At 52.3% G+C, this 60,474-nt stretch overlaps 4 protein-coding genes across 8 annotated transcripts; 1 reads left to right on the top strand and 3 right to left on the bottom strand.

The window, feature by feature from the left end:
- Nucleotides 1-26,690: 26,690 nt before the first annotated feature.
- Nucleotides 26,691-31,105, bottom strand: GHRL (ghrelin and obestatin prepropeptide). 2 transcript variants are annotated; one of them, XM_074835895.1, is made up of 5 exons: nt 30,337-31,105; nt 29,178-29,314; nt 28,566-28,679; nt 27,992-28,100; nt 26,691-27,155 (listed from the first exon to the last, which is right to left on the bottom strand). In XM_074835895.1, the coding sequence occupies exons 2-5, from the start codon at nt 29,283-29,285 to the stop codon at nt 27,136-27,138; spliced, it is 351 nt and encodes a 116-aa protein (XP_074691996.1). In that variant the 5' UTR covers nt 29,286-29,314; nt 30,337-31,105; the 3' UTR covers nt 26,691-27,135. The 2 variants fall into 2 exon arrangements, with proteins under 2 accessions (XP_074691996.1, XP_074691995.1); XM_074835894.1 differs by having other exon boundaries at nt 29,178-31,105.
- An 82-nt stretch (nt 31,106-31,187) lies between these two features.
- Nucleotides 31,188-37,638, bottom strand: SEC13 (SEC13 homolog, nuclear pore and COPII coat complex component). Its single transcript, XM_074835893.1, has 9 exons — nt 37,546-37,638; nt 37,260-37,304; nt 36,372-36,487; nt 35,780-35,931; nt 34,907-35,040; nt 34,003-34,136; nt 33,377-33,497; nt 32,459-32,605; nt 31,188-32,031 (listed from the first exon to the last, which is right to left on the bottom strand). The coding sequence occupies exons 1-9, from the start codon at nt 37,546-37,548 to the stop codon at nt 31,921-31,923; spliced, it is 963 nt and encodes a 320-aa protein (XP_074691994.1). The 5' UTR covers nt 37,549-37,638; the 3' UTR covers nt 31,188-31,920.
- A 67-nt stretch (nt 37,639-37,705) lies between these two features.
- LOC141928493 (cullin-associated NEDD8-dissociated protein 1-like) lies at nt 37,706-57,699 on the top strand. 3 transcript variants are annotated; one of them, XM_074836813.1, is made up of 15 exons: nt 37,706-37,883; nt 40,247-40,390; nt 44,223-44,377; nt 45,901-46,024; nt 46,680-46,936; nt 47,552-47,657; nt 48,330-48,478; nt 49,344-49,636; nt 51,025-51,166; nt 52,414-53,808; nt 54,263-54,358; nt 55,058-55,227; nt 55,339-55,503; nt 56,125-56,232; nt 56,366-57,699. In XM_074836813.1, exons 1-15 carry the CDS (start codon nt 37,816-37,818, stop codon nt 56,591-56,593), a joined length of 3,600 nt encoding a protein of 1,199 aa, XP_074692914.1. In that variant the 5' UTR covers nt 37,706-37,815; the 3' UTR covers nt 56,594-57,699. The 3 variants fall into 3 exon arrangements, with proteins under 3 accessions (XP_074692914.1, XP_074692913.1, XP_074692915.1); XM_074836812.1 differs by having other exon boundaries at nt 52,414-53,919; XM_074836814.1 differs by lacking the exons at nt 37,706-37,883; nt 40,247-40,390; nt 44,223-44,377; nt 45,901-46,024 and adding an exon at nt 47,861-47,921 and having other exon boundaries at nt 46,792-46,936; nt 52,414-53,919.
- A 105-nt stretch (nt 57,700-57,804) lies between these two features.
- On the bottom strand, nt 57,805-59,694 carry RPL32 (ribosomal protein L32). 2 transcript variants are annotated; one of them, XM_074836816.1, is made up of 4 exons: nt 59,462-59,694; nt 58,784-58,884; nt 58,386-58,567; nt 57,805-57,981 (listed from the first exon to the last, which is right to left on the bottom strand). In XM_074836816.1, exons 2-4 carry the CDS (start codon nt 58,877-58,879, stop codon nt 57,852-57,854), a joined length of 408 nt encoding a protein of 135 aa, XP_074692917.1. In that variant the 5' UTR covers nt 58,880-58,884; nt 59,462-59,694; the 3' UTR covers nt 57,805-57,851. The 2 variants fall into 2 exon arrangements, with proteins under 2 accessions (XP_074692917.1, XP_074692918.1); XM_074836817.1 differs by lacking the exon at nt 59,462-59,694 and adding an exon at nt 59,231-59,253.
- Between the last annotated feature and the right edge of the window lie 780 nt (nt 59,695-60,474).

Here is a 60,474-nt window from a genome sequence, read left to right as displayed (position 1 = left end):
GTTTTTTAAAGTACCTGTTGCTCCCGGAGATCAGCTAGTGATACTTTCTCCGCTAGTTGAGGTGCTAATTAAATCATTTATTTAGCCAGACCACAGTCACGGCATGCACTGAGTCCAACCCTCTGCAGCAGTGACAGCTGCTTGGGGAGGACGTTGTGTCTCCGTGTTGGGTTAGTTCTGTTCTCCTTGGGATCTTGCTGTCACATTCACATTTATCCAGGACTTTTTTTTTTTTTCTTGGATGTGATTTACTTTCCAAGGGTGTTTTGGTCAATTTTCACCCTTAACGCCTTTGGCTAATGAGCCTGCAGAATTCCACAGAATGGTTTTCATACACTGACGTGTTTGTGCTGTGGGTTGGCAGCACTATAAAGGGAAGGTATTCAAGTCCTCCAGCCAAAAATGCCGTCTCCACCACCCTCATGCCAAATACTTTATCTGTGATAGGATTTGTTTTTGTGTGGGGTTTGTTTTTTTTTTTTAATTAATGCATACTGCATACATAAATCCCATAGCTGCAGAAGCAGAGCTGGGTGATGGGTGTTGGTACGTGGAGCTGTCAGGGCAGCGTGGCAGCCCTGGCCCCGGGGAGCGTGCGGTGTCCAGCACGGACATGTGGCTGCTGCTGGCTGCCCTGCCTGGGTGCTGCCTGCACTGACAGCACTGCCCATCTCCACACCGATGGGTTGGTGTTCTACCCCCCAGCCAAGGAGTCAAGGTTACCTGGCGCAGCTTAGTGAATTTTATTGCAGCGCAGGCCCTTGTCAGGCCCGGGGAGTTCCACCAGTCTGAATCTGGGCTCCATCACATAAGCAGCTTCAGGGCAGACATCGCTCCAGCTGTCATAACCAGAGGAGAGGAGGGTCAGCCTTGGAGATGTTGGCTGGAAGCAGATTCCGGAGGGCTCCAGACTGAGAGCACAGGGCTGTTGTTGGTGCTAGATCAGCTCAGCTCTGGCTTTGCTCAGTCAAGTCCCGCAAAACTCCAAGGATGGGACTCTTCGCCCCTCTGGGGACCCAACCCTCTGCTGCTCCCTCGTCCTGCCGACAGCACAAAGGAGCAGGTGGGGGTGAGTGAGATGTTACGTGCAGCTCCATCAGCACTCAGCCGTGGGGCCATGGCAAACACTGTCGCTGGTGAAGAGAGATGTGCCACGGTGGATGCAGTCGCTGGTATCTCCGCGGCAGAGCTGCTGCAGGTGCTGCTGCGGTGCCCGATACCTGTGTCTGCACGGGGTTACCTACTGCCTGAGAGGTGAGTGCAGCCAGGCCTCTGCTGTGCACCCGCCCAAAGGGAGCCAGAGGTCAAAACCCACCTCAGGAGCTACCGCTTCATTTCCCAACCCTGCTCCCTGGGCATTAGCATGGGCAGAGCTCTGCCGCCTTCCCCAAGGCAGAGGTTGCCTGGCTTTGCTGGAGATGTGCCCAGGTCCAGTCCCTGCTCCTGTCCCACTGCTGCCCAAGTGCCACCATGGGGGACAACAAATCTCTGCCTCTCCTCCAGTCCATCCTGTTCCCTCCTCCCCGTCCCAGGGAGCCAGGTTTGGGTTTCTCCCACCAACAGGTCATGCTGGCACCAAAGATTAAAATTTAAAATTTTTTTTTAAGTCTACATGCTTCTAAAGAATACTCCAGGTTGAGCTTTCCCAGCTGGAGGGTAGGGGACGGTTGCTTTGTAATCACTCCCGGCTTACTGTTGAAAACATCTTGGTCAGATTTTTATCAGTGCCTGAACAGGAACAGCGTTGAAGGACTGTCTCTGGGCAGATTAGGTGGTTGCCTCGTACCGTATGAGACGCTCCTGTCTGGCCAGCTGAGGTGCATTTTAAGTGACACTGATTTGATATCTGGTTGGGGACCAGCATCCCTGGTGTTTCATGGCAGAGCTGGGTAGCCGCTGTCTGGCCTGAGGAAGACTGTTATCAGCCTTGTGATGCCCACAGTGGGGTGTAAACATGTGGTTGTCTCCTGCTCACAGTGCCCAGGAAGGGCCAGGGATGCCCAGAAGGAAGGTGGTATGAGTTTACCCATCCTCAGAATGGAGTGAAAGGACAAAAGGGCCAGGAGGCTCGGGGCTGCCCTGCAGGGAGAGGACTGATATTGCGGATGAGGACTGAACTGTGAGGAGGGGACTCTGCAGGGACCCAAGAGGGAGATGTCTCCACTGCAGAGACAGGGTCAAGGTGAGACCAGGCAGTGTAAGGGATGCTGGGCTGTAAGTGGTGAGATGTGATCTGTGGTGTTTTTACCAAGCAGCTTTGGTGCAAAGGTGGGTCCTGAGAAGGTTACAGAATTCCCCAGGGATGGTGACTGGGGCTTGGGGAGGAACCTGCACAAGAGGAGGTGGATGTTGAAGAGCAAGAAACTGCTGGTCCAGGCTGGGATGGATGTATAACAGTCAGGGAGGAGACTGAGCCAGTGTGGGGCCTGGGAAACAGGAAGGAGGTGGGCTGGAAGGCAAGGGGAATGAAGAGCCGTGCTCCCACCCCGCAGTCAGCACAGCTCTGCAAGCCCAAATCCTGCAGGGATGAACCCTCTGCTTGGCGGATGCTCCTGCAGATCAGGTGGGAGCATGTTAGATGGTCTCCGTGGAGAGAGTCCAGGCACCGAGCAGGATGAGTTGGCCCCATGGCCTTGAAGGGCAACATCGTCTCTCACTGCCAGGGCTTGTGCCATTCCTCCCCTCTGCCCTTGCTGCCCCGTTCCCTTTCCTATCCCTATGGAAAGAAAACAAGCACTTTTTTCCAGCAGCAGCACGCACCAGAGGGGAAGAGGGAGAGCAAGGCCATGGCTCGCACCGGCCCTTTGCCACCTGGACAGTGCCGGTGGCCAGGCTGGGAGCGTTGGGCAGCACTTTCCAGTAAGGCAGGGGCCTTGGTGGGGGCAGGAAGCGTACAGCAGGCAGCAGGAAGCTGGCCGCCACGCCGCCCGGCATTCCTGTGCGCTGGAAACCCGAGTCACGCTTCCTGCAGCGCGCTGGGAGTGCCTCCACCCCAAGCAGCGCCTGCCACCGGGCTGATACGGCCCCGCCGCTGCAGGGCCTCTGCTCTTGGGGACAGGAGCAAAGGGGTGTTTGGTGGCATCAGTGCAGGATGCAGCCCAGCTGCTGTCCTGAGGATGCTCCAGGTGCAGGTCCAAGTACCTCTAGTGATGATCGGATCCAACAGAGAGAGGCTCTGCTGAGGCGAGACAACCGCAAACTGCCACCGTAGAGAGCACACGAACATGTTTGGTGACCTCAGGGTGGCAACAAGCAGTGCCCCGTGGCCGTGAGTCTGAGATGGAGCCCATTGCTCCTCACCCACCACAGGCTCGTCCCACGCCATTCACCCACACTGTGCACAGGGGTCCCACCTCCGCGGGCACCTCCTGGGGTTTGGCCCCCGGAGAATCCTGAGCTGCTGTGGGTTGGGACAGTCGGCAACAAATCCATCCCTAAGGGACAGTGTTATTTCCTCTCCTCCACCCACAGGTGGCCCACAGCAGGACTGTGGCCAAGAGGGGGGCTTGCTACCGTGTCCCCTCCAGCTCAGCTGGGGTTTCCCCGTTTCTTCCTGCCTGTCCTACTGCCTGCAATCCAGGCAGGGGGATGGGACTTCGGGCTCTTCACCCAAAACCTCTTCCACACCTACGCTTTGGGTTATTTCCTTTGTTAAGGTGCTTGTGCTTTAGCTGGAAAGACCTCAACTGATTAATAATTATTGTGATTCTCTCTGATTTCCTCCTAGATCTCTGCGATTCCCCCTTGCTTATGCCCATAAATGGTTCCATTAATCAGTGTGCCCATTAAACAAGCACTGTCTCCAAGAGCATTGTCAGCTTTGCTCTCCTCTGACAGCCCACCAGGTGAGTTCAATCTTTGGCAAGATGCTGAAGTCCAAGCTTACTCTTGTACCAGAAAGTTCATCCAGTGCTCATGTCCTGTCTGCATGTCTTCTGGCATCTTGCAGTCGTGCAAGACCACACCTGCCCTTGGTTGCAACGTTGCTGCTCTGTTGCCCTGACCTTTCTTTCAGCGTGCAAGTGAGATTTCCCTCTTGGGGTGCTGGGAGGCATTGACAGCCTTTCTGGATGGCACCGAGCCACATGAGCAGGGGGATGGCTGCAGCAGCCCCCGCTTTGGAGCTGGGCTGGCAGCTGGTGAAGGGGAAAAGCAGATGGGTGCAGGTGGTGAGAAAAGTCCCACTGGGCAACTTTTTAGGTAGAAAGAGGGTCCTGGTGTTCCCATTTCAAGCTGACGCGTGCCAGCATGGCTTGGGAGTGCAAACCAGCGCAAGCAAAGCCCCACAGTTCACAGCAGAGGAAAATATCATATTCCCAACCAGCACTGCGAGGCTAGTGCTTTGTACTCTCTAGGCCCAGAAAACTTAGTTTTCTGTTATTTTTCATTCTAGTAGAAGTCTCACTATGCAGGTGAACAGGACAAACCTCTTTGTTGCCGGGTTTTCCCAGCGCAGCTCTGCCGTGGAGAGGGTCAGGTCTGGTTCAGTCTCAAACCCCCAGTGCTTTTTCCTTGGCAGTCCTTGTGCTGGGAGCATAAGCCTGCCAGTTTAAGCCTGGCCCACCAGCGATCTCTCTGCTGCCTTGGCTACCTTTCAGAGCACACCTGGAAGCAGACTGATCCCTGTTTGAAAGCCAACGTCTACCTGTGAGCTTCACCAAGCCCCTGGAGCTCAGCTCAGCCCACGGGCTTTGACGGCTCCAAAGTGGCTTGCAGCAAGCCCATGTGAGTGCGGTCCCCGTGTCCCTGCCACCTCAGTCCCGCAGCAAGCCCCGCTTGCTAAAAAAAGCACCTGAAAACCCCACCACCAGCTTTCCTCCAGCCGATCCCCCGCTGCGGAGGGGTCAGCCCTCTGCCAACCTGCCGCTGTAGGAAGCGGGAGCGCGGCTGGCGGCTGCGGTTTCCCGCGTGGCTGCTTTCCTGGCCGAGATTGCAGGGCTGGAGTAATGAGTTACCCAGCCCTCCGAAGAGAAGAGCGCACAGAGCCGGCGGTGTTTCCAGGGAAGGAAATCCCAGCGCTCCGTGAGCTCCATATAATCGCGGGCAGCAAGGAGCAGGAAGCACTTGTTAGGAAGGAGCGAGGAAATGGAGCTGCTGGCTCAACCCAAACACACTTTTTAGGACCGGAAAGTGGGAGTAGGAAGATGTAAAAGTGCTTTGAGCTTTCGCAGAGGATTGCAAAGGGCAAAGGGTGAGGGGAGAGGGAACAAATACCGGCGTGGCACTAAAGGAGGGGGGAGCCAGCGTGTGCGTGCCATGGAGGGAACTTCACGGTGGAGCTGTTAATTAAATAAGAAAGGCTCATCTCCATGCTTGTTAGGTTAACTCAGCAGGGATATTGCTAAAGCAAATTCCTCCTAGCCGGTGTAATTAGGGGGCCGGAATTCCTCCGGTTCCTTGTCCTCCCTGCGAATCCTGCTAAAGCCATCAGGTGAGGACATGGGGTGAGGGAGCGAGGGGAGAACACGCAAGTCCTGTGCAATAACAACCCCCCTTCCAGCATGGCAAGGATTTCACATCAAGGCTTGACATTTTTCGTTCTGATTATTCCAGGGTGGAAAATACACATTCAACAAAACAGGCTCCCTCTCTGGGCTGGGTTGCAGGGCTGCTTCCCCCGGATCAGCGTGCTCGTGTTGGGGGTGGAAAGAGGACTGCGAGGGGTCTGGGCAGGGCACTGGCACCTCCCAGCCCACAGGATTTGGGAGGTGTCCACGCGCAGCACAGCAGTCCTGGATGGTGCCACTGACCTGTCAGCGATCTGCCTCGTCTTCCTTGCGAAGGGGCGCATGGCTCTAACCCGGCCCGTCACTGCAGTGGGAACTTTCAGGGCTCACCTGGCACATCATGGCATGTGCCTCTGTGTTTGGGCCGGTACTGCCTGTGCAGGCAAAGGAGGATGCTCGTGAGGGGCAGCACATGAAGAAGTGTCTCGCCTGGCACTGGGGACACCAGGTACCTCTGGAAACGTGGGGACAATGGGAGTTACATGGCATGGGTAGACGGGGAGACCCCAGGGCTGGCTGGAGGGGATGGGTGGCATGGATGGAGGGTGAGGGGTTGGGAGAGGAAATGTGAGGGGAGGAGAAAGGGTGAGCGTGGGACCTTAAAGAGCAATTAGTCAAAGCTGAATTGTTTTTCTAAACTCTTAATGAAAACAAAGAGTGGGGCATGGCCCAGATGGTGCCAGGGGATCAAATAAATGTCGCACTCAGGAAGCAGCTGCTACTGGGAATGTTTCCTGCCAGCCCCGCTGCTGCTCACAGCCACTTTTATTATTTGTTATTTTTCAGGACTGCAGCTGGGGTTTCCCTCCAGCTGTGTGGAAATATGCTTAAGGCTGGTCCATGCCGAGAGGCAAAGGGCCTGCTAGGGCTGGTCCCTGGCCCGTGGCAGCCGGCAGCCCCGGGGCATGCAGCCTCCCTGCCCGGCACCTGCAGCCACCCTTCCCCACTCTGATGGAGCGCTCTTGTCCTCTGGTTCCCACCCAGCTTGGTCCAGCAACTCTCCTTTTGTGCCTTTATCTTGCGTAGGGCTCTATCCAAGGGCAATGTCCTGCTGCCCTCCCCAACCCAAGCACCCGCCAGTGGGGGTTCAACCTCTCCTTGCTCCATGCGGTTAGTGAGAATGACCAGAAATTTGACAACAGTGAACATTTTGGGTGTTGTTTCTACCTGCCTGCTGCTTTTTGGAGACAGGGGTTGTTTTTCTGTAATCCTAAGGGCTAAAATACCCTTGTTTTTAGGAAAAAAATATAAATCATAACTGAAGCAAAGCTCCCCTGACTCCAGCAGCTGGGATTTAAGAAAAGCACCAAACCCAGCCAGATTAACTCACTAACCATGAGCTGGCAGCCATGGGCACTGGTCAGCCTTGAGAGCTGGCCAAAGGTAGCTGAGAAGGGGCTTGTGGGTTGAGCAGGTCGTGGAGACTGGTGTCCCTTTGATGGAGAGGATGGTGGCTGAGTGGAGGGGGACTGTGCTCTGTCCACCAGCAGCCCCTCTGCTCCCTTCTTTTGGGGCACAAGAGACCTGACTGTCTTATGCATGCTTTTCTGTGCACATCAGTCATGAAAGCTCAGGGTATGCCGGTCCCACAGATTTTCCAGGATTTCTGAGGCACCTAAAAATGTATGCAAAGAGCTGACCTGGCAGAGAAAAGGGCCCGTTAGTGCTACCCTGGAGGGAAAGAACGCAACATGCGCTCAACCCCTTATTAGCCAGCAGAGACTCTATGTAGGGCTGCACTTTTATGGCACAAAACGGTTGGAAAGCTGTCTTTGTAGGACAGCTGCTCCCAGACCAATGTGCTTTTAAGACATAAGGACCAGGGTGGGTTGGTGTATATTCAAGTATTGTATTGGGAGACCAGATGTAGGGACCACTCAGGTCCCTTCTGAGGAACCATGCAATCGGCTCCTGCCCCTTGCTTTTCATACATGGGAAAAATACATCAAACATGTTATGGTGCAGCTTGATCTCTAGAGGATCTCATTTTCCACCCAAACCCTCCTCTGTGTGCCCAGGAGGATGAGCATGGATAGTTTGCTGAAGCTTGTCCCATCCGGAGGGGGGTGTCAGATACCTCTGAGCAGGCTGCTCCACTGCTCAGGGATGGGGATTGCCCCAGGCAGCCCCGCGAGTTCCCAAATGAGGGGAAGGAGCCGGGCAAAAGAAAGTGGTGGAGCAGTTGGCAGCAGCTAGGAGGGCGCAGGAAACCCCCACGTGCCTGAGGTTCGGCAGCACAACCCCAGCACTGCGGCCAGGCGTGCTGCCAGGGCAGGGCCCTCACCATCAAGCCGTGTCCCAGGAGTTTTGCTCCAGCCAAACTGTCGGCTCCAGCCATTGTGGCAGCTTGGAGATGCCCACTGGGGATTTCGGGCTGGGTCAGGGTGGGGGTCTCTTTCCTGGCTGTGATGGCCGAGGCTTTGCCAACTCATGGTGGAGACGCCACTTCCCTGCCCGTCATAGCGTGTCCCGGGATTTGCGGTTACGTCCTCAGAGCTGTTTGATCCGCTCAAACTGTAGCTGATCAAAGGGGCAGTTTACAAGAACAAAACACTGGGTGACTTCCTCCAGTGGTGCCAGAGGCAGCCCTTTGGAGGCGAGGTACAAGAAAAGAAGAAATCTTTTAACCACTGAGTGTCTTGGCTTCTCAGATAGCTGCTTCTGTGGGATAGCCCTGCTGCATAGCCCAGGCAAGAGCCGAGTGATAGAGGTTTCTTAAAAAATAAATAATACATATATATTCTGATAGATGACCTTGTATTTCCACTTCTACACACAAACATTTAAAAAAATGTGAATTCTTGCATTTCCAGTCTTGGGAGCAAGCAAGGAACTCAAAAGCAGAAGCCTTCGGTCGGACATCTGCTGAACAAGTGTGAAACAAAAGCCTGATGGGCCCATCAGGTTTGGGCATTGCACATCAGTCAAGAGAGGAAAATGATGGCAAAAGTGGGGACACCTGTCAGCCAGCCATGATCACCCCATTCCCTCTGGTCCCATGTTTCTTTTGATGAATGTTTTGGTTGTTAACACAGGATTTAATTATTTTTTTTTTGGACAGGGATAGAAAGAGACAGCTAACGATGCAGCAATGAGCATACAGTGGTGGCCACACGTTGTTCTCCTGCCTGACATGGGGAGTGCCACCGGCATGGGAAGAAGCTCATCCCACATAGGTGCTGCCAGGCTGGATAGTGGCTGCAGGCTCCCTCCTTGGTGACCCTCCAAAGCTTCCTGACTCTCTTTTTGGCCAATCTATTGAACTGGGAGGTTTGCTGTCCAACAGACTGTGTTGAGCATCATTTCTGGAAGATGGAGCATCCTCCAGGAAGGTTTCAGCAAACCTGATGGTCTGAGGAGTGGATGGCATAGGCTTTTTGGAGGGATCATGGCTCCGAAGGGAGCTCAGGTAGGGGTTCAGAGCAATGGAATTGGTCCCATTGCACAGGAGCGGGAGGAGACAGGCAGAGAGTGGAAAGTCACCCGGTGGTGGGAATCATTAAAGAGGGCTGGGCAGAGGGGTGCTCCCGACCCACCCTCCGTGCTCTGGAAAAAGCTCACCCCCCAGGTAGAGGAGGAAGCTGGCAGTGATGATGTGCTCTGGATGTCACCATGCAATAAGGGAGGCTATTTATAGGTTGCTAATTGATCAGGGCAGCCACAGCAAGAGGAAATGACTTTCAGGAGTGACAGAAAGCCACAGTGCCCAGCCAGCTTTGGAGAGGTCTCGGGGAGAGCAGAAAGTCCTTAAACAATCAAAACACTTTGGAAAGAGGCGTTTCGCGGGGATGGTGCCTGACTTGGGGTACAGCCTGAAGAGAAGTTGCACACCTGCCTGTGCTGTTTGTGGGGGCCCCTTGGTGGGACAGAGCTGTCGCTGGTCTGGGAAGGGCCGTGGAAATGCTGGTGGCTGTACTCTGCTCTGGGGCGAGACCGAGCCTTTGGTCTCCTCTGCAGCCATTGCCCAAGGGGCTTTCTATCTCTTCTGAGCTCTGGTTAGAGGCTTTGTCCCCAGGAGGGGCTCTCAGGATTAATTCATTAAAAGCTGGTAAGTAGAACTGACACCAGCTCAGAGGATGCCTTAAATTCCAGTTCACATTCTCCTAGGTGGGACACTCTTCTTCCTTGACTTCTTGAGCGAGACACGTTCCCTCCAGCCAGGGGCTGACCTCACTGTTGGCCATCGGGCTACTTAAGTCAGAGCATCTCAGAGCAATTGCAGCTTTTCCTTACAGCCTGGAAGACACCAAGCTTATCTCAAGAATAAACCTGGGCAGTGTCATGTGCCCATGACAGGGAAGAGCCCATTTTCTGGAGGTCCTGATGTGAGATCTCAGCCCTTGGGAATGCAAATAATGGGGAGCTGGTCCTGGCCATGCTGGGGCTGCCTGAGGCGAGTGTGCTGAGCTGATGTGAGCTTCAGGAATGCACTGTCTCCGAGTCCGCTCTTTGGAAATGGTGCTCTTTTCAACGGTTCTGTTATCAGATGGAGCATTTCCTTCATCAGTGTTAATATCCATGTAGTGAAACAATGAAAGGGCTTCCTATCAGTTCCAAATAGGACGTGAAAAGCTCTCAGCGTTAAGAGTAGAGGATGCTGGAATAGGGCAATGGGAAACGCCTGAGTCACTGAAATGCCTCTTTGATTCCATGAGGCTCATATGTTTAAAAGGGAAGAAGAAAAAAAATAAAAAGAGAGAGAGTGGAGCTAGTTAATGATCTGCGGGACAGGGGACAGGAAGGGCCAGTGCTTGCAGCGTGGGCCCTGCAGAGGAGGGGAGGCACAGAGGGATGTCTGGCAAGGGCTTTGGAAAGTGGAGAGTGCAGCAGGGAACTGAACGCAGTGAGCTGCCTCGTTTGTTTTTGTAGAGGGGGGAGGCACGATGGAGAAAGCCTTCCCCAGCCTCACCCTGTGCCCCTTGTCCTGCTGCCTCTTGGCCAGCGTCTGCCAGCGTTGCCTGCCATTGCCTGAACACTGCTGGGCCTGTGATCCCGGAGTGGAGCAGGGCTGTGCAGCGCAGCACGGCACGGGGCAAGGAAACAGGCCAGGGCAACGCTCTGCAGCAAAAACTGGAAGGGCTGAATGTGTCCCCGACGCTCCATGTGGGTGTAGCACACGCGGTATCTTCTCTTCGCATCTTCCTTTTGCACTGGCAGACCCGGCTGGGGCGAAGCTGCTGGATGGGCGTGGAGGGGCTGCTCTCAGGCTTTGCTGAGCAGCATCGGCAGCACGGCGAGGCTGTCCTGGGGCTTCCTGGTGTGCAGAGACAGCACCGGCCATCCTCCATCCCCTGTGCGGAAAACTCGCCTGCAAGCTGCCCCTGCAGCCTGTGGGATTTAGGCTGTCAGTCATGCTCAACTTGGGGCAGATGAGCTGCAAAACAAACTTTTAAATCACTGTGATCTAATGGTCCCTGCAAGCGCCGCAGACTTGGAATAGGGGATGGGAAAAACTGCTTTGCGAAGCGCCCAAGGTCACCAGCGCACGGCACAGAGAAGCTGACCCTTTCCATTGTCCTGTCGTGCACAGCCGCTTGCGCTGGAGCTGTGCGTGCAGGCGGGAGCCAGGGATTTGCTGAGATTGGGCAGCACCTGCTGTCCCGGGCAGAAGGAGCAGGATATCCCGAGCAGGCCGAAATCCCTGGCCTGGAGCGGGGCAGGCGGCTGGGGCAGCGCGGGCTCTGGCTCTGTGGGGCCCAAAGGTCTCGCTGCCCATCCCCACTGGCCAGGTGTAAATCTCAAGGCCACCGAACAAACACGTGAGCTGTGACGTGGGACAGGTCAGGGGCTGGGAGCTGATTTTTTTGCTGTGACAGGAAGGGCTGCAAATATTTTAGATGTAACCTGTTTTGTGTCTCTGTTTTGCAAACCATCCCCAGTCTCCTGCAGGCAAACACCCCCTCAGGCATAATGGAAACTGCCCCATCCCTGGGGGATTCCTCAATGAAATGAGTTAGAAACTGCAAAGAGAAGTTACTGGAGGAGAGGAGGAGGTCAGACTTGCTCCTTCATGGTGGTAAGATCCCTTGGCCCTGCAAAGCTCCATGAAGAGCAAACCCCTCTGTGAGGAGCAAGCTTCTCCCTGCCCTGCAAAGCACCGTGGAGGGCTGTACCCGAGGCTGCTGCCTGTGCGGGGTGGCGGGGCAGCACACACCCAGGATCGCTCCTCTCCCAGCTGCATTGTGGAGTTGTGGAGGTGTCCCCTCAGCAGGAGGCGTGCAGGAGCCCCCCCTGAGCATACTCACCAGGGTTATGTCCTACCCTCCATCCTGGCTTGCCCAGGAGATGCATCTGGCTCCCTGCTTTGCTCTGTGGGGAGCCCAGCCCCAGGGGGACCAACCTCCAGGCGATGCACAGCACACGGCGTCTGCCTGCGGCTCCCGTTCCCACGCAGGACAGGGCTGCCCTTTGTGACGGGCAAGAGCAAAGGTGATGAAAAGATGGGGAAGACGTGCCAGGGCTGGAGGGAGCCCAGCGCCGGGGGTGAGTGCGGCTGGGGAAGGCTCACACACAAAGGGCCGTCCTGTCTTCACACCTGCGGGGCGGCCAGGGCGCTGACAGGGGGGATAAGGCCACTGACAGAGGCACGTCACTGGCAGATAGCAGCGAGGTGCTTCAAATAAAGGCAAGTGTCGGGGTGACAGGAGATGTGCCTGGGCTCGACCCCGCAGGGGAAGGCGGCCGCTGTGGGCACAAGCTGGGGACAGGGCTGGGGACCCTGTGGGGGGACAGGGGGAGGTCAGGCGGTTGCTTTTCCTCCTCTGTCTCTGCAGTTCTCAAGCCTAGCCAGTAATTTGGTGTTTGCTGGAATGTGTCTTGGCCGTGCTGGTTTCTACCACTGAGGGAGAAATAGGTGGTCTGTGTGAGCAGGGGCTGGAGCCAGCGCTTGCAGAGGCTCTCAGAAAAGGCTCTGCCCATCTCCACCTTCTTGAAAAACATACATCAGACCCCAACCCATCCATCGTGCCTTTCCAAGAGCTTGCTGAAGTCCTAAATCAGGAACCACTGTGGGTTCCCAGCTATTTTTCCTCCTAGTCAGGTGTGACTGAGTTTGAACCCCCGGCCGTGCTGTTCCCTTGGCTTTCTGTGTCTTGTCCAGGGCACATTTACAGCCAGGACTGCTGGCAGTCCCTGGGGGGGGGGGGCTGCGGTCCTGTGGGAACCAGCATGGTTGAATTCAGGGGGGCATTCAGCAACATTTTGCCCCTACCACGCTTCAGTGGGTTTCAGCACAGGGCTGGGGTGGGCACACATCCCCAGAAGGTGATGAGCCCAGGCTACCCAACCCTTTTCTTACAGCCTGGACCAAACCACACTACTTCTAACCCCAAAGGACCCATGTTACCTCCACTGGGAGAGGTGTAGCGTAGGGCTGGGAGGCTTCTCTTGCTCCCCAGGAGGACCAGGAGCCCTCAGGAGCTGGGGACCCCGCACTGTGGGATCGTCTCCTCTCATCGGGATGCTGAGGTAACATCTCCTTTGGGTTCCCTTCCCTCCTGCCGGTTGTCACGGGTGGGGGGACGTCTGTGCCCGCCTCTCCCACATCACCCTGTGCATGGAGCAGGGGGGGCGTGAAGAGGGGTTAGAGATGCTGGAGGAGGAGGAGGGAGGTCGGTGCATTAGGAAGCAGGTTGTGGATTTAAGCAGTTTTAACGTGCCTTTGCACAGCTCGAGGTCCCAGCTGCTCTGGGGACTGCCGGGCCGGGGCTGAGCCTCCGGTGCTCCCGGTAGCCGGCAGGCAAAAGCGGGTGGATGGTGCCCTCCTGCGGCCCCGGGACCGGGCTCGCCTCTGGCCCGGGGACCCCCGCGGCTTGCTGAACCAGGCTCTGGGCCGGGGAGCTGGGATGTCTCTTCAGTTCTTTTCATTTGTTTGTCGGGATGTTTTCCCTCCTCTGGGCTCTGCTTTTCCCTGGCTTCCCATCTGCTGAACTCCCACCTCTGCGCAGCGGGCAGCTGAGACACCGCGCATGCATCGAGCTGCTCCTCCACTGCTCGGCCACCCCCTTCCCCGCAGCGGAGGTGTGGGGTCCCTGCAGCCCCATCCGCATCCCCTACTTCCCCCCGGGACACTAAGCCAGCCTGGCAGGCTCCCACTCAAGGGGTGGCTACAGGCCCTTGTCTTTAGGTTCAGGGGATCTGGGAGCCATCGGCCCTGGGTGGAGGCGTAAAGGGATGGGGTGATCCTAAGAGAAGCCTGGCGGGATGGCCACCCTGGGGTGGGCTCTGTTCAGTGCTTGGGTGTCCCCGTTGTGGCTGCCAGCACACCCAGCTCGAGCCCTGAGCACAACCCAGTGCGTCTCTTTCCTGTCCCAGCTGGGAAGGGCTGGGTCCCTGACAGCTTTCCTGTTTGTGTTACACCCCGCCGCTCCCCAGCAGCCTGTCCCTTGCAGAGTGGCGGGGAGAGGGCAGCAGCACTGCCCGGGGTGCCCCCGTGGCTGGCAGGGTGCTGTGACCCTGCTCCCCTCCTGTGGGACCCGCTGCATCCCTCGTGACCCCCCCGCAGGAAGGGGATGAAGGAGTCCCCGGGCTGGGCAGATTATCCCCTGCCGAGGGCTGGGCAGCCCCAGAGCCCCTCACAAGCCCCCCCAAGCCCTTGGAGCTCCGGAGGAGGCAACAGGCAGATCCCAACGGTGGTTTGCAGGAGCCTTTCCCCTCCAGTTGGGCTTTGCTGTGGCAGGAGAAGGGGGAACGATGGGCTCCCAGAGCCCCCTCTAACAGACTCCAACGTGCCTGCGCCAGGCCGGCGGTGAGAGATGGCTCCTGGAGCTGTCAAGGAACGACAACAGAGGACCCCAGCCCGGCCCCGCAGATGGGCTGAGGCAGGGCTGCCTTCAAAGCGAAGCGTGGGCCTGCCGGGATTAGACGTTAAGGGCTGGCATTGTTTTCCCAGGTCCAGAGAAGGTGGATACCAGGCAGGATTAGTCTGGCAAAGCTCCCCAATATGCTCAAAGGGGCACAATAGGACCTTAAAGAGAAGAAGCCGCAGTGATGACAGGCAAGAGGAGCATCTCTCAGCAGCCTCTGCCTCCTGACACGGGCGGGATGCGCTCAGGGCAGGTGCTTCTGCTCTGCGGCTCCAGCTCTGCCAGGACACCTTTCCCATGTGCCCTGGGACCCCCCAGCACTGTGGGCAGGCAAAGGGGGGCACAGAGTGCTCTGTGGCAGGAGCAAGAGAGGAGAGGTGATGGGGTGAGTGATCTCGGTGCCTCTGCTGTGGAGAGCCCAGGTAACCCCTGTGAGTCCCCTGGGGTCTGTGATGCCCGTCCCCAGCTGCAGGCAGAGGTGAGCCCCTTGTCCCAGGCAATCTCTGTTCATGGAGTACAAAGGTGCCTGTTTTGTGGGGCCATGTACCTGCTTCTCCAGTATTGGTTTTATAAATTATATTTGGTTCAAGAGGAGCTAAATGCACTGTTGAATCTGGAGGACTCTGACAGCACCTTGGGGCAGGGGGAGCCCGCTGTGGCACGGAGCATCCCCTGCAGCAGCCAGCTTTTTCTCAGGGCATCTCTCTGTGCCACCCAAGGTCATCACTGCCATCGGGGAGCTCAGGAGACCCCTGAGATGATGGGATGGGACATATATGCAGGGACCAGCAGAGCCTGGGAAAAGGCGGGGGCATACAGATAAACAGGTAATGCATGCATACGGGTTCTTTCTTTTTTTTTTTTTTTTTTTTTTAAACATTTGAAATCAGGAGCAATTAGAAGCTAAAACCTGGGGAGTGACAAAACCCCTACTTTGTGGGGTTGCTGCTCTCCAGGGCTTTCCTTCCTGGAGACCCACACCAGCTCCACAGGGGCTGCTCAGTGCCTGCTCTGCCATGTTCTTCTTACCAGATTTTTGTTGAAGTCTCAGTCACCAGGAGTCAAATTTAACTGAGTAGTGGTAATAACTGAGCCTGTCCAGAGAAGGACAACGGAGCTGGTGCAGGGTCTGGAGCACAGGTCTGATGGGGAGCGACTGAGGGAACTGGGGGGGTTTAGTCTGGAGAAGAGGAGGCTGAGGGGAGACCTCATGGCCCTCTACAACTCCCTGAAAGGAGGGTGCAGAGAGGGGGGATGAGTCTCTTGAGCCAAGGAACAGGTGCCAGGCCAAGAGGGAATGGCCTCAAGCTGCGCCAGGGCAGGGTCAGACTGGCTCTTAGGAAGTATTTCTTTGCAGAAGGGGTTGTTGGGCGTTGGAATGGGCTGCCCAGGGCAGGGGGGGAGTCCCCATCCCTGGAGGGGTTGAAGAGTCGGGTTGACCCAGCGCTGAGGGATCTGGTGGAGTTGAGAACGGTCAGTGTGAGGTTCATGGTTGGACTGGAGGATCTTCAAAGGCTTTTCCAGCCTTGATGATTCTGTGATTCTGTGAAATGTATACCTGAGTAGAGCTGAGGAGGTTGGCAAACCAGTGCCAGAGGCATTTACTGCGGTGTAAGGAGCCACTGCATCAGTGAGCTGCAGTGATTGCCCAGGCTCCTGGCTGAAACCACAGCTTCACCCAGCAGCATGCAGCACCAGCTTTTGTTAGTCTGTGATAACTTATTAGCTCCGATAACTCATTAAGTGGTGGGGAACCTGAGTGAGTGCCTGGCCCAACTCCTCCAGCGCAGGTCACGCAGGGGCTTGGCGCATCCTGCTCTGCTACAGCCTGGCTCATGCAGCTGTGTGCCCACAGACCTCTGCACTGTGCCATGGGCGCACCCGAGCTGCGGGAAGAAGGCAGACAGGCACTGTGGGGCCTCTGCCTTGTTCACGGCCTGCCGCGTGCTCTCTGAAGTGCTGCAAACCCGCCTGAGAGCCAATGAGGCTCAGCACTCCTCAGGCTGCTTACCCACCTGGCCCCAGGCTGGCTGGCCCCCAGCAAGCTTTGGGGAATCTGTGGGGGACCCCGCTGCTGGCACGGTCTCACGGAGCAGCCGGAGCATCCGTTAGGCTGCGTGGGGCTGGCGTGCCGTGTTTGTGAAACCCACCGCGCTTGCGGTTGACCAGAGCGCTGAAATAAGCCCGGCCGGAATTGGTGCACTGCTCTGTATCCTGATGTGGTGAGCAGCTCCGACCGGCGAGGGTGGGGGCAGCCCCACTGGGGAGACTGGTGGCAGCAGGACCTTCGGGGCTTTGGCAGCGCTGGCAAGGGGACCACACGCAGGGCCCCACTGGCACCCGGAAAGCTCAGCCTGGCACTAACGGAACTGTGATAAAAATGAACGTGACCAGGACAGTGGCGCGGGGGAGATTAATGTCAGATTGTCAGAGAGGAGGAAACTAAGGCGGACAGCACTCAAACAGATACTGGAGAGTGCTGGGGGGGCCAAGGGGGTAGATGCTGCTTTTCCCGTCATTGCTGCATCTGTAGATCTGCATCCCCCCCTACAGCCTTTGAGGAGAGAGGAAGGGATGAAGGGTTTGCCTGAAGCACGTGCATCACTTTGCCGACCCCTGTCCCACAAATCCTCCTGCCTCTGCGGGTGGGGGACCTGCCCCTCCGTACTAGCCTGAACACTGCCATTAGCAGTGCTTGCTGCCCGACACAGTGCTGCACAGCTCTTGTGGGTCCCTGCCCAGGCCAGATTTGCTGGTGTTTCCCACCAGCAAAGCTTTGGCTGTGACAGGAGAGCTCTTGGCTTCAAGAAGGTGCTTCGCCATGGCTGGCTCCCCTTGTCACTGCTAACAGCTCCTCCGGCCTTGCCTGAGTTGCCAGAGGCTCTTTTTTCAGTCTCTCCCACTGCCTGGTCCCCTGGTATCACCACGGCTTCTCCAGGACCCTGCAGCTCCAGCTGTGCAGGTACAAGAGCCTCTTGGAGGCCTCCTCTGCTCCATCACCTCTGGTGACCCCAGTGGCAGTTTTCTCTCCAGCTCTCCCTTCTCAGCTCTCTGTCACACAACGTTCCTGTCTGAGGGTCACACACTCTTTCCCACCTGAACAAGGCGATCAGCAGGTCCCTGCCCAGTGCATCACCCTCCCTCCCCGTGCCCCACTGCACCCTGGGCTCTTTGTATGTCTCTCCCAAGGGCCTCAGACCCTGCCCATGGCACCACCCTGGGTCTCCTGGGTTAGGTCAGAGAAAAGGCAGAAAGGGCAGACCCAAACCAGAGTTTAATTAAGCAGCCGCAGGAGCTTGGGCTCCAGCGAGGCCATGTCCACCCTGTTCACACCTTCACCCTGTCACCCTCCCACACGCCCCCTATTTCTGCCCCACATCTCTCCTGCACCCCTCTCGCGGGGTTTGGCTCCGTGCTGACCCGGCTGAGCCAGCGAAACGCCTCAAAACCCCAAACCAGGGTGGGCAGAGGTGGGGGGGGGTGGAACAAGGTTCCACCTCCAGGACGTGACTCGGATTTTCCTCGTGTCCCTGCGGCCAGTCCCGGTCCCGGCCCTGCGGCGGGACCCGGTGGCCCTGCGGCGGGTGGCAGCGCGGGCCTGCAGGGACACCTGGTGGCTACCAGCCTCGCTGCACCCGGGGGGCCGGGCGGGGAACCCTCGGCGGGGCAGGGCCGCACCCCGCGGAGCCGGAGGCAGCGACGGGGCATCGCCACGTTGAACTCCTGGGGTATGGTGGGGGGGTCATTTTACACGCAGCACTCCCTGAGCAGCGGCAGCTCCTCTTCTGCTGTAAGGAGAAGAAGGGGAACTAAACAGTTTTCCCTCCCCTGGGCTGGGTGAAGAGTCAGGGAGAGGCGTTTTCCATCTCAGCTCCTTTCTGGTTCCCTCCTCGCAGGGGGAGCGGAAGGATGCGCTGGCTGCCGGCACCTTCATGTGCCGGCCGGGCGGTTGCAAAGGCGCCGCTTGCTCCTGTTTGTGAAGCTGGAAATGGCCGGTGCCAGTGTCCCAGGCACAGACGGGTGACAAAATCATCTTCTGTGAGCAGCGAATGGTAAATCTTGAGGAGCTCGGAGCTGAGAGGTGAGTGTGTGCAGTGCCTGTCTGTCTCAGCTGCGCTTGTCCCCTCACCAGATTTGCTGGGCAGCGAGGGATGCTGAATGCAGGTGATAGAAATCAAAGCCTACTTGCAAGTCATTAGCGAAGAGCAAGGATGACAAATTTCAGTGCTGCCCTCCAGCAGATTCGTTGCCTGTTCATAAAGCTTCTGTGCAGAGGCACCCTGTGGTGCGGGTGCCCAGTGTCCCACAGGTGGCAAAAGCTCCTGCCTGCTCTGCTCCTCCGGCATGAGGGTGTCCCATGGCTGAGGCTACACCAAATTTTGTGGGCACAGCTGGCCTGGGACACCGCGTGGCCTGTGCTAGTGAAGGCCAGGGGCACTGCGGGTGCAGGGACCGGCAGGGACAGGGTGAAGAGGGCGGGTTTGCTACCCATGGGGTGTACGGGCTGTGTTCCTGGCTCCAGCGGGATCACCTGGCTGCTGCGTGTGCTCCGCACACCCCCCTGCAGAGGCCATGCTGTTCCCTTCCCCAGGGTACTCTCGCGCTGTTGGCCGGGATAAAGCTAAGAAGTTTTAAGCGAAGCATCCACCCATCTGCTGGAGACCCTCAGCCTTGCTCAGAGGTGAGGCTCACTCATTCATTTACCTGGACAATGCTGAGTCCTTCAGCTCCTGTAGCTCTGTCCCACCAGCTCCTTTTCAAACATGCAGAGTTTTATATATCCCGAGCAGCAGCCCCTGCTGTCAGGAACCACTTTCTCCAGGACACTGAGCTCTGTTAGGCTGCTTGCTCTGATGCTCTGGTTCTATCACTCCTTTTTTAGTTTTAGCACCTAAGTAATTCACCTCCCCAGTGCTGGTACTCACTTGATCCTCCATACCCGAGCTCACACCTTGTCCCTGCTAACTGCTTCTAACCCTGTGGATTTGCTCTTTCAGCACCACCTAAATCCTCCTCCAGTCCTTTTTTCTCTTTGCACAGCAGGTTTACCAAAGAGGTGCCGAGCATTCCTTCCTCATCCCCGCTCTGAACCATTGTCACTGTGATGCTAATCTGTGGGCAGCGAGCACGAAAATTTCACCCTGGGAGGATATTTGGTAAGGCAGCATCTCTGGTCTTCAGTCCAAGCCCAGCAAGCCCTGGACCACTCCAGTTTGACCAGTGCAAGAGTCAGAGAGCAAGAAGTGCCCAGGGCCTTTTTGCTTGTGTACCTGGCTGAGGCAAAGACTCGTCCTAACGACGAGCTCTGGGGCAGAGCCTTGCACAGCCACCCAGTAGCCTCATACAGCCCAGGAACTGGGGAGGGTGGGGAGAGAGGACCGAGCTGTGTCCCGCAGCGGATGGACGTGGCAGGGCTGGGTGACCAGAGACACGACGACACGGAGGCAGCTGGCAGAGCCCGTGTGACTGGGGCAACATTTCCTCTCGGTGAGGAGGGACCCAACATGCAGTATGGCTTTAGCCGTGAGCTCGCTGCTTCTCTGCTGCCTACCGCTGTGCTCTCGGAGGCGTTAGGAGGGGGGGTCGTCTCTTTGAGTGTGCCGTGCCATGCCGAGCTCAGAGGCGCAGGATACTCCCGGGTTGCTCTTGGCTCAGGTTGGCTTTCTCCAGCCTGCGGCTGGAGGGTTGATGCAGCCATAGCCCTGCTGGCCAAGCGACGCTCTGCGCCTCAGAGCTGTGACACATAGGCCACCGCCACTGGCAGCCCTCGTGTCCCCATGGGAGGAGGATGTTCCCCATGGCCCATGGAGTCCTGGCACAGCAGCGGCTTCAGGCTGGGCACCACACCGAGCTGCACAGGTGGCACCTACGGGGGGGGCGGGGAACATGCCCTGAAGCCAGAGCCATCAAAACCAGGCAAGGCCCACGCTGACCCCGCAGCGCTTCTCCAGCCATGGCGAGCACGGCCGCTGCCCTCGGGAGGCGGAGGCAGCTCAAAGGTGCAACACGAGGCCCAGCACAATATGGCAGAGGGTCTGGGCGAGGAGGACGGGGGTCCTGGCGGGCCCGCCATGGCCCCGGTGGGGTGGGCTGCCTTGGCCGTGCCTCCAGACCCTGGGGCGGCCCCGAGGAGCTCCCCGGGCCCGGGGGACGTTTCCTGTTTGCTGCCCGCGCTGAAGCATCGGCCCTTCAACCGCCGCCAGTCCTCTGCTTCCGGCAGGGGCTCCCGCCCGGAGCCCCCCTGCACTATCAGCTCACCAGATGCCTTTTTCAGGATACTGTGGTAAAACTGTGCCGGGCAGGCGCTGTCATTTGGGGTTTTCTCTCATGTCAGCCTCGAAGACAAATTGGATGAGGAGGAGCGAGAGGGGGTGAAAGAAGAAATAATAAATTTAAACCAAAAAAAAAAAAGAAAGAAAGAAAGAAAGAAAGATGCTGGCTGCCATCCTCCACCAGGGCTGGCCCGCACACCGACGCAGCAATGGGTCCCCCAAGCAGCGGGGCTGGTGGTGGGCCGGGGCCGGGCAGGCTGGCATGGCCACCATGGCGTGCAGCCTCCCCGGGGGCTGTCGGCCTCTAGTGGTGGCAGAGGTGGTGAGGCGCCATGGCGGCAGCATGGGCCCCCCAGCGCCGTGGGGACCTTCTCCCCTCCCTCCCGGCGCTGCCGTGCCCTCCTCCCCGTGCTGCTGCCTGCTGGGACATGGTCCTCCTCTGGGACATGGCCCACCCTGTGCTGGCGAGGGAGCAGGAGCTGCGGGAGGGGGTATGAGATACCCCAGCAGCAGCCCAGGGTGCCCCCAAACCAGTTGGGTGCCCCCCACAGCCACGAGATGTGCTGAGCAGCCGCCAGACTGGGTGGACTGGGAGCCAGGCAGTGCTACTGGGGATGGAGGGAGGGAAATGGCGAAAGAGCATGTGGGGAAGTCTGTCCATCTGCAAAGCCATGCAGGGGGGGGCTGCCAGGTCTGCCATGGGGCTGGGGTGCCCGAGGTGTCATGTCCCACTGCTGGGGATGGTCTGTGGGCAGGTGAAGGGGACAGACCATGGATGCTGTTTAACCTGGGAGCTCGCCAAAAGCCCCCTGTGCTGGTGCGGGGGGTGCATGTGGGCGAGGCTGGAACTCAGCAGGTGGCATTAAGGTACAGCTGCTTGCGTGGTGCTGAGCGGCTGCTTCGGCTCTGCCTCCCTGAGAAGTGGTGGCATCCGGTTGGCTGGATGAGACATTGCTGAACCGGGCATGATTTTGGACATGCTGCCTCAGGACTTACAGAGACGTGGCACCCCCCAGAGCTGTCAGCAGACCTGCAGGATTTGCTCTGAGTTAAGCCTGGTCATTTTATTTGGTTAGATGAAAAAAAAAAAAAAAAAAGGTGGTTGGTCCCTGTGGAACAGAGGAGAGGTGTCAGCACAGGGAGGGGAGACAGAGTCCATGGTGCAGAAATAGCAGTGGTGGGCTCTCCCCACCCACGGAGGATGGATGGGGCCTGGCTAGGGCCAAGGGGTGTGGAGGGAGTTACATTGCACCTGACTATAAAACCCGATTTTGTCTCCAGCCCCTGAGCTCAAGCATCCACTGGAGGATGGGTTGGACCTCCTGGGCGAGTCTTCAGTCCTGTAGTTTCCCTTGGAGGACTGTAAGTGAGAAGTCAAAGAGGGAGAAGTTGTTCTCTGGCTGCCTGGGACCCCCAGGAGAAGCTGTGGGTGCGGGTATCACCCTGGTGAGAAGGGGGGCTGTGGGGTGTGGGGAGGGGGAGGCGAGCAGTGGGGAGGAAAGGGGGACCTGTGTGCGAGGCAGGTGGCTGTGCTGAGATGGGGAGCTGAAATCATGGCTACTCGCTTTCGCTGGCAAATCTTGCATTTGTGTGGTTTCCTTTTCCTTCTTCTACATATATTTTTTTTTTTTTCCCCTTCTCTCTTCATTTTGTTCCCTTTGCTGTAGAGGCAAATTTCAGCTCTTCCAGCCTTTTGGTTCCAAACTCTTCACAGGAGCAAAACTAATCACAGAGTCCCAGCAGGGCTCAACTTTAACTGCCCACGAGATGTTAATCTACTGGAGAGTCTCAAGTGCTCCTGTAGCTGAGCCTTCCTTTTCCTTCTGCTGCTCTGCAATTCCCCAGGTAGATGCCTCCCAACTCCTCACAGCCTCCTCAGGCTCTTTTTTCTGAACAAGATCACGAGTGAACTTCCTAGCCCAGAAAAGCTTCTGTGCAGAGCAGCAGAGACAAAGCCTGGTCCTTTTGCAGCTCTCAGCCCTCTCTTGAAGGCCTGCCTGTTTTCGGAGGCAGCAGGAGAATGAAGGTTGTTCTCTCCATCAACTTGGGACTCCCCCAGCCCAGAGGTTCTGGTTAGATGGTCGTGAGCATAGCTGAAGGGAAGAGTCCTCGTGACTGGATTCCCTGGTGGCAGTGACTACATCCCTGCCCAGTGTTGGCCGTGATGCTTCGGGAACCTCCTGGCTCCAGTTCCTCACGCTTGATGAGCTGCCAAGCCTGGAATAAATAAGAGATATCCTTGGAAAGCAGCAGCTGAAGTTCAGGGAGATCCCAAAGACAGCCAAAAATGGTGCCAGCAAGGCCAGCCCTGGCCAAGGACCCACTGGACTGATGCTGGTGGCAGAGGCCAGCATGGTGACACTGGCTGAAGGCCACAGCGGCTGCAGGAGCAGAGCGAGCACGGCCTGAGCCATGTGCAGGAGAGACTGAGCTCCTGATGGCTCTGCTGATGGCCACTCTTCCAGACTGCCCTGCAGTAGCTCCTTCCTTGGAACTCTGTCCTCAGCAGGCACCTTGGGACAGCAAGAGGATGATGATTCTGTGCTTGTCACTGGGGTTTGAGCAGGGAGATCATTTTGAAACCTCCTTGGATGGATTCACAGTTTGTACCACAAGAGAGATTTTGAAGTCAGATCCCCTCAAGCCCTCAGAGCTGAGGGGGAAGATGGCAGGAGGACACCTGACTGCCTTTCAGCCCAACAGCCCTCCCCATTTTTTTTCCCCCCCACCCCATGGATTGGAGGCTGCTCCCTTTAAATTTGGCAGAGACAAACATCTCTAGCCCTAACTGATTCATTTACTGCCACCAGGTGCAGTTGGTCTGGCTCTCCCCCAGCTCCTGCAGACCCTGAGCTCCTGGTAGGTGCTGTGGTTTTTCCTCCTCCTTTTCAAGTTTATTCTCAGGAGTAAATTGCAGAAATCCAGAAATTGCTCTGTTTTCTAGGTCACTCTGCTGCTGTGTGTTCATTGAAAGGGTTCCCTGATGTATGTGCTGTTGTGGGCTGTTGCACAGGCTGCAGATCCCCAGCTGCCCCTTTCCTGGGGGCTTGGCAGGGACGGTCTATGCTTTGGGCTACGGGGTGCCTCTCCCACAGTCCTGGGGGTTGCTAACACAGGGGAGCAGGTACAAAGGTTGGGGAGTGCTCTGGGGGATGAAACTCACCCTGGAGAATGTCACAGCATGTGTGTCTCCATCCTATTTCACTACCCAGTTGAAAAGTGTGTCGGAGCCAGAGCCTGCCTCCCCAGGCGTCTTGCCCACCCCAAGGACCAGCACTAAGACCCAGAGCAGGGACATCCCTGGGCCACTCGCCCCAAATCGCCCTTTCCCTGCACGTGAGCTGGCCCTGAAGGAGCAGCACTGGGGGCAGAATGGGCTCCGGGTGCCCAGTGCAGGAGGCTGCACCCACCCAGGGAGGGTGGCAGAAGGCAGCTGCATTCTCGGCTTCTGGAATTGGGGTAGCTCTCCTCAGGGACTGGGGGCCTTTTTTGCTGGGGCTGCCTGCATTCACCCTGCCTGTTTATAGCTGCTGGACCCGAGGCTGCCCAGCAGCCAGAGGGCTGAGGTGTGTGCTGATCAAGCAGAGCCCCTCGGGACAGGGAAAGACACAGAGACACCATCAGCCTCAAGGGCTTTGTAATGGGCACAACCAGCTCCACTGAACCCTCCGGGGTCTGGGCTGCCTGCAAAGCCAGGCAGAAGAGGGACGTGGGGAAGAAAGGGTGGCACTGCCAAGGAGAATGGAAAGTTAAGGATGTCTCTGGGATCACCAGTTTGATCCCTCTTCTCCTCCCCTGGACCTGTCTGCATTGCCCCGGGTGCAACAGGCAGCCCCCCTCTGGCTTCGGATGCCCCTCGTCCTTCCCCGAGTACCGTGCATGTTCTTTGGCCCAGTGGGTTAATGATGATTTATTTGATTTTAGCAGTTGGTTGTCCGCACCCTGGTCAGGCAGGACTCACTCTTTCGGGGCACCTGCGCAGGGAGCAGAGAGGCAGGGAACCTGGGCTTGCCTACCCCACCAAGGGGTGAGGTTTGTGAGCTGGGAGGGAGCTGGCACCTGGCAGACCATGTGGTGGGACACTCCTGGTAAACAAACCACGTTGGAACTTGTGTAGCCTGGGCCTTCGCAGGTCTTTCCTACCAACTGCATCCTCCTTGAAAGGAGAGAAGCTTCCCAGGAGAGGGTAAGGACAATCCTTACCCAAGATAAGAGGGGCTATAAGGGGCAGAGACAGTGTGTCTGTGACAGAGACCTGGGCTATATGGCCCAGGACAGAGGGACAGGCAGTGCAGGTGGCCTGGCACGGGGCTGGGACATGTCCAGCTGCTTGCATGTCCCCAGGGCAGGGCTGGCAGGCAGCGCTGGGCCGGGGGGGGGGTGTGTTTGCCCCAAGCCTCACGCTGTGCCAGTGCGGGTGCTGCAGCACAGCTCCACTCCCCAGCACAGCCGCTTTGGCCACCAGCATCCCTGGGGGTAGCCACGTTCTTGCCCAGTTTGGGAGCAGCCTCCAGCTCTTCTGCTGAATGCCCAGCGGAGCAGCACACGGCTCAACCACCCCTGCCCCGCAGAAACGTCCACCTGCAGCTCAGGGCAGGGCAGCAGCGAACAAGAAGGCAGGGGGACACTGGAAGGAGGGAAGGAATTGTACTGGTGATGCGTGGTGGGAGGCTGCGGCAGGCTGACCCGGGAGGCGGTGGATGCCGGCAGGTTGTAATCTCGCAAGTCCAGGGCTTGGCTCTTCGGGCACTGCTTTACTGGCAGCTACAGTGTCCTAGAACCATTCCTGGAGCACGTCTGTGGAACTCGCTGCTTTTCTTACTTCTTCTTCTGCCTCCAAAGCAAGAGAGACTGCATAAAAAATCTCTCTGAGCAGAATACTTGGAATAAACCGGGGAGCATCAGTTTGTGCTAGGCAGGTTCGAAAGCTCCCGAGACCTGTTTTGGCCTTAAGACCATTGTGCACTGCAAGGTTATGCTACCCTCTTGAGGCTGATGTCATATTTGCAAAGGAGAAAATACTGCTCATATTTACAGGTCTAAAGATTTTCCTCTAGACCACCAGGAAACACTGTTGGGGTTTTTTGTGTTGCTTTTTTTTTTTTGGACAACCTTAGAATGTTCTGCTCAATAAGCTGGTTAAGCAGCACAGCATAATAGCTTGTGCCTCAGTTTTTGTTCTGGGGACTAGCTTAGCCATCTTTTTTCTTAGTGAGTAGACTGTGTCCTGCCCAACTCTGTCAGAAATCTAGGAACAGTGATCCTAACTACAGTGCTGCTTATTTTAAGAAAGGATTTATGCAGTATCTCTGGCTGACAGTTTCCTTCCTCTGCTGTTGGGCAGCTTATTGGCTGACTGTTTCCATGCCATATGCTTGGAAGACATTAAATATAAAAACAACACAAGCAGTAGATCTGTTGTGGAAGTGATGATTAGAGTTCAGCATAACAAATGTGACTTCAGTGCTCCTTCTGACTCTTCATAACAATTCTGCAGGTTTCAGAAAGCGTGTGTCCACACCCTCACCCCGGGTTAGCCTCCTAAGAATTGTTTACTCCTTTTTCACGTTTCCCCCTTTGCTTCTAACTGTCATTTGCTTTCTGCTGGAGTACAGCACAAGATGGTCCTGGTGGCACCAAAGGGATCACTTCGTTCAGGTGAGCAATTCCGTGACAGGAAAAGAGAATAAGTCTAATAAAAATTGCAGTTGTATTTACCCTTGTCACATTAGCCTGTTTGTTAGAGTATGTCACAGAATGTCTTCAGAAGGAAATTCTAGGTCTTCATGGAGTATCAGGTGTCTGTACGGGCTGAGGCACAGAGAACATGTACTACATTGGAGCATACTGGTTTATGCCTCTGAAGGCATGAAAAGTTCCCCTGTACCTCTGATGGATGCACCAGTATGGACGGTTCTGAATCCAAGTAAGTTAACCGGAAAACTAATTTTCTTTTCTTTTTCTTTTCTTTTCTTTTTTTTTTTTTTAAACTGGAAGAGATATTAGATGGTTTCCTTGATAAGATCTGTATTAACAAATCCCTTGGCAATGCAGCTAATTTGGCAACTGAAAGCTGAATCCCCGTCCATTTAGTTTGTGTAGTTTATTACATGAACTGTCTAGTTTGAGCTGCTCTTAAACAAGCAAAGAAAAACCAACCCCACAAGTAATTGCAGTTTCAGCATAAGCTTTATTCTCTATTATAGATGTGTATAGAAGTGTAAGAAGAGGTTTCCACCAGTTTTAGAAAGGATTCATCTAGCCTTCAAACACACCATTTAGAATAATCACTATATTTACTAAGGAAAAGAGATAAAATAAGAAAATAAGCCTACATGTCAGCCTGTGATTAACCTTGCCCTTCATTATTTTTGGCTCTAGGTCCTGTATTCTTCCTTAAAAGGTCATCCATTCCAAAGGCTGTCAGGGCAAACTGCTAGGGTCACAAACTTATTTCTTCTTTAGCGTTGTGAAATGAGTCATAATTTCATTTTAAAGTAAAATTGAAACCAAATCAGGCCATCTAGTGCTGTCATCGTCCTTCATCTTGCCTCAGTTTTTCATCTGAGTTTCTGAAAAGGCAAAAGATAAAGATTATTTTGATAGTCTCTATGTTTTTCTGAAAATCCTGTTTTGATAATCTGTCTAAAAGTTCTACAAGTGCTCAGCCGACGGCAGAAGATAAGGTGGCTTTCACAGAGTTACATTCTATAAGGGCAGATATGCATAAGATGGTCTTATTTGTGTCAAGGCCACAGATGTTGCCCTTTGGAAGGAATTCGGGGGGGAAACAGAGAGAGGAGCTTAGAGAAAAGCTTGGGAGCCTGAGAAGCAGGGTGAAAGCGGAAGCATGAAGCAATTTGTAGTTGGAATGTGGAACACACATATTAAGACTCACATAAACATTAAAACAGAAGATTCCTAAAGATCAGCTTAACAGGGGTGAGTGCAAGTAAAGTACAACAGGCTATAAGGGTAAAAAACAGCTTGTGCTGGGAGTTGGTCATCAGAACTTTATCAGCGGATCTGACAGAACCATCTTAGTCACGATAAAGTTTTTAATACTTTTCACCATGAAGATTGTGAAGGTCTTAGCTGAGAAAACGGAAATGCTGGGATTTGGGGGCAAGGGGGAAAAAAAAGATTGGTAGTGAAGAAAGGAAGCCTTCCCCTTCTGCCTAATAGGCTTTGATGTGATTCTTCAAAGCTCAACTAGCAGCTTCTGAGCGTCAGATACTTTAGTGGTTCTCTTAATGGTAATGTCGTCCCAGTCACTTCTGAAACGCTGCTCTGAATGTCTTGCGTGACAAATGAGATTATAAGAGTTGTTTGGTTTGTACTGTTGATGTTTTTGTTTGTTTGTTATACAAAAAAAAAAAAAAGCTCTGCTTTTATGACTTGGCAGTACCTTTAGCATTTTCCTCAAACACCTCCCTTAGCATCTTTCCCAGCGCTTGTCCGTATTCTCGATACTCTGCTTCTGTTATCTTGACACCGATTTCAAAGGGAACATTAAACTACAAAAACATTAAAAGACAGAGTTTAACAGACAAGTTCTGGACAAGGACACTGCAAGTTCATTTTATTCCTGGGAATGACAGTAAGCAAGAGGTATGGAAAGTTATTCCATCTATTCAGTTAGTGCTGAGACATGTCGTCAAAATCGCAGAAACAGGGCGTACGGCCACTGCAGACCAAACTGCACAATAAACTGGGGGAAAGAAACTTTACAGGAAACTCACATTATTATATGTTAATTCTGAAATATAAGTGAATGCTAAATAGGAAATTATGATCTGAATTACTGCAGCTAATTTTAAATCATTTCATACCATCAATGCTGGCAGTTTTCATGTGCCCTTTCCTATTTGCATTTCAAGTTCAGCGTGATTGTAGTTTTAATTTGTACTGTCTCCTGTGACAGAAATTGTGTTACCCAATCCCACCCCTTAAACTCGTATCTGAGCAAGAAGACTACAGACCTTAATTTCAATGCTGTTTCTGTCATCTTCTGCCCCTGCTTCATCTGTATCCCAGAAGCCTTCTGCATCTCGACGATGTAATTGTGCTGTGGGTTTTTTTGGATCCTGTTGTTGCTAGAAAGCAAGCAAAATAATATCTATATATTCTTTCCATAGTCAAAATAGTCCGTAGCGGGCAAGCTAGAACTGGTAATTAACACAGATGCAGCAAATTAGCTGAAGGCATCATACACTTACGTATGTATGATGTGTAGGTCTGTAATAACTGTACTACTATTGCTGCATTCACTTTAATAGGTGTTTGGTTTAAGGGTTCATTAAAGAGCAAGCACCTTCGAGTTAATTTCCAAAGAAGATGCCAACAAATTATTTAAATGCATGCTTTCTCTTCAATTGTACTTTTTTTCAGATTATTAGTTCTTAGTGAATGAGATTAGATATGTATTCTCATAGCACGAATACAGCGCTAGTGATTTGTTACAGAAGTTCTTTGGAAGAACTCCTTCCTCTTCCAGAAACTCTTCAGAACCTCTGAACGCTGTAAAGAATACTGGTTTTAAGGACTTACAGTGGAGGATAAACTTGAGAGAATATTTTTCTGGATTATTTTACCTGTGTTCTTTTATATTCAGGGCTTAAAAAACTGGAGCCAGCTAGAGTAGTTTCTGTCCAGAGGATGCTGAAAAGAACAGTTCCCAGCAGAGTGCTTCTGAGAAACATGATTATCTTGCTGAGGCAGGGTGTCAAACCTGAAAACATAGGTTGAGAAATTAAACGTATTTTACAACCTCTGTATTTAATTGAATCCAAATCCAGCGAGAATATTTCTCCTTACTTGATTGACCTGAAATTATTTCTAAAGATGGATGTATAAGGCAAAAACAGTTTTTTCCATGCTAAAGGTAAAAAGTTCCTGTCCAAAAGAGACTATTGCTTGCTGTGTTTCCTTCTATAACTGAGATAACAGTAAGTGGAACAGACAGGTTAGTGGAGAGGAATTACACAGGAAAACTGGCAAAAGCTGAAAACGCTCTGAAACTTTACCTGGTTAGCTTCGTGGCTTCACCAAACAGCGGCTTTCTGAAACACTTTATATATTGTCTGGATTATTTGTTCTGCACTACAATATTCCTGGAAATGCAATCTGATATGTATTTAAATTCATTGGAAACTTGGCCTGCCTGCGAGATAACAAAATCAACAAAAAATTGAAAACTGCATAGATCTGTTGCTGTGCTTATTTTTGTGTATAATGGAAATGTGTAGGGAGTGAAGTGAGAGTTTCCTTTTTTCCTGTGGGATTAACGTTGTTCCTTAAAAAAATTAATTAATAGCTGTAACATGTATTTTTAAAAAGGAAAAGCCCCAAACCCTTTTTATCATCTGAGGTGGTGTAACAGAAATGGAGAAGCTGAGCTGCGTTCCTGACCTGTGGTGACAGCCATATTTCCCATTTTTGCCTTTAAGTGCATTCCTTCTTTTCTGTGTTCTCTCCCAGGTTCTGTTTTATCAGATTTTGTTCTTTTGCTGGAAGGCTGAAGCTGAAAATGATACCTAAGAAACTTTGCTTTCATTACCCTAAAAATGGAATATTAACAAATTTTAAAACTCTGGTGAAGATTAGTAGCAGTGGCTGAGGGTCTAGAGACATCCCATGAAGAGTAATTGGGAATTTATTTATTTATTTACTTGAGAAAGAGTAGGAGAAAAGAAGCAATATATGATGAAGGATGACAGATTTGCAACTGCTGTTGCTTGTATTTGACTTTACCTGGCTAATTTGCAGGATCCATTTTGCACTGCAGTCCCACGAAGTTCCAGCACTAGGATTGAGGAAGGCGTGGGAAATGTGCAAAGATGGGAAGATGAGGAGGAATGTAGTGAAATCAGGTTTGCTCTTGGAGAAAATGTCACATGGAGCCATTTATAACCATCTTAACTGTGCTCTGGCCAAATAAGACTCTGCATCTTTTAGGACATCTGCAGAGTGGGAAAACTCGTTTTATTTGGGGATGCAATTGCATTTTTTTTTTTTCTTCCGCAAACATGATTTAAGAGCTTTCCTCTTTCTGTGTCTCAGTTGTGGCTTCCTGGTTGATTATTTCAAATATCATGCAGTCATGCTGTAAATCAGATTGTGAAAATATCCAAATATTAAAAGAAAAAAACTTCTGAAATGTGCCTGGTGTCAGCAAAATTGGTAAAACTGGGGAAGCTACTAACTGTGATAAGGGAGCTGAAAACAAATGGAGGTGCCAAAACAAAGAGCAGGCCTGGCAACACTACCTTGGAGAAAGAGGAAGGCTGTGAATTGTTCACTTGTGTTTTTTCAGTGTGACTGAAGAATAAAGGAAAAAAGTGACCTTTTAGTTAAGTACTTTCACCTGCTTAAGAGGGGAAGTGTTTCAGCTTTTAGCTGAAGGCACACTGAAACGTGGTTTGTGTGAGCCCCCGCCTGAAGGGCACAGGGCAACCGAAGGCAGAACTCTGTGTTCTTACACGTGTACTGCGTGAAGCTCTCGGGAAGCTGGTACCACAGCTGGGAGGACAACACAGCACACCAGGCTGGACAGCCTCGACACGGGCCCTGCGCAAAGGTTATTAAACACAGCACACCAGGCATTAACCAAGAGGACTTTATTCTGTTGATACCTCAACAAAAAAAAAACCCTGCAGTACAGAAGTGTGGCTAAAAAAAAAATTTCTTGCAATTATGGTTTGATTTATTGATGTTCAATAACCAAGTTTGAGATTATTGTACAGCAAAAGACATATGCATTCCACTACTCCTTTTGGGGAAAGCACAGAGACTTTCACCTATCCAAGCACATTATTTTCGGGAAGCTCTAAGCACCACTTCACCACTCCCAGAAGGGCGAGCTTGCTTGCCATCATCTACTGCAGAAAACTCCACCAGCCCCTCCCCTCACATGAAACAGTCCTGGCCTGGGAAGGGGCAGAGCGCTTGTTCCCTTGCACAAAGAGTTCACACCCCACCACTTGCACAGCCGCCTCCTCTTCTTCCTCAAGCGCTTCCAAGTCTGAGCACAGCATAATCCAATTAAATTTGATCCCTAAACCAGAAAAGCAGGGTACAATTTCTGCGGCATCAAGGAGTAGTATAAGGCACAGTACTTTGCTCTGCTCTTTACCTTAAATTTAAGGGAATGTCAATTAAGGCTGATTACCAACATATTGTAACCTCCCAGCAATAGTTCTAGAGTGCCCATAAAATTGGATGATTGTTTCCCATGTTCACGTCCAGTTTAGATAAAATCAGTTCTCATCCGGCTCACGACACGTTGCGGATCAGGCGCAGTGATCACTCGGTGCAGCTGGAGTGCTCCTGCAGGTGTCACTGCTCGTTCTGCTGCCCCTCGGGAAGGGCAGACACCCCGCCCTGGCCCTTGTTGACATCGCTGATACACGCCCACAGGCCATCTACCGACTCCTTCCACAGCGTCACCTCAAAAACAGACCAGGGAGACATTTCAGCCTTAATACACCCTCAGCTGCCCCTTTCCTCACAGCTACCATGTCACTGCTTTGGCCTCCGCCTACAGTTACAGAAGTCAAGTGTTGCAGCGTCGTTTTAAGCATCAAGTTACTTGTTGCTGTACACTGAGTAATCATCCAGTGGTAAAGGGAGAGTATGTCAATAGCTAGTACCCTACAAATTAAAGTTAAGCCTGCATTTCTAATCCCCAAGGACTAAGAAGACAGTGCAAGTAGTTTGCCAAAGGTCAGGGTCTTCCTCCCCTTGTGATAAGTCAAAAGAAAAAATTTCACCATTGCAGCAAGGGAGAATCTACCACAGCCTTGTCTTAAACAAAAGTGACGAGGGCCTGTCTCATCATAGCTCTTCCAAAAACATGGCACGCAGCAGTACTCACTTTATTGTCTCCTCCGGACACTGCAAGAATATTTGCAGTAATGGACCAACTGACATGCCAGACCACGTCATTGAACTTGTGCAGCAACTTTGGTGACCACGAGTTCCCAGAGGCATCGTCACATGTCCAGATAAACACTCTGCCGTCCTACGAAAGCAAGCAGAGCTGGTTGGACCAAAAAACCTCAACTGCACAAATCACAGCTCCAACATGAACTCTAGATATGTCTACGTGGACTTTTGCTCCACACAAAGGGGCCATTTTCCTACTATAGCTGAAAGCAAGACAGGAGTACAACTCTCTGATAGGAAAAACTACACATGAAAGGTGACTTGCAAACACCTCAGAAAACCTCCCAAAATACTTTTCAATCATCTGAAATTTTTTCCCCAGAATGAGATTTTGCTTTCCAGTCACATGACAGCAAGTTAGCAGCTTACCAAGGAGTCTTAGTGATATAGAAAAAAAGCATTTACAGAATTATAGCAGCAAGAACACTATAGTCAATATGAAGGTTGAGGACATCAGAGTTGATTAATTACTGCCGTTCTTAGAAAACAGTATTTTTAGCTGGAAGTTCAGTGAATTTGAGCTACAGACATTAAAATACAATGTTCATTTGAAGGTCTTCCTCACAGTGAGAGCATCCTGCTCATGATTTTCAAAATAAAAGGTAGTTCTTGGTACAGAGCCATGCACGCACAAACCTTTGTCCAGAAACGCTTCTATTGGACTTCTGAGTTTGGGAGGAAGAGGAATCAAAGGCTCTTAGGCACAAAGCCAGCTACAGCAAAGGATTGCCAAGAGGACCTGTTACAGCAGTTCTAGCCTCACTATTCCTTTCCTAGAGAAAGGGGGAAGGAAGTAAATGGAAGCGAGGGCACCAAGAGCTGCCTCTCACCCTGACAGAAGCCTCACCTGGGAGCAGCTCGCAATGGTACTTGTTGGCAAACCTATGGATGGAGCCCAGGCTACGTCTCGAACCCAGTCGCTGTGAGCCTCCAGCTTCTGCTCTTCCTTCCACTGACCATCTTCTTCCCTGGAAACACACCAATACACTCAGGAGGGTGGCAGCAGCAGCCAGTCCCATCTCTCATCTCCTGTTCTGGAAGGCTTTGGTAGCTTTCAGACTCCCAGGTTATCCAGATAACACAAAGCACAAGTGTTCCCCACTCTTCTCCAAAAAGCTCTGTGGCTTCAACTGACAAAATCCCTTCCAGGGGACAGAAAGCACTACAGGCAGTGTTTGACCTTCAGTTACTGTGCAGAAATCTGCTATTGTCCAAGTGACAGTGGTCATCAAAGACAATTAGAAAGCCACTTTCCAAGAGAAGATGAAGCAGGGCTGACACACTGCTACAGCCACATGAGAAATTGCACATCACTAAGCTGTGTCCATTTTAAAGCACTTCTCTAAACCAATAGTTCAAAGATGAAAGCATAGAGAAGCTGAAAATATTACCTGAGATACTAACAGGGACATTCAAAGACTATAAAGGGTATCAGGTTTTATAAGTTCTTAAGTCTGTCAACAGAGCACTTACTTCCAGATCTTGACAAGGTTGTCGCAGCCACCAGATGCAAATCTTTTGATGTAGTTTGGTTTTTGACCAGACGGTTGTTCTATAAGGCTTCCTGGTACAACAGCAGGAGCCCAGCTAACTGCATTACATCCAATCTAGTTAATGGAAAAATATCATTATTAGAAGTTGCTTACTTTAAATAAATAAATGAAAGCTGCTGAGGGGCAAAGGACACCTAGCATGCTCTCTGCTGGGGAGGTGGAATAAGCCCATCTTAGGAAAATAGGAGTCTTGCACAATGCCAGATGGATATCAGATGAGTAAGAAATCCAGATACAGCCCAGTCTCAGTGATGCACTTATTCAGAAAGCCTTAGGTAGCTAAGTAACTGTTTTATGTGCAAATATCATCTTGGATATGTAAACAGTGGAGAAGAAAAAAGACCCAAGACATACCCAGTTGCTAAGATTTAGGAATGCAGTAGAAGGAACCCGTGGTTCAGAGCCCAATTACCCTTTACTGAGAGACACTGCCGTTAGCTCATGAAGTTCTGCTTAAGCAAAAATCCCCACTATTTTGGGAAAAACACGAGTCCTGCGGTTTTTCCAGAGTCAATTTGTACAGGTGTTCTGGGTACCAAAGCCACTTCCTACCACGTAGCTTCCAGCACTGTGTTTAACAATAATGCTTAATAAACAGGTATTATCAATGCTTTACATGTCTCCTTTTCTACTTCATTTTAGTGACTACAGTATACCTTCCACTCTGGATTCATTTAAAACAAGTTATTCTTGACTACGGAAACTGTTTCACATCATTTCATTGTATTTCAGTATTTATCTAGTCTGCAAGTTCTCTGAGTCCTCAGCTCGGTGCTTGTCTGTAGCTCCAGGAGCTCTGCACTGCTCCAAAGGAACAGACTTACCGTATGCGCATTGCTGATCTTTTTGACTTCCCACTGCCCGTCCCCCGTGTAGCTCAGTAACGAGATGGCCCCATCAGAGCTCCCGCAGGCCAGGATCAACCCGTAGTCATGTGGTGCCCAGCAGACAGAATTCACTGTGAAGGGGGGGACAGGCTGGGTTACAACACAGCCACCACCTCGGACTGACCAATTCACCGCTGCTAGTGCAGGTCACTAGAAGCGAGCAGCTTTGCAAGCTAAGAGTAAGAGTCTTGGCATTCCTGAATTTCAGCAAAGCCGGTCAATTAACACTGTTTACTGAGTGACAGAAAACTGCCTTTGCTTTTGGCACCCTTTTAGAATGAGAACACCAGAAGCGCACTCAATGAGAGATAAAAAACTGACTATCCCCAGCACCGGCGAAGGGTATCGCTGACTCTAGAAGAAAAGCTGAGTACTTGAAGTCTAGAGCAGTAACAGAACAAAGCTGGAGCCTTCTCAGATCTGCATGTAGGAGGACCAATCATCTGAACAAAAGTTTCCATTGTAAACCAAAACGCAGCATGCTAAAATCCACCTTTTTCCTTTCTTCCTGTAGTGGATACATACAATATTTTCCTCAAGAATTCAGTACCCTACCACCTTGTTTATTTGAAAGCCGATTTATTTGTAAAACAACTCCTACAAACATGTTATGAATCAGGGCAGGTTATGCAGCAAATATGACCTTACGTAAATGTCCTGTTTATGCTGAATAGATTTACTGTCTCTCCACTAATTTACCCCCATCTGTCTGGTAGAGGCTTTCTTCTTTAACATGGATGGATTTATTCTGATCTTACCTGAATCCTCTCATACCCCCAGCCTCACTTCCCAGCTCCAGTCCCCACATACCTGAGGAATCATGCCCTGTGTACTCATACGTCTTTTCCCAAGTGCCGTTTTCTTCCTTCCAGATAATAACCTTTCTGTCGTAGGAACAGGAAGCCAAGATATTTCCATACATCGGATGAGCCCAGGCAACCTGCCACACGGGACCTTCATGCCTGCAAGAAACAACGCTGTTTGGAAAAGCTGGGAAAACTCCATTCCAGCCCGGAGGTTTCACAGCCATCGGTACTGGAGATCCATGTTCTGTAGGCGATTAATGCAGTGATACCAAGAACCAGTAATGCCAGGGTGAAAACCAGCATACAGGACTGTCAGACAAAGCCACTGGCATCAGAAACAATTCCAAACATTTATCCTTATATTAGCAGTTAAGATTATGAGTTTACTTCTTGAAAATTACAGGAGTAATGAATGAAAAAGTCCCAGCGTTATTTCTAAGTCCCCCCTCACAGCTCTGAAGAGTTGTTTAGCAACAACCAGCCAGAGTAATTGTTACCTTGGAAGAATTCACCACGCGTCTTACGTTACCAAAGGGCAGAATGACCAAATATTAAAAATGTCCACAGATTAAAATCTTCTGTTTACGACACTTTACCCTCTCAGGTCCGCAATGAGGATTTGCCCTCCGTTCCGAACATCAAAGATTTTCACGGATCTGTCTGAAGAGCAGGTCGCTAACCGAGTGCCGTAGTAATCCATCTGAGCATCGTGCTGCAAGGCGATGGAAAAGCGGCTGTCAGCAGGCACGAGTTCCGCTTTGTTAACAGACCTTTTTACGTTTTAAAAGTAGCTGTAAGAATTGTGAACAGAGGACCGAGTCCCAGCACGACAGGGTAAAAGGGATAGTTTCTAAACAATCCAGACAAGCCACTTAAGTAATTTATTTCCCCAGTTGCTGTTGTCACTAACTATACAAATGTCATGCAGGAGTAACCTCGGGAATTCAGAGCAGTCCTGCACAGCACTTGCAGGAGAGGATGGGAAATTAGCGCCACTGACTATAAAGCCTTGACCAGTTACATATTTCTGTTTCTTAATATGTAAAGTGGGTGTAAGAACACTGACACCTCTTAGTTATGTTTGAAACTTCATTATCTAACTGGGCTCCTTGCTTCTACAAATTCCTTTGAAAAGTTTCCTCCTACCCGTACTTATATGTCTGCTCCCAGAAACACCCGCATAAAGGAAAATGAGTGTCATCTGCTGAAGCTCTGCACCGTTTAGTATACGTGTACCTACTGTTTCACAGAAACAAGCCTAGGCGTGAAAATTAAAGTTTTTGGTCATTCCCCCTTCCCCCGGTAGCTGGGTTTTCCTGTCCGTACAGTATAAAACTGCACTATCAGGATTTCAGACCGCATTCTCCCTCTCATCCCCCCTGCGCACCGTTTTATTCAGGTTCGCCCACCGCGCTCCTTCACCCCCCGTGAGAGAGCGCCCCGAGGCCGCTCCGTGAACGGGGAGCAGCCCCCCGCACACTTACTATCATGTCCTCGTGAGAGGTGTCCACGGTGTTAATGACCGAGACCTGCGGGGGAGGAGGAGACAAGAGCGAGCACATCGCGGCCTGCCCGGAGAGCCCGGCCCGGCCCGGCCCCGCACCGCCCGGCGCGGCCCCTCCAGCGCGCCGGAGGAGGCGGCGGCGGCCGGGCTCCTGACACCTTGTGCCGGGCCCCGGTGCGGCGCGGGCCCCGAGGCCGAACGCGGAGCAGCCCCCCCCCCCCGCGGCCGCCCCACGGAGCAGCCCCCCCCCGGCGCGCCGGGCCTACCATGGCGGCGAGCGGGCTGTCCCCCGGCCGCGCTCCTCAGACGTGGCGCGCCGGTCCCACACCCACACGGCCCCGCCGCCCGCGCCTCCCGCCCGACGCGGTTCCGCCCGCGACGCGGTTCCGGGGGCCGGGCGTAGCGGGGCACCGCCAGGCCTCGGGGCCGGCCCCGCCGCCTCGGGGGGGCGCCCGGCCGGTCGCGGCCCTGAGGGGAGCGCCGGGACCCCGGCCCCCGCGCCCGCCGCCATCTTCCCGCGCAGCCCCGCCGCCGCCATGGCCAGCGTCTCCTACCACATCTCCAGCCTGCTGGAGAAGATGACCTCCACCGACAAGGACTTCAGGTGCGGCACCGGCCGGGGAGGGCCATGGGGACGGCGCCGGGGGGGACAGGGAGGGGTGCCGGGCGGGGGGCTCCCCGCTGCGGGGCTCCCTTCGTACTGGGGGGGTCCCCTCGCACTGGGGGTCCCTCAGCGTCAGGAGCGGGCACGGTGCCCCCGACCCTGCCGACGGGTAAAATCCAACTTTGGGTGCGCAGGATCCTTCTGTACCAGGGGACTGAATCGGTTTTATTTGCAATATTTCAAGCCAGCTGTGTTGTTCAGGCTGAGGGGGGAACGTAGAGAAACCAACAGCGTTCCCCTCCCTTGCCTAGATTGCTGCGTAATGGAAGGGAATGAGCAAAGCGGAAAGTCTCAAGAGCTAGACTTCAAATTCTTACTTGTTTTGCAAAGGAAGACCATCGTAGCACAAATGCTGAAATACTTCTTAGTTTGTTTTTCCGCCAGAAGGTTAGATGGCTGGTGCATTAAAAAGGCTGAGAGGCACCAGTCTGAGCAGCCGTGTCACCCCGGTGATGGACGCTGCGGATATGGGCTGTGCTCAGATTGCTTTAAGAACTGTTTCTGTGCGGTGGGAAAATATGCCTCCCTAACAGGACTAAGATTCTTCTATTCTCTTTATGTCAGCAGAAAAAATCGATGTCTTTTTAGGCTTGGAGCTGTGGCTTGATACTTAAGGTGCTGTGTAAAAAATTGTTGAAACTAACAAGTATGCAGGATTTCACCCGTGCACATATCTTTCTCTCAGTATCAACCTGGAAGGGAACGTTTGTGCCAGACTTGGTATTTTGAGGTCTTTCAGTAATGTCCTAAAAGTAGGTTGATTTTTGCAGGGGCTGCTGATGTTTTTCTGATGTTAAAATAGGTACGTTTTGAACAAGTTGGTGACGGGGTAGCTGCACAAACGTCTTGTTCAGAGAATTTACAGCCAATACTCCAAACACGGTGCCCAACGCAGGGCACGTGCCATCTTACAGAGGTACTCCAGGGCCGTTTCCTCCCAGCGCACGGTCTAACATGAGCCCGTTGTCTGTCTTCAGCTGCACGCCCGGTTATAGGGCCAGGGTTCACGTGCTTCCCTCTCGCGAGGGGACCCGGGTGCCAGTGTCCGAGGCGCTGCGGGCAGGGCGGCAGCAGGCAGCGAGGTGAAAGCTGGGTGCGTTGCTGCGGAAGGCTCTGCTCAGCCCGTGGCCATAATTGGTCACGTTTGTTCTACGCAGACGTGGAACTGCAAGTGCAGCTTAGGAGCTCTTGCAGAATCAAAAATAGGTTGCGTCTGGTTGACATTAAGGGGCAGAGTCCCCCTGTTTCCCTCATTCTGGGTTTTGGGCTGGCTGTTGAACACCACGGCGGTCCCTCGTTCCAGATGCACCTAGCTGCCACTCGAGAGTAGGCTTGCAGATTGCAGACACAAATGTTGCCCTGGGACGTGAGGGCTCTTACATGCTGAACGAATGACATCAGAGCCTCATTTAAAACGGAGGTGTCATTTGGGAAATGAGAGGGAAGAGCTCCTCTGTGGTTCTTTTAAACACCCATCCCTGTGCTGGGGCTAACGCTAGCAAGCAGCTAATCTACGATACCCACACTAGCATTTCTCAGAACCTCTAATGGGACCTTTTACATTTCCTGCTCCAGGAAAATAGGAGACTTTCCAGAACTTCTCAATATCTGTTTGACAATGTCCCTGTTAGAAGATTATATTGGCTAACAGTCACTTGGGAGTTTGTTTTTCCTTCTAAGCTGGAACGATAAATACGTGCTTGGTTTTGCTCATAGCGATCTAAATATAGCCTGGGGAACTTCTAAGGTATAATTTGCATGGAGTCATGACTTTATTTTTAATTTCTGAGTTTAGTAGGCTTTCTCCATGTGTGGGATCATACTATCAGTGCTAAATAAGCCAGAAAGAACAGAGCCAGGTGTGTTCTTAGATCCTAGACCAGTTTTCCTAGGCTGGGCAATTGGTGAAAAAAGCCCACCATGATTTTTTCTAGCATAGTTAACCATCTTGATTTAGTCACTGAGAGAAAAATACACAAGCTGGGTGCCAGTTTTAGAGTTTTAGATTACCCTGTCCCTGTTATGTATTTTAAGGAGCAGAGAGAACATGTATTTCTCATTTTCACAGAGTCCTTAGCTAAAGCTTTTTGCCAGCTATCTCTATCTGAGTCTTCCACTTGTAAGGTAGTAATAATTCTTTTTACCTTATTTTTCAGGACAGTGTAAAGGGTTGTAAGTTACTTCTTTGAACGTGTGTTTTCATACAAGCACTAATTGCCAAGTTTCACTGTCCAAAGGGATGCGAAGGAAATGCATTTGTGTCTGTATATCAGCTAATCCGCTTTTGCTATATATTCTTTCAGGTTTATGGCCACCAACGACCTGATGATGGAACTGCAGAAAGATTCGATAAAACTAGATGAAGACAGCGAGAAAAAAGTTGTGAAAATGCTTTTGAAATTGCTGGAGGACAAAAATGGGGAAGTACAGAACCTGGCTGTCAAGTGGTAAGAGCCTGGTGGTCGTTACCATGTTCCTGGGCAGTCAGAGAGCTGCCCCAGACAGCAGAGCGGGGCCTGGCCTGGCAGCGCTGGCCCCGCGCTCAGACCTCCTTCAGGAGGGCTTTCCTTCTGTGCCCGGCACAGCAGTTCCTTTCTCCGCTGATGTTCAGAAGGCGGGAGCATGCCAATATCGCTGCAGAAGCAGCAGGTGATTTGGGAAGTAGTTCAGTGTTTATATTGTGAATCTTGCCATATCAAAAGGAGCATGCCTAAGATTTTATTTCTTCAGAGAGAAGCTGAGTTTAAAATTTTGGTCATCAAGTTCCTCTCCTTTCTCGGGCTTTGAAATCCAGCGTTGAATTTCCCAGCGGTCCTGTCTTTGATAGAGATGGTACTAAACATGTAGAGCCCTTCAAAAACGGCGTTTGAATTTCAGGGCTGAATCGTACTCTTGAAGGGCATTTTCATTAAAGTTTATAATGCACTTGGGTTTTTTCCCTGCTTTGACTCCATGTAGCCTGTGCTGTTGCTTTGCCTTTGACCGTTTCAGTATTTTTTGAATCCAAATGAAAAAGGCAGGAGGTTCCTCTGCTACCGAATCGTCTGGTGAGGTGATGCTGCTGCTGCCATGTTCTCTCCTGTCCCTCCCCCAGCATGGCTAAACGGGAGTGTTCATTCTAGCAGTGGTATTGAATGGGTCAGTTCACACACAGGGCTCCACAAAGGTGGGCCATTTAAAGACAACTTTGGGTTCCTGTATTCTTTCCTACTGCAGATCTTATCCATATTCCCTTCTTTTTAACCATATACTGCTTCTATCCCTGTACTCTCCCTGTGACCTTTGGCCCTTTCTTTTTGATTCCCACTGTCCTGACTTTTTCTGGCCCTGTTCCTGTCTCTGCCTGCTTTGGGTTTGTTTATTCTGTTTTTTAAAGCAAAACAGTTGGGCACTGAACAGAGTACAGATTTCTTTGCCTGTTTATCTATGGTTGCATTAGCAGTAAGTCCATACCCACTGCAATCTCTAATTCATCCAGAATGGGATAATGAGAAGGCCTCAAATTGGAACTGGTAATATTTCCTTGTTGTACTCCAGGAGGTGCTTGCAGCAGTTAATGCCCAGTCAGTTACTCCCAGCCAGGTGTCAGGGATCTCTAAGAAGGAGAAATGCGACGGTCTGAAGGACACTGGCAGTGGGATTAGGCCCAAGTGTGGATCTCTGCAGCCCACGTCAGGATTCAGGAGTAAGTTAGGAAAATACTGAGAGGTCTTGCAGTTGATTTTACCATCTAAAACTATGATCTTATTTCTTCAGAGGAAATCACACTTCACCCCCAAAAAACTCACAGATTTGAAATCCATATAAAAACTTCCCCTGTTTCTGTTTCTCTGATTTTTTTTTTCAGTTTAGATGAGTTCCTGAGCTTCTCTGTGCCTCAGTGTCCCTGCCAGTAAAACAGGGATAACCGTTGGTTCTTTTCTGCGTGTTGAGGTGTAAGATTGATCACAACTTGCAGAGTCTTATTATTTACTATTTCTTTCCTGATTCTTGTATTTCAGAGTAGCTACTCGGAGTCTAAACAGCTATTATTGTCCGGATTGTTGCATTTAGGAATAGTCTGATACAGAACAGGCTGCGTGTGAGTTTGCTTTGCGTACCTGTAGTGTTTGTGAAGCCTGCTGTCCAGGTGTGCCAGCTGGAGACAGCAGCATGGCTGTTCCGTACAGTGTGTGTTACCGGAGCTGTGCTGAGTGGGAGAGGGAAAAAGGAGACAGAAAACACATTTTTGTACAAGGACTGTATAAACTGTGTCTGGCCATAAACATGGTAGAGTGCTAGCACCATGTCCTCTCACGCAAGCTCTTCAGAAAATGTAAATCATCACAGCCGATGTTTTGACAGTCATGTTCAGCTCCCGATGAAGTTGGGGGCTTTTACCACTGACTGTCAGGAGCAGAGCCTCTCCTGGGCAGAAACTTCAGTGAAAGGAGGGTATGTGGAAAGCACTACACATCTCTCCGTCTCTTTTTGTACTCCACAGCCAACTGATAGCCTTTCTTTTTGAGCTGTATGGACACGTAGCACTGATGATAGTCCCCAGGAATCAATGCCTATGCCCTAGTATTATGCAGCATACAGAGCCAAAACCTCTAGTCCCTCTTTTCTATATAGCATGTAAAAAAAAAAGAAAACCTAAAACTGCAGATTAGTCCTTTCTTTTACTCCATTTTCTATTTTCACCTGGCTATGAGGACATCCTACTGAGAGAGGGGAAAAAAGGTACCGAAACCTTCAGGAACTGGTTATTTAAATATATTTTTGCTCTGGAACAGCAGCATGATGATATTTTTAAAACTCTAGAATCCTATAGAGAAAAATGGTTGTGCTGCACATGAATCACAGGGAGCTGTTCAATTCTCCAGAGTTTTTTGAACGAGAAGGAAAAGATCTATATTATTCAGTTCAAATCATTCAGTTTTGACTAGTCCCCCCAAGAAAGGGAACAAGAAAGCAGTGACTAACATTTTGTACCTGGCACAGAAATTGGAGCACAGCCACACCACTGCTACAGCAAGTAGCTGCTTCTCTGTGGGGTGGTATCGACTCAGGGAAGTAGAAAAGTACCTGTAGCATCTGTCAGGAATCTCTGTTCAGGTCCAAACCCTTCCAAAGTAACTGCTGGATTTGGGCGTGAAGGGTTACCCAGTGGTGTTGGTCTGTTCTTCACCTGGGCAGACGGTTCCGTGGCAGAGGAGGGGTGGCACAACCACTGGGGCTTGGGCCCACAGCCCTGCCACAGGTGGGTCGTGGAGCCGCGGGCAAGCTCGCTCCACCTGTAGAGGAGTGACATGTTGTTAGGGTTGAAATTGGGCTCAAAGTCATGTCTGTGGCTGTTTGCTAAAATAAGATGGAATTTTCTATGCGGTATGATGTTTCCACTGATCTGTGTTTGCTTCTCATGAACTTTCTAGCAACCAGATTTGCTGTCCATGAAACAGCAGTTTCTTAGTAAGGGCTGCAGAATATTCATGGGAAACAAATGCATTTTGAATTCATTAGGTTAATTCAGAGTTAAGGGCAACCGGTTAGGGAAGGAAAGCCATAACATGTGACTTGCTGAAATACAGTTAATACTGTACATTTTAGCTAGTAACCTTGTGAAGACACAAAAAATAAATAGTTGCAAACAAATGCTGACAAACACTCTGGGCACAATTTTGAATACAGATTTACCAGCAGGAAATATAGGTTGTTAACAGAAAATTTTTCTAATAATAATAATTTTTAAAAAGTGCAGGGGGAAGGGAGCAGTCTTCCCTCTGCTGTAATGCTGAGCCTTGGCTCAAGTAGAAGTTTTCACACACGCAGCAGAGGGCAATAGGTAGCTAATTGCTTGCGAAAATCCGTTTGGCATTTCCTCCTGAAAATCAGTTTTTGATAGTTGGGTAGTTTTGGTTTTTTCTGACACCTGTCTGTAGGTTTTACTGTTACTCTGTGTAACATGGTTGCTTTGGTTCCAATTCATTGTCTCATAATTTCTGAGCTGCTCCTTTCAGTAAGGTCTTAACTGGCCTCGTGTTTGCTGAAAAGTCCTCTTACAAATCTGATCTAAAATCCACTTTAGCCTGATACCGAGTTAACTGAGGCAACAATGCAGGGAACGTAAACCTGGGGACACAAGAAGTGCTGCAGGATGTCGGCACTCCATAGTGATGTTTTGGTAATGTTTGCACTTGGGGCTGAGCTGCCTTTGGGGAGGAGCGAGCCTGAGCATCCCTTTTGCTGATGGAAAGCATCCCTCTTCCTCTTCATTCTGACTGGCTTCTCCTCCCACAGTCTGGGCCCACTGGTTGGAAAGGTGAAGGAGTACCAGGTGGAAACCATTGTGGATACGCTGTGTACAAACATGTTATCGGACAAGGAGCAGCTGCGGGACATCTCCAGCATTGGACTAAAAACAGTCATCTCCGAGCTGCCGCCAGCTTCGACAGGTAAAATGTCTGTCCCGTTGGTCAGGCTGAGGCCACAGGGAATTGCAGCCTTTGGGAGACAGAGGAAAACATGTAGTTCAGAGCCAACAAGTTACAGATTCCATATTCACTCTGCTAGAGGACAACTAGTGAAATAAGGAGGAGAGACAGTAGAAGCTGAGACACAGTGTGATTAAAGACGGGATGAAATGCAAACTTGAGCTGGTCCCTCTGAGGATACTTAAGTCTGAAAGTGCAGCTGAGTTCTTGGAGAAGTCCGTTCTTGTTGATGGCCATGCTCAGGCGTTCGGTGTGCCTCCAGGTATCGCTGGCCGGGCGCTCTGGCTGTGGCTCTCAGACCAGCGGTGCCAGCACTGCACCTCCTGCCCGCAGCCTGCCAGGACCGAGTCTCCCGACTGCCGCAGCTGCGCCGGCTGCTCGTCCTGCCTCTGGAACTACGGACCCCAGAAAGGCAGCAGCTACTCAGGAGATACCCAAGGCACCTGGAGATTTAAGTTTCCTCTGCAGCCATCTCCTGTATCTGTTGTTCCTTCATGGCAGGTGGCTGTGGCAGCGCTGCCAGGCTGCTGGATTTTAGGTTGGGAGGAGAACTAGAACTAACATGCCAACACTTGCTGAACTCCTCTCTCAGTTTCTGCAAAACATTAAGCTCTTGCAAGCCATCCTTTCAGAATTCTTTATTTAACATCCGTCACGTGAACTGAAACTGTTCTAGAGTAGCAACAGATAAGTCATCTCCTTCAGGGTCGGGATTGGCACTGGGTGGGTGGAATGCAGCAAAAGCAGTGTGGGCTTGATGCAAAATGGAGAGGTTGGACATCTCCCCCCGTGCTCTCTTCACCCTGAGCCCCACTCATGTGGGTGCTCTCTGGAGCAAGGGGCAGGTTTAAAGAACAGTCGGAGCAGCAGCGTGTGCCTCAGTGCTGTACAGCAGTTAGTGACACTCCCAGGGTGTTCTGCTTCTGCTTTGTCTCTGTTGCCTCACAGAGGCAGTTCAGAATGGTGAGGGGAGGAGCTGTCCCTGCCTTGGAGAGTTCTGTGGGACGTGAAGCTGTGTGTGCTTTATCTATTTAGATTTATCTAGTTCTACCCTTAAATTTCATCATGGAGCTGAGGAACAGTTTCTGTCAAGACTGTTCTTCCTATCGAGAAAATATTTGTTGAAACTGAACATTTTTGAGTTAAAAATGGGAAAAAACATGCCAGAAACTTTCCAGCCAGCTCTATTCCCTGCACTGCACGGGTCTGGGGGCTCCCTGTGAGACAGCCAGGGCGTTTTAGGGTAAAAAACAGTCTCTGAGAAGAGAAGCTTCTTTCGGGTAGTTCTGGCATCGTACCACAGCGGGGGATCCCTGCGGGCTGCCGGGGGTGTCCACCATTGCACACGAGAGCTAGTTGACTGCTGTTCTGGTTAGGTCTCCCAGGGGTGATTTTCTTTTTTTAATGTAGGAGGGCTTGAGTGGTTCTTAGCAGTAAAAAGACTTATTTTTATCTGACAGTAGGGACAAATTTCTCTCTTGCAGGGTCCAACATGACAGCGAATGTGTGCAAAAAGATCACAGCCCAGCTGACAGGAGCCATTGGCAAGCAGGAGGACGTGTCTGTGCAGCTGGAGGCTCTTGACATCCTGTCAGATATGCTGAGCAGGTACCAAAGGATTTTCTTCTGGCAGCTGTGTGCAGCAGGGGGCTGCCTCTATGTGTTTGCTTGTGATTTCTGTAGTTCCCTAATCCTACTATGAGGACTTAAAAATAAAGGATTTGGGTTGGCTGCCGCTGGGGGTATCTCAGCAGAGCAGATTCCCCAGCAGGGATACGAGATGACACGCGGAGCCTCTCTGTGCCTGGGAAGAGCAGAAACACTGGTGATGGATCCCACAGGGGCTCAGTTCAAACGCACGTAGGGAGGGAGAGGGCAAAGCAGGGAAGTTTATTTTCGCCCTGTGATCTGATCACACATGCATTTTTTTTTTTCCCTGGCTGCCTCTTTCTCTCATTACATAAGTCAGAGTGACAGTGTCACATGTCAACTGCGTGCAGAAAATTATTGACAAACCCCCAGGTCATCCAGAAGGACACAGACAAAATCGAACTCCTCCATGATGGAGACAAATAACCTCTCCCTGTGTTTTACAGAACAAGTCAGTGTTCAGACCAAAATGCCAAATCCACCCTTCTCCTCTCCCTCCCCACAGCCTGCGTAAAGTCTTCATAGCTGAAGGATTTTTACATTTTCTGCTGGCAAGAGGGCTTTTTCTCTGAGGCTTTGACTTTCAACTGCTGCCTTGTTCTGTTGATTGCAGACTAGGGGGAACACTCTACTCCTTCCATTCCTCCATCCTGAGCTGCCTCCTGCCCCAGCTGACGAGCCCCAGGCTGGCAGTGCGTAAAAGGGCCATCATCGCCTTGGGTCATCTTGTCTTGACCTGCAGTGGAAACATCTTCTCAGAGCTCACAGAGCATCTGCTGGCCGAGCTGAAGAGGAATGAGTCTACTTCTACTACCAGGACGTACATTCAGTGTGTCGCTGGCATCAGCAGGCAGGCTGGACACCGCATAGGTAGGATGAGTAGCTAGAAATGGCACTGGGACACATGCGTGTGTTTTAGAGTGGCTTGTTTTAGTGGTAAAAGAAGTGTGCTCGCTCTGTTCTAACGTGTTAATGACTTGTACTTTGCAATTCTCTCTGTGGTCCTGACCTGGCCCTCTGATCTCCAGCTTGGAAGGGAGGAGACACCAGAGTAACTCTCTGGCTGCCCTTTGGGGTGATTTCATCTCAAGGTCTTGCAGTGCTTCCCTGATCTGAATTAACACCTCTGTGAATTAGGTCAGTGGATTTACCCATTTTAAATGAGAGGAGAAATGGAGGGCAGCATATTGTATTACTTGTCTATAAGATCTGCCAGAGCTGAGATGAGGCCCTAGAAGATCTCTAATCGCAGCTCTTTCCGTGACTGAAATGCCAACAAGGGGCTGCAGGCGGGGAGCAGGGGCTGGCTGCTGAAGAGCCCGGCACAGCTGGGCTTTGGGGGCTGCTGGCTCCTTGCCCGTGAGGTCCAGGGGAGCAACGCTCCGCTGGGCACACAAAGGAGGTGGCAGGTGGCTAAGCTGTTGACTGCTCCAATGAGCGAAGGCTGCAATGATTTTTCACTGCTGCTTGCTTTGTCTTTCCCAGGAGAACATCTGGAGAAGATCATTCCTCTCATCGTTCAGTACTGTAACGTGGAAGATGACGAGCTGCGGGAGTACTGCTTTCAGGCCTTTGAGTCTTTTGTGCGAAGGTGCGTGCCCTTGAGGAACGGCTGCACACCATCCTCCTGGTGTAAACATCTACGTTCAGCATCCAGGCTTGGGTGCCTTCCTACCTGCCTTCCTGTCGGGAAGGACACTTCACAAATGAACTCTCTCCTTCACGGAGCTGGGCTTGAGTTATGAGCTATTTTACCTCAACATGTGAGAGTGTGTTTCTGTATTGGTTTTGCAGGAGTGGGAGTTTGCCTTGTCCTTGGAGGATTCCTCGGCAAGAGGGAACTGTCCTGCTCCTGGTGCGTGGAGGGAGTGGGAGGCAGGAAGGGGGCTCAGGCAGAAGAGCTGCTGAGCTGCAGCTCTCCCAGTGTTTGGTCTAATGTCTACTGCTTGTCTTGGAAAAAAGGAGCCCTGCAGAGCTGCTGAGGTTTTCTCCCACGGAGGGAGGAATCAGCCAGGTGGTGAAGGCAGTTTATTTGTTTTTTTTTTTTTTCCTTATAGAAATCATTGCATCCTCCCCAGGGCAATGTGGTCTTGCTTCGTGCACAGCAGGAAGGAGCAGCTCTGGTTTAACTAATGTTAACAAAATGTTCATAAAGTCTGTGAAGCATTTTGGGATCCTGTTGAGATTAATTACGTTATTTGAATATTTAAAATAGCTTAGTCTTTGATTTATTAACTCTCAGAATTTTTATTTGTCATGATAGGTGCCCAAAGGAAATTGACCCTCACATCCCTAATGTGATGGGGTTATGTTTGAAGTACATCACCTTTGACCCAAACTACAACTATGATAATGAAGAGGAGGAAGAGGAAGAGATGATGGAAACTGAAAATGGGGAGGATGAAGAGCAAGGTGCCTGCTTGTGAGGATGGCTGTGCTCAGCAAAACACTGGGTTAACATTTCTCCCCTTCCTGCTTTCTCACCCTCTGCGATGTTACTTTCCAGATCTGCTTCAAGACAGTCAATTCTTTTAAATGGGTTATTTTAATTTACCAATGGTAATAACATAGCTCTGTGCCAAGTTCCAGCAGTAATTCCGAGGTTTAGTTTTACTTTTTTCTGACAAGTTCCTCAGATCTGAATTGTTCTTACTTTGAGGTGGATGTTGAGCCTTGGCCAGATAGGAGCAGAATTTTAATGCCTGTTAGCTAAAGAGGACGCTTCATACTGTCTGTATAGCTGCATATAGTGTGGCAGCTAAGAGCAAAAGTTAGAAGAAGTTCCTTGGAAGAAAGGCATTTCTGTTCACTTTCATACTAGTTGGGGTAAGATCCTGGCCAGCTTCCTGGAGAATGCGTTAAATGTTCTGCCAATAACATAGCAAATTGTTAGCAATTCCTGAATGGCACAAACCAGCCTAAGACAAATATTTACGTATTTCTGGCTTTGAAATCTGGGAACTCATTCTCCCTTCAAAACAAAAGCCTCGCTGCCTGAGCTGAAGGGGCCTGTAAGGGTAGTAACCTTAAGGTTTATTCTCTGTCAGCTCTAACTGGAACAGAAGAATCTGACACAGGGCAGCCCTGGGTCACACAGGCGGGTAATGACATCTGTAGGGACAGGCTATCCCAGACAATTCGCTGCTCCCAGATATGTGTGAGTTACTGGCATCTGTTTGTCTGGTCAGCTGGAGAGGGAAGCTCTGAGGATCAAGTGATCCTGTATCGCTCGTTTTCTCATAATGGCACACCTTGTTTTCCCTTGTCTTCTTTCCAGAAAGCGACGATGAGTACAGTGATGACGATGACATCAGCTGGAAGGTCCGCAGGTCTGCCGCGAAGTGCCTGGAGGCCATTGTCAGCAGCAGGCACGATCTCCTTCAGGACTTCTACAAAACTCTTTCACCGGTCTTGATAAGCAGATTCAAAGAGAGAGAGGAGAATGTCAAAGCTGACATCTTCAGCGCTTATATCTCCTTGCTGAAGCAAACGCTGCCCATCCAGAGCTGGCTGCACGCTTCAGATGCCTCGGGCAAAGATGAGGTGCCCCTGACCATGCTTCAGAACCAGGTGCGTGACAAGATGGGGGGCTGGTTAGATCAGAGGGCACTGGAGAGGAGTGGGTACCGTGCCACCAACAAACATGCCTGGTAGTTAGGCTTGAGAGTGTGGCTAGCTGAAGTTTAAGCTTGAGAGCGTGGCTAGCTGGAGGTTAAGCTTGAGAGTGTGGCTAGCTGAAGGAGCCCTTGGGCATGCAGCCAGAGGGGACCAAATCCTGAGAGCTGAGTGTTCACCATTTGCTGCCCACACCGAGGCGTAAGCGGCCTCGCGCGCCTCCGCTCACCGCTGCCCGTGTGTGCAGGCTGTGTCCCGCACGGGCTGGCCTCTGGGTGCAGGGTCAGGCTCTGGCCTTGCAGTGACTCCAGCTGCTGCTCAGGAAACCCCTGGAGCGAGCTGTGGGAGATGCTGTGGGAGACACGTGCCGGGGTGAGTGGTCGGGAGAGCCTGCGGCTCGGTGCCTGGGGCCGGGGGAGCAGGCAGGGGCTCGCTGTGGCTGTGCGCGCAGGCAGCACATCGCTGCTGATCACACAGAATGGTGGAAGCAGTTTTTCTGATGTGCTGCTTTAATTCAGCAGTTTGCTGGAGTAAGTGCAGTCAGAATCATTTAGCCACACGCTGCTCAGGACTCTGCTAGCCCAGGGTCCTTGCTGACGCTGTGGGGTCCACACTTGCTGTTTTAAAAGATGGCAAAAAACCACTGGAAATAACCATGTTTTTATAGAATTGCACAACCATGAGAGCAGCTCTTTCTGGCTGATGCTACTACTGACTGGTGAGTCCTTGAGGCAGGAGGGTTAAAATCCCTGCCAAAGTGTAATTACATCACTGATTAATCGTCTGACACGTATGAGAGATTTAAATAGCTTGCACCTCAGCCCTGTGATTTGTTTTTTGATTTCACTGAAACTTCTGATTTCACTGAAACTGGCAGGGTGTCCAAGTTTAAATACAGTGATGGGGCTAGATCCTTAAACAGGACACCAAGAAGGAGTCAACAAACTCTAAACTCCTTTAGCAGCGTGTCCTGGTCTGGTCATTTTGTTGTGTTTCTTTAAGCTTTTCACAGAATCACAGAATTCTGAATTTTGTGTTAGGGGATAACACCAACTTCAGGAAGGGCTGCTTAGGAGCCTGTTTGTAGGATATGGAGAAAAAGACTAACGCCCCCTCCTGCTCTTCTGTTCTCCTGTGTCTTTCTCCGCGTGTGCTGCCCTGCAGCCTGTCCCAGCCGTTCTCTGGTGAAGGGCTGGGCTGCTTCTCGCTGTCCCCGTCTGTTCTCTTGCTGCACCCCCAGTGCTCTGGCTTGGCTGAGACAGCTGCTTCGGCCACGTAGCTCCATGCCCTGCAAGCTGCCATGACCGAAGGGTTTCTTTCTGGTTTTCTTTTCCACGCTGCAGGTCCCCAACATCGTCAAGGCCTTGCACAAGCAGCTGAAAGAAAAGAGCATCAAATCAAGACAGGGTTGTTTCAGCCTCCTGACGGAACTGGCCAACGTTCTTCCTGGCTGCCTGGCAGATCACATCCCTGCACTCATCCCGGGTAAACTCCTCCGTGGTCTGGGGGTGCGGGCGGGGGGCTGGCTCAGTCCATTTCTGACACGTGCACCCCTTGCCTGCCTGTTCCAGTTTCACTCCTCTGTGTTACTCTGCTCGGCACCAGGACACACACATCAAGCTCTGCCCTGTGTTGATGTGCTGAACAGCTCCCCGATCAATCCTGGCTTCTGTCTACCACTGAAGGCCTGGATAAGAATATCAAGTCCCCTGAAGAGATGCCTTTAGAAGGGCCTGTTCAGCCTCCTTTGAAACTAGCTGGAATTGTGCTGTTAGCCCGCTGAGACCAGTAACATGAGTGACGTTTTCTTTTGCAAAACGTGGTGGCATTTAAACAAATTATTTGTATTGACTGATTATTTAACTTGCACCACCACATTTTTTTCTGAGCTTTCCTGCCCAGAGCTCCTGAAGCACCCCACTGCTGAAAGGCTCACAATACCAACGTCCTGCCTTTGCTTTGGGGGTGACTGCACAGTAAATATAAAAAAAGTCTCCTGTGGTTGTCCCTGGGCTGGATCCATGCACCTCCCTCTTGTGAATTAATAGATTGGAAAAAAACATTCAAACCAAGGGTCGGGCATGACTTCAGGGGTGGCAAGCAGTATTGTTATAAATGTTTCTCATTAAGTCTTCTGGGAAACATAAATACGTGCCACAGGAATTGGACTTGGAAGTACCTCCCTTCAGCAAAGGCAGTCCATCCTCAATGCCCACAGTTGTGTTCCAAACAATACTAACAGAAGTTGTAAAACTAGATAAACATAGAGCCCCTGCTGCTTTTTTTTTTTTTTTTTTTTAAGACTTCTGACAGGAGAACGAAGGAGAAGCTTGTGAGGGAACATTCCTGCAGCCTGGAGTGCCTGTTGTTGGGACTCAGTTTCCCCAGTCTTAACTTCATGCCAATTTGTCATTCTTATTTGCACTTGACTAACCATCCCTTCTCATCTCAGCCCACGATGACTTTTCAAATTACCTTTTAAAACAGCTTCCATAGCCAGCCATCCAGGACTGCTACAGAGACCAGCTGTGTCTGAACTGCCACTTCCTGGAAAGCAGAAAGACAGCAAGGACGGCAGCTCTCTCCCGTGGCATGTGTCTCCTGGGTGGGGAGGGGAAAGAAAGAAAAGTGATTGCAATTGTGTCCTCCTTTGCGGGGGGGGTGGGGGGGTGGGGGTGATAAAACCCACCTGATGAAATAAGATGACAGTCATTCTTCTCCCTCCTCCACAGGTATCGTTTTCTCCTTGGCCGATAAATCCAGCTCCTCCAACATGAGGATTGATACGCTGTCTTTCCTTCACGTTCTTCTTTGCAACCACCAGCCGGAGGTATTTCACCCTCATATCAAAAGCCTGTTACCTCCTGTTGTGACCTGTATTGCAGACCCCTTCTATAAGATCACTTCAGAAGCTCTGCTGGTTACTCAGCAACTTGTGAAAGTTCTCAGGCCTTTGGACAAACCTTGCCCTTTTGATGCCAAGCCCTACGTCAAGGACCTTTTCACTGCTACCCTGAAGCGACTGAAGGCAGCTGACATTGACCAGGAGGTGAAGGAGCGTGCCATCTCCTGCATGGGGCAAATCATTTACAACCTGGGAGACCATCTAAGCGCTGATCTCCAGCCAACCTTGAAGATATTTCTGGAGAGGCTCAAAAACGAAATCACCAGATTGACAACAGTCAAAGCATTAACCTTAATTGCTAGTTCTCCACTTAAAATAGATTTGAGACCCATTCTCGGGGAAGGTTTCCCCATTCTAGCTTCCTTCTTGAGAAAGAATCAACGTGCCTTGAAACTGAGCACTCTGACTGCTCTGGATATCCTGGTGAAGAACTACAGCGACAGCCTGAAGCCTGCCATGATAGAGTCTGTCCTAATGGAGCTCCCCGCTTTGATCACTGAGAACGACATGCACGTTTCCCAGGTGGCCATCGTGTTCCTTACTACTCTGGCTAAGGTTTATCCATCCTGCATCTCTAAGATCAGCGGTTCCATTCTTGCTGAAACCTTTCAGCTTGTCCACTCGCCGTTGCTTCAGGGCGGGGCGCTGAATGCCATCGTAGACTTCTTCCAGGCTCTGGTCCTGACGAGGACGGCCACCATGGGTCACTCGGAGCTGATGAAGCAGCTGACTGCGCCCGTTTACTCCTCGGGCTCGGCCGGGGCATCGCTGACGCTACACAAACAGGCCTATTACTCTGTGGCAAAGTGCGTGGCAGCCCTTTCCTCAGCCTGCCCGAAGGAAGCCCCCGCGACAGTGAACCAGTTTATCCAGGACGTCAAAAACCCCAAGTCCAGCTCTGCTGTTAAAGTGCTGGCTTTCCTTTCGCTGGCAGAGATGGGGCGCACCACGAACCTCAGCGCTCAGAGAGAGCTCAAAACCGTCATCCTGGAAGCGTTCACCTCCCCCAGCGAGGAGGTGAAATCCGCCGCTTCCTACGCCTTGGGGAACGTCAGCGTAGGGAACCTGAAGGAGTATCTGCCCTTCATGCTGAAAGAGATTGGAAGCCAGCCCAAGAGACAGTACCTCCTGCTGCACTCGCTAAAGGAAGTCATCAGCTCCTCCCCGGCCGATGGCCTCAAACCTTACGTGGAGGATATCTGGGCTCTGCTTTTCAAGCACTGTGAGTGCACAGAGGAGGGGACGCGGAACGTGGTGGCTGAGTGCCTGGGGAAGCTGACTCTGGTGAATCCCTCAGAGCTGCTGCCCCAGCTGAAGAAGCAGCTGTCGTCAGGTAACGGACAGGGCAGCGGGGACGGAGATGCCACCCTGCGCCAGAAAATCCTCTTGAGAACTGCTGGGGGGTGCAACAGGGAGCAGAGCCGGTCTGCAGCAGCGAGAGGAAAAGGGGGGATCTGGGAGGGGGGATCAGAGGGGGCGGGAGGGTGTTGGGAACAGGGACTGCACACAGAGATGGGGCAGGATTTAAACCAGGAGGTTATTAGCACAAATCCTCTGTTCTCTTACCTCTTCCACGCACGCGTAATGTGACCAAGAGCAGGATATGTACCACAGAGTTACAGCAATGATTTTCTCTCCTGATCTTTCACCGTTTTTTCCTGCCCCCTTCATCACAGGCTCTCCCCACGCCCGGAGCACGGTGGTAACTGCAGTCAAGTTCACAATTGCAGACCAGCCTCAGCCCATCGATGCTCTCCTGAAAGGCTGCATAGGTAGGCCAGCACGACCGGCAGCAGCAGCTGGCAACACCGGCTGTTCAGGTGTCATCAGCAGCTTGGGGGTTTTTCACACCGGTGTAAACCTCACCTGATCCAGGCAGTTTTTATCTGTGTTTCTCTGCTTTTGGGCTTAAAGAGCAACACTGTCACGTGAGTCCTCATTCAGTGCTCCGACGCCTTGCTCCTGGGCGCATTCCGTTGGTGACAGAGGTTTTTAAGGAGTGTACGTTCCTTCTGCATTTAAACTTAGAGTTCAGGTGTTTCACAACGAGGATCTTGGAAAATATAACCTACGTTAAAAGGGTCTTATGTCTAGGGAGCCTACATCTCAGAGCTGTTGTACAAAACTGGGCTTTCTGTTTCAGAGAAGTCTGAGCAGATGAGATCAGAGCAAGAAAAAACTAAACCCAACTTCCTCGAATATCAAAGCTTCTGATCTGATTTTAGGATGAGGTAGCTGGAATAAGGGGGTTTGTTTTTACATCCAAATGCAGGAAAGTCATGTTTCTTCCATTCAGTGTATCCCAAATGAAGGGGAGGGAAGGCATCTCCAGTGCCTCTGTTAGACTGTGCCCCCTGGAGTTATTTTACTGTAGGTCTTTCACAACTAGGGTCCTTGAAATACACTGATACACCCTTAAAATACTTGTAAAACACTGCAGCAGGACTGACGGGTGTTCCCTTATCCCACAGGTGACTTCCTAAAAACTCTTCAGGATCCAGACTTGAATGTTCGGCGTGTGGCTTTAGCCATGTTTAATTCTGCTGCTCACAACAAACCTTCCTTAATCCGAGATTTACTAAGCACAGTTCTCCCCAGCCTGTATAACGAGACGAAGGTCAGGAGGGAGCTCATCCGGGAGGTACGTCGTTCGCTCCGCTTGGCCGCACTGCGGCAGTGACTCGGCGCCTGCGAGGCCGAGGTGGAGCCTCTCTGCTCTTGGCTCAGAGCTGTGCTGCTTCTCGTCTTTAAGGTAGAAATGGGGCCGTTCAAGCACACGGTGGATGACGGCCTTGACGTGAGGAAAGCTGCTTTTGAGTGCATGTACACGCTGCTGGAAAGCTGCCTCGACCGACTGGATATCTATGAGTATCTGAACCATGTGGAGGACGGGCTGAAGGATCACTATGACATCCGGGTAGGTGCTGGGGGTGGTGCTGGCACTGGTGAGAGTCACTCTCCAGGCTCAAATCAAGCTGGTGTGGCACCAGCTGCACCGTGTGTGGCTGCTGCAGCCTCTCCTGACACCAACCAGCTCTGGTTTGACTGCAGCGGCCTTGAAAACACAACCCCGGCGCAGCTGCTCTTAGAGGGGATTTACCAGAGTCTAAAACAAGTTCCATCTGCATTTAAACTTATGGTTGTCGCTTGCCCTGCGTGGCTGGTGACACGGTGTTAGAAAAAAAAGTAGCGTTGTCATTGTTGATGGCCTCAGGGATTAATAAGCGCTACCCCCTTTCCATGGCATTATTGATGGACCCACACTCGGGTGTGGGTACAGCGCTGCCACAGTCCCTGTGCTGAATGCTGCCGTCGCCCCCAGACCTTTCCAGAGCCCAGCCAGGCCACGCCTGGCCGCTGCCTCCAGCAGGGGCATTTCTACTGTGCCCAAAGCTCTTGCTAAAACCCCCCAAAAACCACAAAGAAACTCGGCGCCACGCGGGTACGGCACAATAGCCGGGGGGCTGCGGCCGCGCTCCAGGGCAGGGGCTGGGGGTGTGCTGGAGCCAGGCTGGACTTCTCTCGCCTCCTCCCCTAGATGCTGACGTTCATCATGCTGGCCCGGCTCTCCACACTCTGTCCCAGCGCCGTGCTGCAGCGCCTCGAGCGACTGATTGAGCCGCTCCGGGCAACTTGCTCCACCAAGGTAAGGTCAGGCAGAGCGCGCAGCTGCAGAGCCACCGCGGCTCCCAGCCTGCTGGTCTCTGCTGGCCTGTCCCATCCTGTGCCTGCGCTGTCTCCTCTAAACACCAACTGAAAGCAGTGCCCGGGGTTCACAGGTGAAAGCCGGTTCCGTGAAGCAGGAGTTTGAGAAGCAGGACGAACTGAAGCGATCGGCCATGAGAGCGGTCGCTGCTCTCCTGACCATCCCTGAAGTGGAGAAGAGCCCAGCCATGGCCGAGTTTTCATCTCAGATCAGATCCAACCCTGAAATGGCGTCGCTTTTTGAGAGCATTCAGAAAGATTCGGCTTCCCTCCCCGCCTCAGAGTCGATGGACATGAGCTAAGGGAGATCTGCCCGCCGCCTTGGCCGCCCTCCCGCCGTGTTGACCCGCGGGCGGGCCAGGACAGCGTCACCCAGCTGGTCCCTCGGCGGCTGCTTGCAAGTCCCCAGCTGCCCCCGCGCCCGCCCGGCACCTCTGAGCCTGCCGGGACGCGAGAGGAGGGACCTCATGCAGGGGAGGGGTGGGAAAACAAGTATTCTAATTTTTCAACAAGTTTTCAAGGGGCGTATAAAGCAATCGAAAAGGAGTGTGGTTCCATGAAAAATGGGAACTACTTCCTCAAATATTTCCTTACTGCAATACAAAGAAAATGTTTAAAACGTTTTGTTTTTTAACCGCTGCACATGCACTTTCTACCCCAAATTGCCCGAAGAATGTATTTATATTGTTTCACTGAATAACGTGGCTAAAAGCAAGAAAAGCCATGTCTTTGATGAGTGAGGAGCATCACAACCATAGGCCACGAGGAGACGAGCACGGGCCGGGCTGCAGGAACTGCTCAGAGCAGCTCCTTACCCCAACTCCCCCCCTTCCCTTCCTGCCCCGACACCGAGTGTTTCTGCGGTGGTCAGGCCCTACACAGCGACCCCGCTTGATTTCCATTTATTCCAGTTTTTGACTGGGAAATACCTCAACCAGCCGTCTTCCAAGAGATGATCACCTGATTGTGCTACCGTAACCAACCTCACACAGCTTTTTCTGCACGTTTAACACCGGCTTCCCTCTTCCCCACGGGAGCAGCAGCCGACACACGCAGGGGAGCCGGGACTTGGTATTGAGCATCACGGGAGCGAGGGGCAAGGCACGAGCCAGGGGTGCAGGCACCGGAGCAGCCCCCACTCACCCTTCTGGCATTTGGAAGCTGACGCTGTAGTGGCTGTTGCGCTCAGATCCTGCTTTGCCCAGGGGGAAAAAGCCTTAAGAGACAGAGAGGGTGTCACAGCAGATCAGAGAACAAAACCCCCATGACGCACTTGTAGCCATGGAGTGGGAATAAGCTTTTGCTTCTCCTTTTTTGACAGAGTTGGTTGATGTGAGAAATATTTATAGTGCTGTGTGAAAGAGCATCCTTTGTTTGAGTGGTATAAAAATAAAAACATACCTGCGAAGCCGTGTGCACTCCTGAATTCACCAGCAAGTCGCTACCAGGAGCGAGCGTGCTGCTCGACGCCCCCCACACCCCACAGACCCTGCCCCTCCAAACATCACCCCGGTTTGGTTTTTACACTTTATTAAATACATCTGGGCCGCAGAAGTGGGTTTACTCGTTCTCCTCGCTGCGCAGCCTGGCATTGGGGTTGGTGATCTTGATGGCGAGCTGAGCCGCTCTCTCCACGATCACCTTCCGGTTCTTGGAGGAGACGTTGTGCGCGATCTCGGCGCAGTAGGACCTGGTGGGAGGCGAGATGGCGCATCAGGCCAAGGCCCAGAACAGCCCCAGTCAGGCAAAGAGCCAGAACAGCTCGACCCTTCCGCTTCCCTTCTTACAAACCCTCAATAAGAGCTAGTTTTTAATTATTTTAATTATTACTCATTAGTTTTGAAAACAAGCGCTACACGGCGATGTAGGCCTGTTTGAACAGACCTGCAGCCACACTTCTGATCCAAGCTGTAGGTGCAGCGCTCTTCACCGCCGCTATAATGTCCCATTTTTGCCAAAAGTACGACTTTGCCAGCCCCGAGACGCCGTCTGTGCCCTCCCGCCAGCAGCGCCGCAGCACTGACGAAGCCGAGAAAGCAACAACCCCCCCCGTCTCCCCCCAGGGCGCTGCCTCTCCGGCCCCCGCAGACTTACTTGTTGCTCATCATCAGCACCTCCAGCTCTTTGACGTTGTGGACCAGGAACTTTCTGAAGCCCGTGGGCAGCATGTGCTTCGTCTTCTTATTGCTGCCATAGCCAATGTTGGGCATCAGGATCTGACCCTTGAACCGCCGGCGAACTCTGTTGTCGATACCTCTCGGTTTGCGCCAGTTGCGCTGAAGAAATGCAGGAAATATTGAAGAGTTACAAAATGAGACTGGTCTGAAAACAACCACCCCAAGGCAACGGCTTGAGCCGAAACCAATCCCCAGAGAGATGCAGTGTGAACCCTGGTTCAGCGCTGACCCTTTGGGCTTTAATTCACCACCAAAGCCAACCCCATCCGACTGCTCCTGAACTTGTTCTCCAATGAAATCCCAGCGAGTTTTTACCTTGATCTTGACATAGCGATCGGATTGATGGCGGATGAACTTCTTGGTCCTCTTCTTGACGATTTTGGGTTTCACGAGCGGTCTGAGGGCCGGCATGGCGTCTGGGACAGACAGAGCGGGGTGAGCAGGGGCACGCGAGGTGGCGGCGGGCAGCGCCTGTAGCAGAGTGTCTTCCGCTCAGGGGCCACTCGGCGGCCAGCGAGGGAATGGGTGTTGCTCTGCAGCCGCTCTGCCTCCCGCCTCCGAAGCTGGCAGAGCACCGGCAGCTCTCCAGATGCGATCCTGGGAGGCCCTTCCCGCCCGGCGCCGCCGGACACACCGGCAGCGACGCCGCTTCTTTTGGAAAGGTTCGAAGTGACCGAGACTCACCTCGCGCAAACCCCCCGCAGCTGCGGACCCCTCGGACCGCCCCCCCCGCTCCGCGCTAACTAGAAGCGAGGGTTTTACCTCACGTTAACCGGTGCAGCTGGGCTGGAAACGGCTCCCCTTCCCCCCCAACCCCCGGCCCGCTCCCGTTGCCCGCCCGCGGCTTCCCCTCGCCCCGCCGCGCCGAGGCCCGCCCGGGAGGCCCCGCTACCCGCGGAGGGAGGCGGCTCCCCGCACCGCGGGGACAGGGGGTGGCGGGGAAAGGGGGTCGCGCCGGCGGGGGGTCGCGGATGGGGGCGGATGGGAACTGACCGGGCAGGCGATGGCTCCGATCGCGGCTGGGCCGAAAGAGGGAGGCGGGCCGGCGCGCAGGGGCTTATGGGATACGCGGGCGGTCCTGCCAGCTCCGCGCGGCGCCGCGGCTGCGCAGAGCGCGCACCGGGCCCGCGCCGCACCGGGCCGCCGCCAGGAGGTGCCTCCGGAAGGTGCCGCTGGAGGGGCGCCCTGTCCGGCGGGGACGTCCCGAGAGAACGGATCGGTGTGTGTCCCCCAGCCCCAAACCGTGCGGGTCCGTACGGGGCTGCCAGGACCCGCCCGGCGTCACTTCCGCCTGCGCCCGCGCGGGGCGCTACTTCCGCCAGTCCCGCTGGGTGGGCGGGCGCCACCTGGCGGCGCGGCGGCGCGTCCCGCCCGGCCCCGCCGCCACCCGCCCCGGCCCCCGGAGCCCCCACCGGAGCGGGCTGCAGCCCCGGAGCCCCTACAGACGTTTCGAATGAAGCACGAGCGTTCTCCGCAAAGCGGCTTCGTGCCGGGCGTGCAGTGACCCCACCGCAAGGCGTCAGGAGAGATCCTGTATCTGCTCAGGACTTTCCCACAAATCAAGCACCCCAACAGCAGGTTTTCGTGCTCCTTTTATACACAAAAATCAGAGGTTAGTGCTTTTCCAAACACGCCTGTTAAATACTGGTTGGTTAGTGATTAACATACGATTAGAATACCGCTTACATCACGCTTTACTCCTACACACGCTCAGGGGCGGGGGCTTTTCGACCCGTGGGTGTGTTTTTTAGTCTTATAAAGAAGGTAGTTCAGTGTCAGGACACTCAAAAGGCAGAGTCATTGCTCCGTTCAGTAACCCCAGACATTCACTGTTGCCTGTCCAGCTCCCCCACCTTCAACCTGAACGGGATGTTGGATTATTAAAAAAAATGTTGAAAGGTCTGAGGTCAGTTTTGTCAGGAACACTGTAGAGCCAAATGATTAGCTGTTGGGAACAAATGATTAACCTTGAAACAACCCACTATTGCATAGGCACAACAAAAAGC

Source organism: Strix aluco, chromosome 11 (assembly GCF_031877795.1).
Source record: "Strix aluco isolate bStrAlu1 chromosome 11, bStrAlu1.hap1, whole genome shotgun sequence".
NCBI classification, from domain to species: Eukaryota; Metazoa; Chordata; class Aves; order Strigiformes; family Strigidae; genus Strix; species Strix aluco.
Note: the sequence above shows the minus strand (reverse complement) of the source record. Positions and strands in the feature narration are given on the sequence as shown.

Coding starts and splice junctions, on each gene's coding strand:
- RPL32 (XM_074836816.1), bottom strand. CDS start 58,879: ATGCCGGCCCTCAGACCGCTCGTGAAACCCAAAATCGTCAAGAAGAGG. Junction 58,568..58,783: donor ATCGCTATGTCAAGATCAAG/GTAAAAACTCGC, acceptor GCATTTCTTCAG/CGCAACTGGCGCAAACCGAG. Junction 57,982..58,385: donor GTGCTGATGATGAGCAACAA/GTAAGTCTGCGG, acceptor GCCTCCCACCAG/GTCCTACTGCGCCGAGATCG.
- LOC141928493 (XM_074836812.1), top strand. CDS start 37,816: ATGGCCAGCGTCTCCTACCACATCTCCAGCCTGCTGGAGAAGATGACC. Junction 37,884..40,246: donor TCCACCGACAAGGACTTCAG/GTGCGGCACCGG, acceptor ATATTCTTTCAG/GTTTATGGCCACCAACGACC. Junction 55,504..56,124: donor AGGATCACTATGACATCCGG/GTAGGTGCTGGG, acceptor CTCCTCCCCTAG/ATGCTGACGTTCATCATGCT.
- GHRL (XM_074835894.1), bottom strand. CDS start 29,324: ATGTTTTCAGGTTTGACACCCTGCCTCAGCAAGATAATCATGTTTCTC. Junction 28,101..28,565: donor GAAACAGCATTGAAATTAAG/GTCTGTAGTCTT, acceptor ATGTTTTTGTAG/TTTAATGTTCCCTTTGAAAT. Junction 27,156..27,991: donor GTTTGAGGAAAATGCTAAAG/GTACTGCCAAGT, acceptor TTGCCTTTTCAG/AAACTCAGATGAAAAACTGA.
- SEC13 (XM_074835893.1), bottom strand. Junction 36,488..37,259: donor CCTCTCACGAGGACATGATA/GTAAGTGTGCGG, acceptor ATCGCCTTGCAG/CACGATGCTCAGATGGATTA. Junction 32,032..32,458: donor TGTCCGGAGGAGACAATAAA/GTGAGTACTGCT, acceptor TCTGTTTTTGAG/GTGACGCTGTGGAAGGAGTC.